This window comes from Lissotriton vulgaris, chromosome 2_1 (genome assembly GCF_964263255.1).
Source record: "Lissotriton vulgaris chromosome 2_1, aLisVul1.2, whole genome shotgun sequence".
Taxonomy (NCBI): domain Eukaryota; kingdom Metazoa; phylum Chordata; class Amphibia; order Caudata; family Salamandridae; genus Lissotriton; species Lissotriton vulgaris.
The window spans coordinates 673,434,063-673,506,151 of record NC_141687.1 but is presented as its reverse complement, the minus strand read 5'-3'; positions in this window follow the sequence as shown (position 1 = coordinate 673,506,151).

The following is a 72,089-nucleotide window of genomic DNA, read 5'->3' as shown; positions in this document are numbered from 1 at the left end:
GTATACATCACTGTAGTGGGGCTACGTCTCGCCCCAGACAATCGCACTGCTAAATGTGCCAATTGCGTAATTGTAAGTTATTTTATATCACTTTAATCCTTGTATTCCATAATCTTGTCAATTTCTCATATTTTTTTCCATCAACTTAAATGCGAGTGCGCACGCTCAGTGTATATGCCATTTACGATTTTTTACTGCTCCCACCATGTCCATCCAGACCTTCAATGTGAACAGGACTGACGCATAAATTCATTTCAGACAGCATTTATTAAAAAAACCAATGCATTTCGGGCTCAACGCCCTTCTTCGGGGGTTACTGTGAATAAATAACAAATAATCACAATCACTGATTATGTTCTTCATTTCAGTATGACATTTCATTTTAACTCAATTATAATTGTTTGGCACGATATCAATAAACAGTTTTTACCACTTTAAAACGTTGTGCTATAACTAGATGCATTAACAATGCCTGCATGACAATCAACCTGAACTACTACATTCCGCCTTAGTTTGTCTTCTTCTCCTCCTGATATACAAAAATGACTTAGAACATTAGAACCAGTTCCTCACCTAGCGCTGTACATGCGAGTTTCTCAAATTACTTTCCTACATGTTTACAGTCTTTAAACCATTGCTTGACTTCCCTTTCTATCCCTTCGGTTTACCCATATGATTCCAAACCTCCTTCCCTGAGCGGCTTGCAGCGCAAACACCGCCGCGACCCTTAACCTCAGTTTGTATTCCCTCCTTCGTGCACGAAAAGATCATTATCACACAATCCCTCCACCCTCTATGCACACCCCTCCTCCTTCTGGTCGTTCAAACGATAAACCGGGCCCTTTCATTATTTTCTGCTTTACACGTACCTGCCGTCTGATGTTAAAAACAGTCCTTCCTTCCTCTATCATTACTTCCCATCAAGCTTCCTCCCGCCCTCGCTCTGCTATTTAACCCCTGGTCCTAACCAATTAGGCTTCATGTGTCAAACCTGCCGCCCTCGTTCCTTTGCATTTTAGGTATGAGTTACTACATCTCCCATCATCCAGTTCAAAGTCAGTAAAAAACCCGACACATTTTCCAATACTTTGAACAAGTGTCAATCAGTGATGAATCGCGCAGTGTGAGCAAATCATGGGTATGAATCCATTCAATGTCATTTTCTTTGAAACGTGAACTCTTTTTAGGGCCTCCAACATTGTCCTTAATGAACCACTTTTGTTGTTTCCGGCGTGCTGGCTCGTGCTTTGTGCCACAGTTAATTAATTTTAATCTTCTTCATCTTCGGGTGCTATCCAGGTGTAGGGCATATATGTCGAACTTCACTGTAAAGGGGGACCGGATGCACACCTCGTAATCCTCATTCCTCGAACTTGTCTCCAATATGTCTAAAGAGTGCGTGCAGATTGAATTGAGTGCCATGCCCTGTCGGCACTGGGAATGTATACATCACTGTAGTGGGGCTACGTCTCGCCCCAGACAATCGCACTGCTAAATGTGCCAATTGCGTAATTGTAAGTTATTTTATATCACTTTAATCCTTGTATTCCATAATCTTGTCAATTTCTCATATTTTTTTCCATCAACTTAAATGCGAGTGCGCACGCTCAGTGTATATGCCATTTACGATTTTTTACTGCTCCCACCATGTCCATCCAGACCTTCAATGTGAACAGGACTGACGCATAAATTCATTTCAGACAGCATTTATTAAAAAACCCAATGCATTTCGGGCTCAACGCCCTTCTTCGGGGGTTACTGTGAATAAATAACAAATAATCACAATCACTGATTATGTTCTTCATTTCAGTATGACATTTCATTTTAACTCAATTATAATTGTTTGGCACGATATCAATAAACAGTTTTTACCACTTTAAAACGTTGTGCTATAACTAGATGCATTAACAATGCCTGCATGACAATCAACCTGAACTACTACATTCCGCCTTAGTTTGTCTTCTTCTCCTCCTGATATACAAAAATGACTTAGAACATTAGAACCAGTTCCTCATCTAGCGCTGTACATGCGAGTTTCTCAAATTACTTTCCTACATGTTTACAGTCTTTAAACCATTGCTTGACTTCCCTTTCTATCCCTTCGGTTTACCCATATGATTCCAAACCTCCTTCCCTGAGCGGCTTGCAGCGCAAACACCGCCGCGACCCTTAACCTCAGTTTGTATTCCCTCCTTCGTGCACGAAAAGATCATTATCACACAATCCCTCCACCCTCTATGCACACCCCTCCTCCTTCTGGTCGTTCAAACGATAAACCGGGCCCTTTCATTATTTTCTGCTTTACACGTACCTGCCGTCTGATGTTAAAAACAGTCCTTCCTTCCTCTATCATTACTTCCCATCAAGCTTCCTCCCGCCCTCGCTCTGCTATTTAACCCCTGGTCCTAACCAATTAGGCTTCATGTGTCAAACCTGCCGCCCTCGTTCCTTTGCATTTTAGGTATGAGTTACTACATCTCCCATCATCCAGTTCAAAGTCAGTAAAAAACCCGACATATTTTCCAATACTTTGAACAAGTGTCAATCAGTGATGAATCGCGCAGTGTGAGCAAATCATGGGTATGAATCCATTCAATGTCATTTTCTTTGAAACGTGAACTCTTTTTAGGGCCTCCAACATTGTCCTTAATGAACCACTTTTGTTGTTTCCGGCGTGCTGGCTCGTGCTTTGTGCCACAGTTAATTAATTTTAATCTTCTTCATCTTCGGGTGCTATCCAGGTGTAGGGCATATATGTCGAACTTCACTGTAAAGGGGGACCGGATGCACACCTCGTAATCCTCATTCCTCGAACTTGTCTCCAATATGTCTAAAGAGTGCGTGCAGATTGAATTGAGTGCCATGCCCTGTCGGCACTGGGAATGTATACATCACTGTAGTGGGGCTACGTCTCGCCCCAGACAATCGCACTGCTAAATGTGCCAATTGCGTAATTGTAAGTTATTTTATATCACTTTAATCCTTGTATTCCATAATCTTGTCAATTTCTCATATTTTTTTCCATCAACTTAAATGCGAGTGCGCACGCTCAGTGTATATGCCATTTACGATTTTTTACTGCTCCCACCATGTCCATCCAGACCTTCAATGTGAACAGGACTGACGCATAAATTCATTTCAGACAGCATTTATTAAAAAACCCAATGCATTTCGGGCTCAACGCCCTTCTTCGGGGGTTACTGTGAATAAATAACAAATAATCACAATCACTGATTATGTTCTTCATTTCAGTATGACATTTCATTTTAACTCAATTATAATTGTTTGGCACGATATCAATAAACAGTTTTTACCACTTTAAAACGTTGTGCTATAACTAGATGCATTAACAATGCCTGCATGACAATCAACCTGAACTACTACATTCCGCCTTAGTTTGTCTTCTTCTCCTCCTGATATACAAAAATGACTTAGAACATTAGAACCAGTTCCTCACCTAGCGCTGTACATGCGAGTTTCTCAAATTACTTTCCTACATGTTTACAGTCTTTAAACCATTGCTTGACTTCCCTTTCTATCCCTTCGGTTTACCCATATGATTCCAAACCTCCTTCCCTGAGCGGCTTGCAGCGCAAACACCGCCGCGACCCTTAACCTCAGTTTGTATTCCCTCCTTCGTGCACGAAAAGATCATTATCACACAATCCCTCCACCCTCTATGCACACCCCTCCTCCTTCTGGTCGTTCAAACGATAAACCGGGCCCTTTCATTATTTTCTGCTTTACACGTACCTGCCGTCTGATGTTAAGATGGTGGGAGCAGTAAAAAATCGTAAATGGCATATACACTGAGCGTGCGCACTCGCATTTAAGTTGATGGAAAAAAATATGAGAAATTGACAAGATTATGGAATACAAGGATTAAAGTGATATAAAATAACTTACAATTACGCAATTGGCACATTTAGCAGTGCGATTGTCTGGGGCGAGACGTAGCCCCACTACAGTGATGTATACATTCCCAGTGCCGACAGGGCATGGCACTCAATTCAATCTGCACGCACTCTTTAGACATATTGGAGACAAGTTCGAGGAATGAGGATTACGAGGTGTGCATCCGGTCCCCCTTTACAGTGAAGTTCGACATATATGCCCTACACCTGGATAGCACCCGAAGATGAAGAAGATTAAAATTAATTAACTGTGGCACAAAGCACGAGCCAGCACGCCGGAAACAACAAAAGTGGTTCATTAAGGACAATGTTGGAGGCCCTAAAAAGAGTTCACGTTTCAAAGAAAATGACATTGAATGGATTCATACCCATGATTTGCTCACACTGCGCGATTCATCACTGATTGACACTTGTTCAAAGTATTGGAAAATGTGTCGGGTTTTTTACTGACTTTGAACTGGATGATGGGAGATGTAGTAACTCATACCTAAAATGCAAAGGAACGAGGGCGGCAGGTTTGACACATGAAGCCTAATTGGTTAGGACCAGGGGTTAAATAGCAGAGCGAGGGCGGGAGGAAGCTTGATGGGAAGTAATGATAGAGGAAGGAAGGACTGTTTTTAACATCAGACGGCAGGTACGTGTAAAGCAGAAAATAATGAAAGGGCCCGGTTTATCGTTTGAACGACCAGAAGGAGGAGGGGTGTGCATAGAGGGTGGAGGGATTGTGTGATAATGATCTTTTCGTGCACGAAGGAGGGAATACAAACTGAGGTTAAGGGTCGCGGCGGTGTTTGCGCTGCAAGCCGCTCAGGGAAGGAGGTTTGGAATCATATGGGTAAACCGAAGGGATAGAAAGGGAAGTCAAGCAATGGTTTAAAGACTGTAAACATGTAGGAAAGTAATTTGAGAAACTCGCATGTACAGCGCTAGGTGAGGAACTGGTTCTAATGTTCTAAGTCATTTTTGTATATCAGGAGGAGAAGAAGACAAACTAAGGCGGAATGTAGTAGTTCAGGTTGATTGTCATGCAGGCATTGTTAATGCATCTAGTTATAGCACAACGTTTTAAAGTGGTAAAAACCGTTTATTGATATCGTGCCAAACAATTATAATTGAGTTAAAATGAAATGTCATACTGAAATGAAGAACATAATCAGTGATTGTGATTATTTGTTATTTATTCACAGTAACCCCCGAAGAAGGGCGTTGAGCCCGAAATGCATTGGGTTTTTTAATAAATGCTGTCTGAAATGAATTTATGCGTCAGTCCTGTTCACATTGAAGGTCTGGATGGACATGGTGGGAGCAGTAAAAAATCGTAAATGGCATATACACTGAGCGTGCGCACTCGCATTTAAGTTGATGGAAAAAAATATGAGAAATTGACAAGATTATGGAATACAAGGATTAAAGTGATATAAAATAACTTACAATTACGCAATTGGCACATTTAGCAGTGCGATTGTCTGGGGCCACTCTGAATCCCGCCATGTTACTACCCCTCCCTTCTGAGAATGATGCAGTTGACAAACATATTTGTCTCTTCCGGTCGAAAGAAGAGACGAAAGGACGGGTAGACCTGACTGATGCTCCCTATCTGACCCTCATGGGGAACTATATGTCGATGGCTCTTGTTTCAAATTACCAGATGGCACCACCACTGCAGCTTATGCTATCACTAGATTGTGTATGGTGGAAGAGACATCAAGGGTCCCTTATGAGTCGGCTCAAGCTGCTGAGCTTGCTGCCCTTATTCGAGCTTGTGAGTTGAGTGAAGGGTTGGTTATCAATATTTATATTGATATTTATACTGACAGCCAGTAGGGTTTCTTACCTCCCATGGTACCAAGATTCAGCATGGGCCCCTTATATTGCTGCTTTTGTCTGCTTTAACACGTACCATAAATTGGCAATAATTAAGTGCAGCGCCCATAAAAGATTACTGATGATGTGGGTAGAGGAAATGCCTTTGCAGATCAGACAGATAAGGAAACAGCCTGAAGTAAGATGAGACGCATATTTGTTGTAGATCCAGCAAGGTGGATTCCTGATGTTGCCATGTTTGAGAATACCCTTGATAGTGTAAAGGATATACAAAGTGAAGCCACAATAGAGGAATTGGCAAAATGGCAGGAGAGCACAGCACATCTGAATGAGGAAGAGGGATGGATTGATAAATCTGGAGTGCAGAAATGGATGTTGCCGCATGCATATGTCCTTCCAGTGGTTACTATGGCACATGGTCCAGTTCAGTGCGAAAGGCATTTGTAAATTGTTAGCCCCTGTATGGCATAATGACCACATGTCTAAGACGGCTGCGCATTTGGTGAAATATTGCATGGTCTGTATGATGCATAATCCAGGGAATGGTACCGCTACACCACCTGGTAATTGTGCACCACCTACTTATCCTTTTGAAGTCCTCCAAATGGACTACATCGAATTAGAGAGATGCAATAATCTTAAGTACGTTTTGGTGGTTGTATGTGCATTCAGTAAATGGGTTGAGGCTTACCCCACTAAAGATAATACAGCCATTACGACTGCGAAGGTACTCCTTAAAGAGTTCTTTCCTTGTTTCGGGTTGCCCCGAATTATCTGGAGTGACAACGGAAGTCATTCTGATGGGAAAGTCATTACATTGATTTTGAAGATTTACATGTAAAACTGAAATTTCATGCTGCCAATCATCCACAGTCAGCGGACTTGGTTGAGAAGTACAATGGTACTTTCAAATTGGAATTAGCAAAAATTCAGTAAACAAAAGGGTTAAAATGGCTAGATGCTGTAACTTTAGCTCATTTGTCAACAAGAACCACAGCTTATTCTAGAACAGGACTGTCACCTGTCATGTTTGGATGCCCGGCGAATGTCTGGGGTGTCCCAAGTCCTCGTAGGTATTCAGAGATTGAATATCCCGTGTTGCTTTATTACCTTGGCCAGTTAACAGAAAATGTACGTTATATTTACCAACAGCGATTCAGAAAAGGGGGTGGTGATGAACAGAGTGTCTGAATTAAGCAGACCACTCTTACGCTGTCCAAAGATCAGGGCTTGATCCCTCACCGTTATTTAGCTCACTGCACCATCCCAGCTCAGAACCTGGCTATATGCAAATTAGTCTGTCCCTGGCCCAGTGCATCATGGGAACAGGGCAGACCAAACTACCAAGCCAATTCTTCACCGGAAAGGAGACAAGCTTCCGGGGACCGGTTTCTGGCATTTCAGCCGTCGTCGGCCCGGCTTGCTTGAATCCTGATGGTGCAGTGAGCAAGGGACTCATGTCTGAGTATACCCTGCCACACCTATAGTGGCCAAAAACGATTCATTAAAGGGGGTGGTGATGAACAGAGTGTCTGAATTAAGCAGACCACTCTTACCCAGTCCAAAGATCAGGGCTTGATCCATCACCGTTATTTAGCTCACTGCACCATCCCAGCTCAGAACCTGGCTATATGCAAATTAGTCTGTCCCTGGCCCAGTGCATCATGGGAACAGGGCAGACTAAACTACCAAGCCAATTCTTCACCGGAAAGGAGACAAGCTTCCGGGGACAGGTTTCTGGCATTTCAGCCGTCGTCTGCCCGGCTTGCTTGAATCCTGATGGTGCAGTGAGCAAGGGACTCATTCTGCTTAATTCAGAGACTCTGTCCATCACCACCCCTTGTTGTTAAATATTTTGTCCACCCTAAGCGTGGAAGGGTATACTCAGATGTGAGTCCCTTGCTCATTGCACCATCAGGATTCAAGCAAGCCGGGCCGACGACGGCTGAAATGCCAGAAACCGGTCCCCGGAAGCTTGTTTCCTTCCCAGTGTAAGAATTGGCTTGGTAGTTTGGTTTGCCCTGTTCCCATCATGCACTGGGACAGGAACAGACTAATTTGCATATAGCCAGGTTCTGAGCTGGGATGGTGCAGTGAGCTAAAAAACGGTGGTGGATCTAGCCCTGATCTCTTGACTGGGTGAGAGTATTCTGCTTAATTCAGAGACTCTGTCCATCACCACCCCTTGTTGTTAAATACTATTCACCAACAGCTGCGGGAGTCCCTACCTTCTACACCTGAGGGACCCGGCCACGATATTCATACTCGGGATTTCGTGCTTAACAGCAATTTCCTGCGGAAGAGAAGTTTGGAGCTGCGCTGGAAGGGCTCTGAGCAGGTTTTGTTGTTGACATGGATGGCTGTAAAGGTTGATGGTCAAAAGAACAGGGTGCATTCCACCCACTGCTGGTGGATTCCTTTGTTGTTGCCTTTCGATCAGTTAGTTAAGGAGGGCGTGGGCGATACAGAGTGTGAGCAGGTGCCCAGGTTTGTTCCCTTCAATGACGCCCAGTTGATCTGGACGCAGACGGATAAGAAGAATGAGGATGTTTTGAATGAGGCTGTTCCCCCAGAAATAGGAGCTTTACAAGAGCCTTTGTTTGTTGGTCACACAGTGACTGGGGCTACCAGGAACAATTTGGGCCCTCGGCTGAAGGATATTGACTGCAAGGAGAAGTAAGTTTAGGGATGGACTGCGCAAGATAGTTAGTACTGATTTACAGTACCAACAGAATTAACAGAAATTAGTGGTGAATTTTGTGCTTACTTTATTTTTGTTGTTTGAACAATTAGATAGGGAGAACAGAAGTATACCTTGATGGTATACCGTCTGAATCGACGTGGGATACATTAAAAGAGCTTAGGACAGAGCAAGCTACACCCCCAGTGCTCAAGAGAGCTAACTTATTGATGGACAATAGGAGCCTGTACCAGTGAGGCTCTGACGGACACTGGGAACTTGTATATTTCCTTTGCATTTTCGCCGTTTTGCAATTCATTATGTATCCCTTTGGTAGAGAGGTTGCTGACAAAGAGCAGCCAATGGCTCTTGTTGCACAGCATAATGTGATGAGGTCACGGAAAAACAAAGTCAAAGTCATATGTACTGTTCTATTGATTCTGCTGATAATAGTATTGTGTGGAGTGTCATGGGTTTTGGAAAATGATCAAAGTGCACCTTCACGCAGCAAGGATAAGCTTATCTCCCCGAAAAGAAGCAAAAGAACAGCCCCAAGCAATGTATTTTTGGAGACACACAAGAGTTTCTTTGAAGAGGGCACAACTTGTTATCCCACTGAATCTGTCACTAGTTTGTGGACTGCATGTCCATTGTCACTTGTAAACTATACTTACACTCGGCCACCCCAGTTCATAGAAGTGAAAGGAGTATTTGGTTTTGGTTATCCGGAGCCATGTATATGTGATAGAAAGCCACTGGGGATGGGTCATTCAAGTTGTGTTAACATTACATATTGTGATCATTTTTATATGGAAAAACAAAATGCCACTTTGGTGGATTGGCATTACAAGGCATTGATAGTTACCCGAGAGGCTGGTCATTGCCCTGCTTGTTGCCCCATTGTCAATAATAATGGCACTTCGCTGTATATAAATTGCTCAGGAATAGTGATATACTAAAATATGATTCCCTTGGTAAATGCTGAGACACAAGTACTTTCAGAATGAATTCCAGGTATGCAGCAGTGGAATATGAGGGACCGATTTATGCACACCCAGGGTTTTTCTTTTTGTCTAATGGGACGTATTCTAAGGGTCACAATGGTACAGATGATGTAGCTCCTGGAATGGTACTACCCTTGGGTGTACCTTGTAGATACACTAAGCCTAACATAAGATGGGTTAAAAGGACTCTGAGGGAGTGACCTTTATAGAGGTCAATAATTATAGTAATGGGGTCACCTTTTGTTACATCCTTTCCTCTATTTTCACGTTGGGCAGTGGTAAGAAAGCTAGGGAATACTTTGGGTGTAAGCTGCAAATTTGAGCTAATACTACAGTAGCAGCTTTGCATGACATCACCACTCAATTGGAGAGTATGTGAATATATTCGGAACAGACCGGATATGCAGTTGATTTTATTCTAGCTAAGAGTGGTGGTGTATGCGCGGTAGTGGATGACGAGTGTGTGGGCGGGATCAAGAATATGGAAAAGAATATTACCAAACACATTCTAGATAGCCTTGAAAATGTCAAAGGAATGGAAAGTGGGAATTGGGGTTGGTCTCTATTTGGTAGCTGGGGCTGTATTCTCGAAAAAAAAAGTGATTTATCTTGTGATATTGATGCTTTGCTGTGTTCTCGTTCAGTGTCTTCCCTTTTGTTGTTCTTATTGTACCACTATCCTCACACCCAAAAAGAAGATATCAATTCATGATACAAATGCCGCTATAATGATTCAAAAGGATATTGAGGGTCTGATGAATATTGATGAAGGAGATTTCCAGAATTCCTCTCTCCTTACTGTTTCACTTCCTGATGTTGAGAATATGGAGTGCTCATAACAGTTTATTAATGAGATTTCTTATTACTGTTTAAAATTTTCTTTTCTCTTGCTGCTGCTAGAAAATGTTTCAGCTCACGCTAAAAGGGGGGTCTGTTTGAATAACAATGTTTATGCCTATGCACTGCCCTATTAGCATTCACTGCGCCATTTTCTTTGCAGGTGCCATTTTAGGCTACTCAAAACTGATCTCATCTAATTCCAAGAAATGCTCCCCTAAGATTTTGTTTTTTCCATTTCTGTCCTGTTTCAGTAATGGAATACAGTGTTCTTGTTAGCGCATACCTTTCTCACTAGAGGCTCTCTCCCCCTTGTCTGGTGGCGGGCTCCGGACAGAACGACCTTGAACTATGTTTCTTTGCAAGATATGAGTGCTGATACCATTTTTTGTGTATTTCACTGTTTAGCTGCAGCTTCCTGGGAAATTTAACTGTGGGCATGTTCTTGCCTAGTTATGAAACGTACACAATGTATCTTTGTGCTTGTTAACTTTAGTCCTCTTTGTAGCCCTCCTAGTGACTGTACAGACGGGTCTCCACTCGTATTGCATATAAATAAACAGTTATTGGTTTGCATTCTCTACTGTTTGACCGACTCTTCATTTGATACTGAAGACTGAGAGGTGCTCATTAGTGACCCGGGTGACCCTAAACGGGTTACTTCCTTCACACTGTGCTGTTTAAACAATTGCAACGATCTCTCATAAAAAGACTGCACAGTCTATTTAGGCTCCTGTGTTGTTTTGTCAATCTTAACCTAATCAATGTCCTTCACAAGATCTTCTCTTTTATAAAAGTATTGCCCTGTTGATACTTTTTCAACACCAAAGACAACAGGCCATGAGATATTGGATTTCTCTGTGGCTCCTTCTCTGGTACTGTATACCCATTTGCCATTCTGCTCACAAATCACTCTGGATGACAGTGTCGAAAAGGGTATTCAAACCTATCTACAAAACCTGTGAAATCTTTACAAATCAATCAACCTGAGTGTACTACTCCACTGGCTTCTCCCAATTTGGGAAAGTTATTCATACAAGATGCAAGATGACTCCTACACCATGGTACTCCATGAACATAATATTCATCACTCACTTTGGGTCCCTGCTAATTGCCTGTTGGCCTCACCATCCATCCTGGGCCCGCCTCCGCTCCTGTTTCCACCCCCGCTTTACTAGACTGGCCCCACTGCTTGGTTGGGACTGCTCATTTGGCCTCCTCCTATGTGCTCACACTTCTTGGCCATGACTATCAGTACACCTACTCACCTGGCATTCCTGTTTGTGCCCCCACTTCCATTCCGTGGTCTGTACTGCGATTCGATGACCTACCTAGAAGACACCTAGGCTCATATTCTGATACAGATGAGATCACCGACCATGAGCCAGATGGTGTGTCCGTCTGCGGCGCTTCTGCCATTATGACGGAACTAAAGGCGGGATTCCGTGCCATGGACATGCATTTTAATACCCTTACAGGTCACATCGACAGGCTGGGGGAGCGTCTGGATCATCAGGGGGTGAGAATTGATTGTGCGGAGTGGATGATATTTGGTACTGAGGACAACAATACCACTATACAGAAACTCTTGGACAAGATGGAACGTATCCTGAATCAGGTTGCAATCAAGAACGAAGATCTTGAAGCCAGGTCCCATAGAAATTACATTTGTATTTCTGGTTGTTAGACCTGATTTTCCAGCGGGTTTCTCCCCAGACCTTTTGCTTTTTGGCCTCCTGTTTTGGACCCTGTTTTTGTTGGTTTTATGACTCTGGGCACTTTACTACTGCTGATCAGTGCTAAAGTGAATATGCACTCCCTGTAAACTCTGTTTATGGATTGGTGATTCCATGATAGGCATATTTGATTTACTGGTAAGCCCCTAGTACAGTGCACTGTGGGTGCCCAGGGCCTGTAAATCAAATGCTGCTAGTGGGCCTGCAGCACTGATTGGGCCAACCACATGAGCAGCCTGTAAATGTAACTCAGACCTGCCATTGCAGTGTCTGTTCGCAGTTTGGTACTGCCGCGTCGACCTGGAAAGTGCACCCACTTGCCAGGCACTCTCCTTCCCTTTTCTTACATGTCAGTCACCCCGAAGGTAGAACCAATGTACCCCTGTAGACAGGGTGAGGTGTATGTGAAAGGTATGACATGCCCTGATGTGTGTTTCATGTCCTAATAGTGAAATGCTGCCAATTTAGTTTTTCACTATTGAAAGGCTATTTATCCCATAGGATAGAATGGGAGTTTATTTATAACATCTTATAACTATAACTTTAACTTCCCTTTGGGGCGAGATAGAAAGATGCAGTTTAGTATGCCTGAACTTAGAATATAAAAATGCATCTTTCAGTAAAGATGATTTTTATATTGTATGTTTGAAAATACCTCTTTTAGAAAGATGGTATTTACTTGCTTTGCCGTGCTGTGTGCCTCTGCTGGTTTGTTGATTGACTGGCTGGCTTTTGAATGACAGGGGCTGGGGATGTGCATTCTTTCAGATGTCCACCGGGTGGGGGGGTTGATGTGGGGCTGGCCTTTCCTGCATGAGTCAGGGCTAGGCTGAATAGACTTGGGTTGTATTTAGTGTAGGGAGAAGTGATTTATTTCACACCTGATTGGGCCTCGTCTGCCTTGGACAATCCTGTCTCCAACTCCTGCCAGGCAGCTGCACCAGAGAGGACAGAACTGGTTTTGGCGGGGCTAGGAGCTTCTCTGCCACCAGAGAACAAAGGAATTTATGCTATATAAAGTGGGGCCCAGACCCCTGAATTTTAGATTACTGCTCAACTAAGGAACCTGCCAGGAAGAAGCAACCATGAAAGCTGGAGGAGGAGTGCTGCGCCTGTGCTGTGTACTGCTGGGGTTGGCCTGCAGCAGTTGCTTCTGTCTTGGGCTGGGAAAGGACTGGACTGTGCTTTCATCATCCTGCTGCTAGAGTTTTCGCCAAGGGCTTGAAGTAGAGCTTGCCTCCTGTTGGAAGTCTCAGGGATAGAAAAGACTTCCACAATTACTTCTGGGATTCAAGAGGAACCTTTGCCAAGGAGAAGAGCTGGAGAAACTGAGAAGTACTGTCCCTTTGCTGTGTGCTGTCTGGGGTTGGCCTCCAGTGGCTGTTTCTGCCTAGGAAAGGACAAGGACGTTGCTGTGTGCTATGTCCCCTGCTCGAGGAAGATCTCCAAGGGCTTGAAGTAGAGCTTGCCGCCTGTTTTAAGGTCTCAAGGATACAATGACTTCAACCCCAGCTCCCCTGAACTCCCTTGGTGAGAGTTCTGACCTGCCGAGAGGTACCTATTGCTGTTCTTGGCCTCTGGAGGTTGTTCCTGTTTTTGGGAGCTGGAAAAGCGACACAACTACGAAAAGCGCAACGCATCCACACCTGTTTCTGATGCATCGCCATATAAACCGACGCAGTGCCTATCCCCGTTGAGAATTCGTCGCACGCCACATCGAGTGCACCGATCTACGGAGTCCGAGATCACCGCTTCTGACGCAGGCCCAACTGTGTGGCTGCAAGAACCAACCCATCGTGGGACCACGGCTGGAGAAACCGATGCACCCCTGATCCTCACACTTCATATCTGGCCGCCATGCCTGCAAGAACACCAGGGCCGCAATAAGATGCATCACCTCCCCGCACAGTAAAACACTGACACATCACCTCCCCGCACAGTAAGGAACCAACGCATCACTGCCCCTGCGTGGCAGTAAGGCCCTGATGCATCACCTCTCCTGCAACAGTTTTTGTTTGTGGGTGTGACGCATGCAAGGTACTTTGAGTGAAAAGTGTTGCATCAGCAATCTGCTTTGAGCAGAACTGTTTCTGCCTTTTGAAGACATATTTTTATTACTGTGTTGTGGATTTTTGTCGCTTTGGTCTTGTTTGGTTTAGATAAGGACTACCTATTTTTCTAAACTGGTGTGGTGTTCATTTGTAGTGTTTTCACTGTATTACCGTATGTGTGCACAAATGCTTTATCCACTGCTTCTGAGATAAGCCTGTCTACTCGTGCCATGCAACCAAGGGGGTGAGTAGGCTTTATTTTAGAAGTGTATCCCCCTTACCCTGACTAGAAAGAAGGGTCCCTACTTGAAAGGTGCAAACCATTGCCAACTAGAGATGCCCATTTCTAACACTGGTATTGCAGAAACTACCAATATGGGAAGACCAGACTCCTTTGTGGAGCAGCTCCTCACAGATCTTTATGATCATACCAACTTTTCATCCACTTTCGCTATGGAAGATGCTCACTGCTCTCTCGGACCTCACCCTTCAGAGGCCGCACCACCTCACTTCCTTATAACACATCTCCTTAATTACAAAGACAGAGACACTGCCCTACAGAACAGAAGGCCAGTAGAAAATATAGCGATGTAAAGAATTCCCTCAGCAACGTAGGCACCCAGTATGCAATTCTCTATCCTGTCCACCTACATATTGAGCATAATTGGAAAACCAGACTCTTTGATATACCTACAGAACTATCTTCTAAATCCCCTCCTCTTCTACAAGGATCGCCAGAACGTACTGCAACCCCCAACACTCGAGGGTCGTCCTCGCCTGATCAGACCGGCTCCAAGTGACTGCCCATTCCAAATCTCTCAGCCGAACCCATATTATGCTCCTAATGTTGAATATCGCTAATTGTTTATCATATCTCTTTGTATACTATTATTGTACATTTATGGTTGATTCCCATGTACTTTTCATGCTCACTTTTCCTAACAGGCTGCGGCCTGCCGAGTTGTCGACGCGCCCCCATGGTGTATACCAATTTTCTACAATTAGGATCGTTTTATTGTTTGTTTTGAATTTTGGGGATTGGCTGGATGCCATATTATCTGGTGTGGGTGGGGGTCTTGGGTTGCACTGCTTGGATTTTGTTAACGTTCAATTACTATTTTCTGTTTGCTAGCTGCCACTCATCACCAGTTTTATACACCACCACTGACACAGCATCCTTTCATGCCCTCCTTCCATCACCTCTATGCCACATCCCTATACAAATAGAGTATTAGATATTCCTTTTATTACATGGAACATATATATATATATATTATATATATGCCCTGGCACACCAAGCTAGTTTATTCAATTCCATTACAATTTCTGTAACACTTGTATTCTTAAGATTTCCTCTACCTATTCTCATTTATCACTTGATTCATCCTTTATTCTCCTTGTCATGCTTTATCTCCACCACTCTCCTCTTGATGTTGCTACCTATTACTTCAGTTTCCTCCTCACACTGATTGGATTGTAAAATTTGTGTAGCGCTTACTACCTATGAGGGGCTTTGAAGCGCTTGCCTACATGGGTAGCAGCCTGCATTTTGTAAGGTGTGTTCTTCTTTTGCTTTGTTCCTACGTGGGCAGTGTTTTTGTGTCATGCTGGAGATCCGCCGTGGTGCTACTATCTTCTTATGGCACACAACACTTAGCAAAGGGATGAATGAAGAAATGGGAGAGATAGGCAGTTCAGTTGGATCCATACAATTGCACAATGACAACCCCCTGAAAGCATTAGTTGTGAAAATCCATCAGTAGGCAAGCACAGCATCCTTAGATACAATGAGTGATCCTACAGTTATATTTCTACAGTACAACATCATACTGCGAATTTGACATAATTTGTGTAATTTTTCTCATCATCAAAGCAGACAATATATTTACTGCATTAAAACATTAAAATGTGAGGAACAAGGTTTCTTAAAAAAAAATACTTAAGAGGCTAAACTGCAATTATTTGAAATAAACTTTTGTGGGGAAAACGTGCACAATTTAAATGCATATTACATTTCAAACCCAGTACTAAAGGTGTTTTCCGGGCAACTGCTATAGCATAATTGAAAAAATAGAGGTCCCTCAGTTATACCTGTTTTACAGTTTTCTGGCTGAGGATTTACTCAAAGAAAGCTTTTTAGTTTGAAACGTGAATGGTTGGGAACATGCTGGAGGAGAAAAAAAAGGACAAAAAAACCCCATTAGAAAATTTTTCAAAAATGAAAGCTCTGCTCAGCTCACTACCTGTGAGTAGCAAAGTTGACTTTACTGTAAAGCAATAAACTTTTCAAGGCACGCACATGCAAGTATGGTCAGGGTCTACCGACCATCCCCTCCCTGACTTGTGCACCACCATCAATAACCATTAAATCACTTAGACATGCGAGGAGTTTCTCTATGGAAGGCAGGGGGGTCTCACGACCCTCCAGCCGTATTTATTAAAGCATGAAAACAAATAAAAAATTGTTGAAATAAACAATATTTACACAAGCATTATCATGCAAAAATTTGACATTAGATTACAAGCAATGTAGACAGGTATCAAAAGGGTTAACCTTAACAAATGTCTAATACAGCGTGTTTCCTAACCGAATCTAACATCCTACGTATGAATTTTTGTATATCCTAGCTTTTGGGCCTACGGCAAGGTCGCTAACCGGTGTCAGATCCTTATTAACCAGCTACGCCCTCACGTCTGGGAGCACATGCGCAGAGGGCCCGTTTACCGGGAGAGTACTTCCCCCCCCTCCCGGTTACCCCTGTACGCTCCATGAACTCCATTAATCAAATAGGGGGCCCTTTCACTCTGCGCCGTTTTGTGACGTCATAGTGTACATGCGGGGTGGCTAACCAGCCCAAAGAAAGCGTGACTCCCCCTTCCCCCGCACCCATCCAACCAAGCGGATATCCAGCCCCTGGAGTTCTGGGAGAGACCATTGGCCCCTCCCCCTGGGCGACCCCATTCAAGAATGGTGACGCCCCCTAAGGACCTTAAATTGACTGATCACCGATCATGACCTTACCGCCTGACCTAAGACTACAATAAATACGACAATTATGGTACCTGTATACGGGAAAAAGGCCTAAGGAAAAAACAAGTACAATTAACTACAATGTGTACCAAATGCTCACCCTCAATATTTACATCCTGTAAACGGGAAAAAAGGCCTAAGGAAAAAATTCACACCAACAATATTTACAGTGAAAATTTAACCCAAAATTGGCAATACCAATCAACACGCAAAACCAAGTCTGCTTCAGGGGCTGGTGGGTGGGAAAGATTAATCTGCCCCATGGGCGCACTATGCAGGCCTGGAGAGCGCAGGGACAAGAGGGCGCCTCCCGCGCTCTCCCGGCCTTTTAACATAATTGGGGGTGGACCAGTTCCCACTGGTCCGCCCCCCTAGCTCCCCCCCTTTGATCCGTAAGTAATCCGATTGCTTCCGGGTCAACACAGGAGCCGGCACCAATTGGAGGTGGGGCGCGCCCGCCGCATCATCAAGACGCGCCGAAGGGGCACGCCCCGTCCCCGAGGGTGCAGGTGAAGAGGAGGTCTGGTGCCCCGCGATACATGCGGGGGGCGACCGGCCCCCCCTTTCCTTATGGTCAGGGACTACCGACCACCCCCTGCCCTGTCTTGTGCATCACCATCAATAACCATTACATCACTCAGACATGCAAAGAGTTTCTCTTTGGAAGCCAGGGGTATTTCACGACCCCCCAGCCGTATTTATTATAACATGAAAACAAATTAAAAAGTGTTGAAATAAACAATATTTACACAAGCATTATTATGCAAAAATGTGACATTAGATTACAAGCAATGTAGACAGGTATCAAAAGGGCTAACCTTAACAAATGTCTAATACAGCGTGTTTCCTAACAGAATCTAACATCCTACGTATGAATTTTTGCATATCCTAGCTTTTGGGCCTACGGCAAGGTCGCTAACCGGTGTCAGATCCTTATTAACCAGCTACGCCCTCACTTCTGAGTGTGCATGCGCAGAGGGCCCGTTTACCGGGAGAGTACTTCCCCACCTCCCGGTTACCCCTGTGCGCTCCATGAACTCCATTAATTAAAAAGGGGGCCCTTTCACTCAGCGCCGTTTAGTGACGTCATAGTGTACGTGCAGGGTGGCTGACCAGCCCAAAGAAAGTGTGACTCCCCCTTCTCCCGCACCCATCCAACCAAGTGGATATCCTGCCCTGGAGTTCTAGGAGAGACCATTGGCCCCTCCCCCTGGGCGATCCCATTCAAGAATGGTGATGCCCCCTATGGACCTTAAATTGACTGCTCACCGATCATGACCTTACCGCCACAGTCCAGCGTAGTTGACTGACTATCTGGCCCCCCCCCAAACCTCCTACACTGAAAGGTCATGCTGACCTAGAAAAACCTCCCAGCCAAGCCACAATATTGTCTGCCAGTAATTCGTTGCCCGCCCTAGTCAGGTGAACCCCATCTTGTAAGAAGAAATGTTCCCCCCAGATGCACCCATGTGGGATATTCTGCAATTGAGGTGACTGAAATAATTTTTCTATCTTGTTGTTGATCCTCTTTACCAAGTGATTCAACGCCCTGACAGAGTCCCCCCTCCCCCTCCATTGCAGCCTAGGAATCATCTGAGACCACAGTATGGTGCAACCTGGGCGCAGTTTTGCTAACCAGGTCACTGCTGAGATTACCTCCTCCATCAGGACCCTCCTGCTCAGTTTAACCAAAAAATTGTTGCCACCCACGTGTAAGATAACCACCGAGGGCGGTGGGGTGTGTTTTTCAAGTAATTCTGTAAAGAAACTCATAAGCTGACTGAGGCAACCTTGAAACCTGCCTGTTCCGCCCTCTGTCTATAGTCGCCTGAAAAGAAAACAGGTTTAATGCGCTTTACGTATGAGTGACCAACCACCCATACCACTTGTGTCTCCATCCTCTGTTCTTGATTCCGCCGAGCTGAGGTTACTTGCTGTTGATGACCCGGTAATAGTTTCCGCCCTGCGTGACAGGCCCGAGAAACTGAAATACAAACAAACAACACGACAGGCGTCAACGTAACTCACTTGTTACCTCACAACATGTGCAGCTGCACATAACGTTTATAACAGTTGGAAGACCATCTCCCAATCCTTTTTACACTGTTTGCATGCAACCCTCTAGCCGTTGCTTCAGTGGGCGCACCTGTTCTGAATGAATGCGTCCCAAAATCCGTAGGATTTAAACCAGCCTTGCTAATTGTCATTGCCAGCACTCTTTGGAACTGAAACCTGGTCAATGGGGTACCGTCAGCATGCATTAACAATGCCCCCCCTGCTGCGCCTGCTCTTTGCTTGATAAAGGACTCTACATGGAACAATGGGCAGCACGGATTAGTCTGAGCCCGATGGAGTACCACACTATCCCCCGAGCCTCCTGATCAGTTTTTGATTTAAGGATGATAATCAATAGTGTATCTTCTTGTATCTTTGTGTGCTCCAGCCTGAGACCCCCTATCATATCCAGCTTGCTGCTAGCCACCAGTTCACCTACCCGTAATGCCCCATAAAAGGCCAATGAAAAGGCAGCTCTGAATAAGAGTACCTCCCCTGATGAACTACAGGTGTCAGGCAATGCATTCAATAATGATGCCAACCGTTCTAAACCTATCGGTTGTCTGTGATCAGTGGCAGTTGTTCGCAGGTGCCACTACCCCCTCAGCGCCCTTCGCACCATGAAACTGTCCGTGGGATCTTTGGCCCCTTTCAGCTGCGCAAAGAAAGAAACGGCAATTTGTGCCTGCTAGCTGTAGCTGCTGAGCCCCCTTGTTTATATAATGTATCCATGTACTGGGTAAAATTCCCTTCCTGTTCCCACTTCTCCGCCCAGTCCTGTCCCAAAAAGGAGCAATAAGACATGAACGCCCCTTCGTAAGCCGCCCTGGTCCTGGGCGCTAGGCTAGCTGCCACGAGGTTCTGTAGCTGGGGGCACCAATTTGCCAGATTGTTGTTGGGAAGTGTGCCGATGTTGCCTCTGTGGATGGTAGCTGCTCCCTGAATACCTGCATCTTAAAGCGAGAGAGTGCGTCAGCAGCGTTATTCAACACCCCCGGGACATGTTTGGCCCTAAACTGTACATTCAGTTTCATGCAAATCAGAACAATTAGTATAAACTTACACCGCGCCGCCTGTTGGTTGATGCATTCAACCACGGTCATGTTATCAGACCAGAAGACCACAGATTGGTTACGCAACAGTTCAGGCCAACCTGTCAATGCAACCCATATTGGGAATAGCTCATAGAAACCGATGTTAGCTGTCAATCCGCTTTCCTCCCACCAAACCGGCCACTGTTGGGCTACCCACTTGTTCCAAGTATGGCACCAAACCCCACAGTGCCCGCAGCGTCAGTCCATAGACCTAACTCTGCGCACGTAGTGGGTGAAACGCACCACACTACTCTGCCGTAGAAATCCTCCAGGAATGCCATCCATATACGCATGTCCAGGTGAACCTCGGCCGTCAATCTAGCAAGATGGTGTTTTTCTCACAGGCAAGTCATGGCCTGCGAGATTGAGCGGTAGAAGGGGCGTGCCATGGGTATTATTCTTTGTGCAAAATTCAGCTGACCCACAGTCTGCTGTAGCTGCTGGAGTGTCACTTTTTCTTTAACCAAACATTGCTGAAGAGCTGCTCTGAATTTCCGGATTTTTTCTTTGGGTAACCTGAAACAGCCCTCCACTGAGTCCAACTCTATACCTAAAATTCCAAGGATGTTGCTGGCCCAACCGTTTTTCCAGACCCCAAAAGCCCGCATGAGCACGCAAAATTCCTGCAATGCCCACGCACACTCCTGTGAGCCTGCTGCGCCCAGAAAAAGTAAATCGTCCAGGTAATGCATGACATGACGATGTCCAGTTGTTTGCTTCAAAACACATTCCAGGAAGGAGCTGAATTTCTCAAAGTAGGCGCATGAGACAGAGCAACCCATGGGCATACACATATCCATATAGAGCTTCCCCTGAAATGAAAAACCTAGCAGATGCTGATCCAGGGGATGTACTGGCAGTAGCCGGAAAGCAGATTCAATGTCTGACTTGGCCATCAGGGCCCCAGGTCCGAGATTCCTCAACATACCTGAAGCCTGGTCAAAAGACGCATACTTAACACTACAAATGTCCTCATCAATAGCGTTGTTTAATGATGCACCCCTAGGTGCTGAGAGGTTATGGATGAGCCTGTACTCGCCCTTCTCTTTCTTTGGGACCACACCGAGGGGCGGGCAAACAGAATTAGCTACAGGGATGTCACTAAAAGGACCCGCTATCCTCCCCAGGCGCAGCTCTTTAGCGATTTTTGTAGCCATTACAACTGGGTTGTACCTCACTGACAGCTGATTCCTACATTCTGGTGTCCAGGTATATCTCACCACTGGGATCCTAAAGACCTGTGATAAACCTTCTTGTAACATCCTCGCAGAGGCATGGTCTGGGTACCTGTTCAGCCAAGGAGTCATAGCCAGAACGTCAATGAGTGAATGAGCTACCCGCCGGCCTTCCCCCCCTAGTCCTACTTCTTTCTCCCCCTGTTACCGGAGGCGCTACCTTTTGAGCGGCATGTTGTTTCTGGGTGGGAAAGGTGTCCACATAGGAAACATGCATGCTTGAACTTACAAGTGCCTGGTGCATGTACGTTTGTTGAAATCCCAGCACACCCTTTTCAATCCTCACTGCCCCTCGCCCTACCTGCCGGGTCCCCCCCTGCGCTTGCCGAAAGGGGTGCTGGGGTTTTGAAGGGTAACCCTTGTTCCAGCTTGTGCCTGCACTCCCTGGTTGCCCGGCCGTAAATTGGCCATACCAAGAAATGGAATCGACCGTATCCCAGGATAGAGTTTGGTCAAACTCTTTTGTTTTCCTGAAGGTCATGTCATACTTCTTCCATGCGTCCCCTCCATATTTGTCACTGAAAGTTGTAATTCTACTCTGGTAACATGCCATCTCTGCCTGCAAATTAGGGGAACGCTCGGCTGTGATCGCCATAAACACAGAAAAAGCTCTAATCCAATTGATCAGTGGCTCTTCTACCCTGAATCTTGACATTTGGCTCCACCATTCGCTAGGCAACATCCAGTCCTTCTGTGTCTTAGCATACTCCAATTCCCTGTTATCAACAAGCAAGGAAAAAATATAGACATATTTGCCCGCCCAGATCAACTCATTCACTGCTTGTGGAACATGCTGGGCCAGATTTTCCCTCCTGGAGGGTATTGTACCTTCCCTTAGTACCGGCAATGCCACCTCCTTACCACTTTCAGCGACTCGCGTTGGTTCAACAATCTTGTCTCTTTCAGCGTTGCTGCCCGAACATGTTGCTTGAGGAGAAATAGGCGCGCTTGGCACCCCCCCCCCCACCGCTACCCCTAGCAATCATGATTTTTGCTACCATTTTTTGCGCCTCTGCAGAGGGATCTTTCCCTGCCTCTTTGGTGCCCACCGAGGAAGGTAACATCCCCCAACCTCCAGCCAGGAGAGTACTGCCGCTATCTGTCCCGCCAGCTCAGGGGGCACCTGACCGACCCCAGGGGGTGCACTAACTGTGGTGGGGGATCCCATGTCACGTACCGGGGTAGGAGCCTGGTTCAACACTGGTCCCATTGGAAATACCGCTGGGACCACCAAGGGTGCTATGTTTGGGGGTGTCGCCGGTGTGGCCGGGGCTAGTGTCACCGGTAAACTTGTCAGGATTAGTGGCGTAGGTATGGGTGCTACCGGCGGTGTCGGCCCACCCTCAGGGACCATTCCAGGTGACCCCCCTGCTCCTTGTGTCTTGGGGACCCGACCACTCCCCCTCTTGGCCCTGAACCGTTTAGGCAAAGCATTCAATTACCCCCTGGGCTGCGGGGGCACTATTACTCGCTTGGGTCTCCCAGATGGCCCCACCTCATCAAACCTCTGTGAGAGCTCCGTCACCTTCTTACCCAACTGGTCCACTCCCCCAGTCTCCTGTCCATAGCTGTCATCTTGCGCATCATGCCCTGCAGCATAATCTCCATGCAGGAGCGCTTAGCACCACGCCCACTAGACATTCCCCTTCTCTTTTGTGACTGATGAACAGCCTACACTTAATGCCACACCTATGAGCACGATGTGCCCTTGTACCTGTATCAAAGTTGGAGGCACACAGGCTGGCCGTAAGCACCACGCAACTGTGACCACGACACACCAGCTAGCCTGGGTGTTTGGGCGAGCGCACTCTAGCCCGGCGGCCCGACAGAAGCAGTGAAATGCAGGTCTGCCTGTGTCCTCAGATAGCGTTGTCCACCACGCCACTCTCCGTCAGCTCAAACCGCTGTGCCCCCCTGTATGATGACCTACGATGAGAGAAAAGTTAGCATACAGTCCTGTCACTTTAAAAGTAATAAAGTAGGAAAATAATAATTGCCACTTTGTAGCTGAATCCCAGCTCTCTTTTGGTACCTCAATGCAATACTCCCAGCTTAAAAGTCCAGTATCACCACCCCACCCGGTTCTTATTACCGGATCCTTTTTCCTTGATTAGACCCACTGGGCTTTGTACCTGCAACCATGAGGTCGAAAACAAGCCCTTCTACTGGATGCAGTATTTCACCCACTCAGAACACCTTATCTGAACAGTTTTGCCTTAATATTAAAACAAAGGACTGCCTTCAAATTGGGGTACACACAGGATTGTAGTAAATGGGCAGCCCCTAGTCCCTTGCGGTCCCCCGTCCACGTACTAACCGGGTCTTAATGGTACACGTGCTCTTGAAAATATAGCACTGGCAAATTATCAGTACACTTGTTCGCCAAATACCGCAGCGCTAGCAATATATCCAGTCCACGCTCTCTAAATTAGTACACTTTAGCTCTTACCACACAGCGCTAGTAATTTCAGGGCACAGAGCCTCTATCAACGATAAATGCGAAACTGGACTGCTCCATCAAATCGGCCCGTAAATGCCCACCACAGTTCCCCGAAGCCCGCCAAAACTTCACCGTAATGCGGGCGAAAAACAGAGAGGCAACAAGGGCACATTTACAGCGCTCGCCGATGCGTAGAGCGCTTTCCACCTCGCGCCGAGCTCGCAGCAACTATCCCTCGACGATGCAATCGAGAAAGTCTCCCAAGATGTGAAGGTCCGATGCGGCTCCGCACGGAGTTTCCGACCTGTAAGTACAGAAAAATAAAGATTAATCTGCCCCTTGGGGGCACGGTGCAGGCCTGGAGAGCGCGGGGACAAAAGGGCGCCTCCCGTGCTCTCCCGGCCTTTTAACCTAACTGGGGGCAGACCAGTTCCCACCCTGTGACCCGGAAGCAATCAGATTGCTTACGGGTCAACACAGGAGCTGGCACCAGTCGGAGGTGGGGTGCGCCCGCCGCGTCATCAAGACGCGGCGAAGAGGCACGCCCCACCCCCGAGGGTGGAGGGGAAGGGGAGGTCCGTCGCCCCGCCATACGTGCGGTGGGGCCGAGCGCCCCCCCTTTCCTGTTGACGTGGTGCTCTTGAAAAATGTAACATGCCAGCGCACTGAAGTAATTCTATAAACCCTGTTGTGCTGCTTTAATATAGAAAATATAGAAACAGGTCAGCTTCCCTGGTCCCTGGCTATCAATTAATTACCTGGCCACACTGAACCCAATCCGATCCGACGACGACTACAGAAGAGTGGTCTAGTGGCACACACAAGTGGAGAGAAACGCGTAGCAGGGAACAGGCAGAGCTTGCAAAATAAAACTCCTTTGCTCCGGACCGTTTGTGTCTGTAATGTACACAAACTTCGTTCTCTTTTAATCTAGAGTGCTCCATGAGTTGCTCGCAGGCCGTGGCCCTTCTTCCTCCAATCCTGGATTCCTGTTACCAACTCGTCACAGAATGGGGATGGGGAAGGCTGGCTGATCCACCCCACTCTGTGACGAGTTGGGAAAAGAGGCCAAAATATCTACTCTTTCAGGTTTGGAATCTTACATTCGATCCTTCTGACATTATGCATCTCCGGTCTTTGGACTGGGGTCCGTTGCCCGAGGTTTCAGATTACATTCGTGACAACCTGCGTAAAGGTTTTTCTCAGGAGGTGCGAAGCCAGCTTCAGTTGGAATGTCCTAGACCGGATATACCAGATAAGGTGGCAGAAACGCCGGAAATTGATGCAAGTCTGCTCACTTTCCTAGCGGCCAAAGAGCAATCTACTCCTGTGGATCCTGACATCCTCGCGGGCTGGACCCAAAGGGCAATTTGCCTTCTAGGCAACGCTAATTGCGCGATCTCTGCTGAGAGGCGCAAGTCCCTCCTGATTCGGATGGACAGCAACTTGACCGAATTGGCGGATGCTGAGCACGGACCTTTGGCCGACGGACATCTCTTCGGAGAGCGGTTCGTCAAAGATGTTTCAAAGTACATCGGGACATTTACGTCCCTGGACAAAGCTCAAACGGGAATAAAACGCGTTTTCCATCAGGGTGTTTTTAATCGGGCCGGACGAGGCAGGGGCCGCTCGTTAGGCCAGAATTTCAATCAAGGCCCCCAAAGATGTGACTTTGGGCGCGGCAGAGGGTAGTGGGATTCCACATATGGAGGCACCTTCTACCCCTCACGCCGGAGATTCAACCGAGGACGCTTCCAGAACAATGGAAACAGGGCCGGCTTGAGAGCCCAGCAGTCCTTAGGTGAGTGTTGTAGACATTTCTCTTCTACCTTTGGGGGGTCACACTTGTAATTTTCTTCACAATTGGCTGGAACTGACGCAGGATGCGTGGGTGTTACAAACGATCATGGGGTTTCGCTTAGAGTTCTACTCTCCTCGTGTTCAGCAGGAGCCCCCCACTCAACTCAATTTTTCCCTACAAGAAAGCAGTTTTATAGACAGAGAAATCGCGGAATTGCTGCACAAACATGCAATAGCTCGATGCAACGAGGGCCCTCACGGTTTTTGCAGCAACATATTCCTAGTGCAGAAAAAAGGAGGTGGCAACAGGTTAGTGTTGAATCTGCGCAGTTTCAATCACTTTCTGACTTTCAACCATTTCAAGATGGAGGGTATCCATCTTCTTGTGGATTTGTACAAGACAAAGATTGGCTAGTCAGGTTAGATCTCAAGGACACAGAAAATAAATGTGGGGAGGGTCAATAGGGCATATTTAACGACCAAGACCACTTGGGCCCTTATTATAACTGTCAACACACAAGGAAGTGGCCTGGTCCAAAAACTGTTAGTGTGCCATAACTGAACTAGAACCCTAAAACCATTAGTAACACTAGAAGTGATAACCCTGGGCTGGTAAAGAAATTCCCATCAGCCCACCCATTTGGTGGAGTGTCGTCATGTGGGAGATGTCATCAATCCAAATCTCGAACAATACACCTAGTAATGGTGCGGAGATTGATTATCATGATGTAAAACCAAGCCACCGGGCTTCACTGGTGATGCTAATGGGGTGCAGTGCAGGTGAAAAAATTGAGTGAAAAAGGTGAAAATAAAATTGACTCCAGGAATCAAAATTAAGTTTAATCAGTATGGTGCTAGGGTCAACATTAAAAATGCCAAAATAGTTTGAAATAATAACTATATGTAGGCAAAGTGAGTGGAGGTCGACATGTTTCAGCTAAACTGACTATTGGTCTAAGCTTTCTTCAGGACCATTGGGAAACTGCGACTGCAAATCAAAACAAAAACTTTGTGACTGTGCACGCTATATACGCTGGATAATTCCTACCAGTTCCTCTGAGCCCAGATGTACACTGGAGGGAATCCAGAACTTGCAGTATCTCCTAAAAAAGGGGGATAGACGTGCATCAGAAGATATAGTGTGTAATGGAATTATGGAAACAAGAACAAGTTAATGGGCACACAAACTACACGGTGGAGAATATCTCTCCCCGCTGACAGAACAAACGCTCAAATCCTGTCTGTATAAACACATGTATACAATCACGCACATAGGTAAAAAGCGTAATGACTTACCCAGCATTGTGTGGGAGTACGCCTCACCTCACCCGGCACCCACTCGGGAAGAAGGAGGCCCCGCTCTATTTAGGATGGAAATGTAAAAAAGAACCTCAGAAAAATAGCAGAGGGACTTATAACCAAATTGTTTACATTGCCAGTAGTCTCCTAAAAAACCTAGTTGTGTAGAGAGAAAAGACTCAGCCTCATTTTTAGCAGATGGCCAGAAATACGCAGGACAAAAGGTAAAGAAGGTCAAAGCTCAAAGAGTTCATCCTGGCGTTAAGATGGCAAAAATAACTACAGAATAAAGGAAGGGGCATTAAGATGTACTGCCCTACCTGTCCGTCGGTACCTCTACACCAGCGTCCGAGAGGGAGTGGAGGTAACTAGTTCTTGGGCGCGCATATCTATTTATATCCGCGTTAATGGGATAATTAGCCGCAGCTGTGTCAGGTATTCGGAAATCGCCGCGCTAATGAGACACTATCGCCGATCTGCGCATGCGCTATGTATCGTGAATAGACTGCGCATGCGTCGATCCAAAGTATGCTGTTACTGAGCTGCGCATGCGCTGTGTAGTCTGATCCAATGAGCTGCGCACGCGTCGATACCAGGAAGCTGAAGGTAGTGCAAACCCTCGCGCGCATGTGTAATAGAGAGCTGACTAACTTCGCGTGTAACACTGGACCGATGTTAGAGCCGCTATATCTGGAGTATGTTCGCTTCTGGTAACTGTTTAAGTTGACTGCGCATGGGTAAACCCAAAATTAAACTCCATGCTCGTGTCAAAGCATGTACTTATTTAGCGCACCTCCGAGGACTGAAATGCGGAATAGTATGCCAGGCTCGATAAAGAAATAAACCAAAATACGGTATCTGGGATTTGTAAGATTCAGGATCCCAATTAAATTTATGTAATGAGACGGTCACAAAATACCCAGACTAGTTGATTACAACAATGTCCATGGTATGTCATCATTCAAGCCTTGAATGTGACTCTTCAGGAGAAAGACCCATTTCTGTTCTTTCTTGAACAAGAATTTAGACACGTCACTGATGTGTGCTGGAATAAATGGCTGTTCAAGAATGACCCATTTCATTTCATCAGCAGTATGTCTGTGGTCTAAAAAATAATTTGTTAATTTAGTGGCCTGTTTTCGACACCTAATAGTGCTTTTATGTTCCCCTATTCTTATTTTGATCTTACGGGTGGTGTAGCCGACATATCTTAAGGAACAGGGACAGGTTATCATGTAAATGACGTTGTCAGTATTACAATTTGTGTGTTTCTTCAGTAACCATGTCCTCCCTGTCCCTATATCGACTGTAGTAGTTTTTTCAGTCTGGGGGCAAACACTACATTACCCACAAGGGTGGTGGCCAGAAACCGGTGGAAGGTTCCATAGGGTTGTTGAGCAGTCAGTCCTGGTTGTCCTTGGTCTTGTATGGACAAGAGTGTCACGCAGACTAGGTGCCCTTTTGAATGCAAATAATGGTGACGGAAGATTTGCATCAGTACTGTTCAAAATCGCCCAATGTTTACGGACCAATTTTTGAACAAGATTGGACATCGCATTGAATGTGCTGACAAATGTCAATCGTTCAGTAGGTGGTTTCGGTGGACGTCTTTCAATTAGTGCCTCGCGGTTATTATTCGAGGCACGCTTCCATGCTTTGTTCACAAGATGCTTGGGGTAGTGACGTTCCTCTAGATGGGTGGGCTGATGGGAATTTCTTTACCAGCCCAGGGTTATCACTTCTAGTGTTACTAATGGTTTTAGGGTTCTAGTTCAGTTATGGCACACTTCCAAGTCAGTTCTTTCACCGACTCAGACAATAGAATTCCTCGGTTTCACCATAAATTCCCAGGGAGCTCAGTTGTGCCTTCCCAAATCGAAGCTGAAGGATCTCAAGAAGGAGATACTCGTGTTATTAAGCAAGCAGACGGTCTCGTTGAGGGCCATTGCCAGAGTGGTGGGATTCCTGGCCTCCTCGATTCAGGCCATTTTCCCTGGCCCGCTTCATTACAGAGCCTTGCAACGTCTGAAAATATGGGGCATGCGTCTTCTCAGAAACCTGAAGCGCACGTCCCAGCAACATCGCCTCGTGAAGCGGCCACAACGGAACTCCCACACTGAGTCAACAGTGAACAAGAGGGCATTTACAGAGCATGAAAAGCAACATATAAACCACGGTTTAACAGAAATGCCACAATAAGGAGAGTAGAGTTAGAGAAAATAAATCATGACTTATCTAGGCTGCAGCAGCGAAGAAAGAGGAAGTATGGGCAAGAACAAAGAACTATCAACACCAGGACGACTCATGATTGGTTCAGTCGAAGGGACATTCTACATAGAGACTCTCTGATACTCTATTGTTGTCTGTTGATTCCCTATGGTTTATGGAAAAGTGTTGTTTTCTTTGACTTTAAAATGGCTGCTGTCAATAAATGTGAAGAAAGAATAGCAAAATCCTTGCCTCCGGTCCTGACACAGAATCCATGGCGGCTTGCTGTTGTTGAGTTGTCTGTTATATATAAAAATCAATAAAAACATTTAAAAAGAAAAAACAATGCATTTCTAACTTGTGAAGCCAATGTGACTCTACAATGAGGACCAACAATCACCAAGTATAGTTAAAGGGTTTTATTTTAGACTACCAATCAATCCAGGATATAAACAAACCAAAAATACACTCAGTAAACAAAGTAATAAGATAGGGAAGCTGAAATATCTCAGATTGAGGTGCGATAGAAAGAAATACCAAATTGTATCAGCAATAACAATAAAGAAAAGAAATTACAGCAAACAGGTGCTCCATAAAGAAATGTCCCTCCTTTCTTCCAAACATAGAGCAACTATAGGATCATCTACTAAGGGTCTCTAATTCGTGAGCATAGAAGAAGCCAGCATGATCAGACCTCAGTAGAAGTCTTGGCAAATAAAGTAAGTGTTTAGCGTAAACGCTTCACACTTGGAAGAATACAGTTGGTAGAGAGGTCTATACCTCTTGAAGTCTAAAAAGAATCTTTGGCCCTTTCAACTGTGAGAACACCAGTTTAAAGTAACAGGAGATTCAGTAAGGTCTTTATCATCTTTCAAACGACCAAGGACCAACCAAATTGTTCCTCGAGTTCATCTGCAACATCCCTTCAGTTTCACACTGCATTGATAATTGGACTGTAGTCCTCAACCTTGAACATCTCTCCATCCTGGTACATGATGAACAGAGGGCCTCGTTTGACCATTAATTCTCAATGTTCTCTACCAAGTTCTTCCCTTCAAGGCCTCGCTATCAGCAGTCTAATACAAACAATATGCCATCATGATAATTCGCCTGCAAAAAAAGATAGAAAATGGTGGCAAGGCAAAATGCATTTTAACTGAGGCCTGTAGTCAGGCTAATTTAAGTTAGCATTTATTGGGAACTTGAATACATGATTATACATGCACACGTGTAACTTGAGGAATACATGTAAAACATGAATAATAGAGAACATGATTACATATGCAAATATAACTTGAAGTGTAAGTGTAAAGACATGAACAACAAATACATTTTTACATGTGTAAATTGAACATTAGTGCACGCATATATAAATCTCTAATCCCTACAAAGATTATATCTCATTAATACATTTAAATGCCTTCCGCATGTTAATGAAGTTAAGGCACACAGTGGATATCATGTCAAATGCAATTATATAATTGCATTTTTGGGACGTTTAAGGGCTGAGTCTAAATTGTGCTGCTCCACTACTTTGTGCAGTGGTTTCCAGCTCGTCTTTCCTGATTTGGCTCCTCACTGGGTAACCGTATGAAGGGAGCCAAAATCATGTGACACACAGTGGAACCATGTGAGTTGACAGATCTGAGGAAGACCTTTTGGAAAATGCCCTCTGACGCACATGATAGTATGGGTAGGGATTCCACATTTCAAATAGAAAATTTCAGTTCAGCAGCACACGTTTTAACATTTTTCAAAGGCCCAGACCTAATTCTTATGTAGAACTTCATATGAAATTAACTGTATTCATTTTTAACATGCCCTTTCTGCATTGCTCACTTGAATTATATCAACCAGCGATCATTAGGGCAGCTTTAGGGCACCTTTTAAAACATTTTGTTATAACATTTACTGTATATACTGATAAGTGGAAAAATACCAGCTTTCGTTGAATTTTCTAATTGTTGTACCAGCAGAGACATTAAAATATCAACCATGCCGGTATAAAACTGGTTAGGTGGCAGCACTAAGTATGCATATGTGCCAACATTTCGAAACAGGTAAGTTGGAGATTGTGAAAATAAATTGGGGAATGTATTTTCTCCATTGACTTCTATTGAAGCACAGGCAATTTCAAGCAGGAGACAGCTAAAATAAAGAGATTTCTGGCTTTAAAAAATTGGGAGTTTCCCATCTGAATTGGGTCTGTTTGCATGTATGAGTACAGGTAATTCAGAGGTGTACAAATAACCACTGTTCCTAAACTCAGTATCCTATGCCCATTTCAGAAGCAGAGGTTTCCTTCATACCTTTTGTCATTCATTATTTTTATCAAATAAATTGCTGTACATAACATAACAAAAAATCACATACCATAACATAACAAAACATAACTGTTAGAAACGGGACCCTGGCTGGCCAAGGCTCACGCCGAAGTCAGTCAGGGATCGCCATTTCTAAAGTCAGGGCAAGGGAGTCACACACCAAGGTAACCCCCGCTCACCCTCTAGGTAACGTGGCGCGAGCAGTCAAGGCTAAACTTGGAGGCGGTATGAGTTAAGTATCGCCCGCACCCCAGCAACAACACCCAAGGCCCACCACAAAGGAAACTCCACACAAGGTTATATAAAAAAATAGCCTTTGTATTATAATAAAAACACATTAGATAACACACGCAAACTTTACAATGTGCCAGAGGCACGGGCAGAATTTACAAGGGGAATTATGTACAGGACAGGGCCACATGGACCACTGTCAGGGGTAGGCACTTGTTGGAAAACAATACTGGTAGATACACACTTAGGACATAAACTGTGAATGATTAGCACCAAAATTGTAAATGCAACACATATCCAGTAATCACTGGAACAGAGTGAAGACCTCCTACGCAACCCTAAAACACTGTAGGAAATTACGCAGGTAACTAGGACCTTATCATCAGGACCTAAGGAAGGAATACCAACACCGAAGCAATTCACTCTTAGCCAAGGGAAGGAAACCTAAACATAAAATGGGACATCAACAATCCTCTATGCAGGGCACACCTAACAAAAGGGATAAACATAAAGTGGGACGTCAACAATTGCACATGAGATAATAAACACAGAGGTGCAGATTAGAACTTTTGCGCAAGAATCACATGTAAGAAATCACAATGCGCGGGGTGCACATAGCACAACACTCAAAAGGTCCCTCAGGCCAACTGGCCTCGAAAGGGGCGGAATGCCCTGAGTCTCAGTGTCAGGGGGGGTCTGCGCAGGCAGCACAGAACACAAAGCCTAAACGTGGCAACTGTCCACTAAGTGCTGGACAGTTGTTGAACAGGACTGGGCAACGTTGGAGCCAGGAGGGCTCAAGAACAAGGTGGGGAGACACAGCGTGGGAGCCTCGGGGCTACAACCAACTAGCTGCCTGTGTCCCCCTAGAGCCTCTCAGGGCTCGCTGAACAAATGTGGCAAACTAGAGCTCAGCGCTCTAAATCAAGGTAATGCCCCCTCGAGCCTCGGGGCTCGTAAATGCAGGTAGGGCGGGAGCCTCTCGGGGCTCGAAGAGAACCAATGCGGGCGGGTGGAGCCTCTCGGGCTCAAAGAATAAAATGGCCCCTCAGAGCCTCGTGGCTCTCAAAATAAAGAAATGCTGCCCACGTTGGAGCGGCCCTCTGCCAACCGGGGCCGCTCAGAAGCAAAGGTATGCCGCTTTGAAGCCCTCGTGGCTTCACTCTATCACTGGGCGCGAGATCGCGCTACCGGGGGGAGAGGGGCGGACACCGACAATGTGTTCCGGCGCCCCTCTCCTCTTGCAGGCACTCACCGGGTCCGGCGGCTGGAGGCGTCTCCTCGGCTGGTCGGCGCGGGGCTCTCCTTCACTTGGGGAGCCTCGAGGACGGAGCCGGCTGCTTCCTTCGCCTCCCACCTGGCCTCGTCTCTCTGTGCTCCGCCTGACTTCCGCCGGGGCCGCCAATGGCAGCGCGGCCCTGGGGGTAAGGAGGCGGGACTTCCGGGTCACGGTAGGCAGCGGCCCGGCAACGGCTTCCAGTGCTCCTGGGCTGCGGCGGTGATCACGGGGCAATGCCGGGTGGGCTCCGGCTTTAAATTATAAAATATGAAGCGAGGCAATGCCGGGTGGGCACCGGCGTCCAAAATTAACTATAAAGCGAGGTGGGCACTCGCTCGCCACAAAACGGCAAAACAGAACGGGCAGATGCCGGGTGGGCACCAGCGAAGGCACCCAAAGCGCTAGCAGCGCTGACAGCAAGGAAAGGCGCTCCCAAGCGCCACAGGACGAAAATACAGCGCTCACAGCGCTGTGGGCCAAATAAAGCGCTCTCAAGCGCTAGGCAATGAATCTCAGCGCTCCCCAGTGCTGAAGGGCAGAGAGCAGCGCTCTCAGGGCTGTAGGCACAGCAAAAGCTCCAGCAGGGTCTGGAGGCAGACAGAGGGGCAAGGCAGGGCCAGAGCCAGCACACCGGGTCTCCAGGAAGGGAGACAACCCAAGTGGCGGTCCTCTTGGCCCCAGCAGCAGCAACAGCCCCCTCTGGCAAGGATCCTGGAAGAAAACCAAAGAACAAATTGTATGGGGACACAGCCCCTTCTTATACAGTAAATTCCCTTTGTCTCATGGGTGCAGGGGGGGGGAAACCAGTTGCAGCTGGTTTTAAAGTACTCTGTTTACCTCAACCACCCTCTCTATTCACTGGCAGGGCTAGGGACATCAGTCGCACTACAGGGGGTGGAGCCAGCATTGTGTGGGGAAAGTCCAGGCCCATCAGGGACCAGGGGCACTCCTCCCAAGCCATCAACATGCTAATCTCACACTCACCACCGGGCAGACCCATCCAGCCTTCCTGGAGCCAGGCTCACCAGCCAGCTCCAGCCAATCACACTGCAGACATATTTTACAGTAATATGCCAAGTACTAGAAATGGCATTTCTGCACGTGACACACACATACCACATACACCATTGCGAAGCATTCATTCCCACGAACTCGCACATACCAAATTCGAGCATGCACTCCCCACACATCAGGAACTACTAGGGACACAGACATTCCCCATGCATCCCTAGGAGAGCAGGCCAGCCTAACTACATGCACGCACTTTACTCTGGGCCACAGAGAAAAAGTGCGCTCAAACCAGAAAATCATCCACACAGATCACAGATCTAAAGCAAAAAGATTACGGGTGAACCTGCCTTAAGGGCCAAGTCCAACAATAACAAACATAACATAACAAAAAATCATTATAAGCTATAGATCAGTTGTTGGTTTTGGGTATCGTGTTTTTAGAGAACCTGCAAACCGTATATATATCCGCAACCTGTAAGCTAGAAAGATAGTGGTTCCGAAACCACGTTTATGCCATTTTTAGAGACAAATGTATGCTTTCTTTTAGAACACTCTTCCCACATTTCTCCACACAAAAAAATAAAATGTAGCTATATTTTGGCTGAACCTTGGCACCTTTAAAATTTCCAGGATGTTGAGTGAAAAAAGTTGCACATTGGTATTCAATACCTTTCTTGAAAATTAATATAAAGGTTTAATTGTGAGCTTCTTCAGATTTCCAAATATGGGTGGGGATGGAGGAGGTATTTATTTATTATTTATTTTTACTGTTTTATATAGCGTGGACAAGGCCCTAAGGCATCAGAGCACTTTACAACACACAGGATACAGGGTTACAGCAGGCTACAGTTATCACAAGAGACAGTTGAACAGTCCGGCAGAGGACATACACAGTTACACAATGTCAGATCAGTGCACAGTGGAGAAAGTACTCACAGCCTGATTCATCATTGTGAAGTTTTGCGAGTCTGAAATAGTGATTAATAAGGAATCGCTATTCCAGACTCGCAAAACGGGATTCATGTAGGAATCGCAATATTTTTTGCGATTCCTACAGGTTCCTTATTTGCGATTAGCTAATTGCTAATCGCAAATAAGGAATGACTCCCCATTCATTCCGGCCCATAGGAATGAATGGGGAGTCATTCCTTATTTGTGATTAGCAATTAGATAATCGCAAATGAGATTGCGATTTCAAGGGTGCAGGGGTGTCCAAAGGACACCCTGTAACACCCCTGAAATGTAAATTCACACAGATGTTACACACACACATGTCCAAAGGATATGTGTGTGTGTAGCATGCAATTTAGAAAAATGCATTTAAATGCATTTTTCTAAGTTTTCGCTATTTACCACGAGGTTTGACCTCGCGGTAAATAGCGGCCCAAAATTGCGAATTCGCAATTTTTAAATGTTTCATGAATATCATTTAAGGAATCTCTAATAGAGATTCCTTAAATGCTAATCCTCGCAAATTTGCGAATTCTTTATTAGCGAATTTTGCATTTGATGAATCCCAAATGCACAAATTGCACTCTCAGAATCTGGCCCTTTGCGAACGCAATTTTGCTTGATGAATCAGGCTGTTAGTCTGGTCCAGGGTGAATTAACCAAGATGTCTGTCGAACAGGAAGAGCTCAAGGTCCTTTTTGAAGGTTGTTAGACAGCTGGTAGACAGGGTGAGGGAGGCAGAGAGTTCTAGATTCTAGTGGCGCTACCAGAGAAAGATTGGTTCATTTATCGTTCTGAACTAAAGGTGGGCAGTTTCAGGAGCAGAGATTGGTCATTTCAGCTTCTCGTTTCATTAAGAAGGTAAGGAGGAGTGTAGCGCTCTGTGGATAATGGAAGCTATTTTGAATTGGGCCCAAGCTTCAGAGGGGAGCCATTGTGGGTTTAGCAGGGCAGAGGACATGTGGTCAAATTTATTGATACCTTAGACGAAAAGTGCTGCAGGATGTAGTGTTGCTCTCAATGGGCCTAGGTGAACTTTGGGAATGCCTAAGAGAAGGGCAATTCCATAGTCTAGTCTAGAGGGAACGAGAGACTGTACCACTGTTTTGAGGATCTGATCTGGAATAAATTGTCCGATGCCCCAAAGCTGCCTAAGTTGGTAGTGTGCACTGTTGGCCACAGCTGCTATGTGGCTATGAAGACTGAGACGATTATTAACCACATGGCTGCTAGGCGTTTTCCCGTCCTGCGCTGAAGTACCAAAATAACCATTAATCAATCGAGCTGGCCTTGTCATCCGCGCACAGCAGGTAAGCGCCATGACGAGCCCAGCTCGTCATTAGCTTCGAAGGGGTTAAGGGTGAAGCCCAGTGATCTGGATCTGGCACTTGTGACAATGGTGGGGCAGCTATTGAAGGCGGGAAAGTTGGACAACCATTCTTGTACTACAGTTTTTGCTTTCAGGGTGAGATCAAAAGAAATTCTGTTTTAGTTGGGTTGAGTTTTAAATGGTGGTTGGACATCCAGTTTTGAATCTTTAGGATGTGTATTTGATAGCAGGCCAACGCGCTCCGGGGATGAGATTTTCAAGTATATTTGGATATCCTTGGTGTAGAGGTGGAACAGAACCCCAGAGTTTCTAAGAATCACACATAGTGGTTCTAGGTAAAGGTTGAAGAGAGTTGGGGAGAGGATCGTACCTTGAGGGATCACATGGTGAATGCTGACTGGTCTTGAGAACCAGTTTCCCATTTTCACAATATGAGAACCAGTTGTAGTGCTATAGGCACTTCTATGTATTAGAACCCTGTGATGACCTTTGTCTACCATTTTGATGTATTTTGGATGTACAACATCATTATTTGTGCACTTACATGAACCTATGATTTCATTTCTCCTTGTAGCTTCAGAGTGGGAGTGTTGCACAGAGTAGGACTGCCTTAGCCTTGCCATGAACAGAACATATGGGATGTGTGTTTGAAAGCATGAGAGAGAGAAATGTGTAGAATGTACTTGTCTGTCTCGCAGTGTAGTGTTATAGGCAGTGATGCCTAAATGTGCATCATGTTGTACATTGGGAAATGAAGTGTGTGGCACTATAGGCAGTGGTGCACAAATGTGCATTATGCTGTACATTGGGAAGTTTTATGAAGTGTTTACTATTGCTTTAACATGCACTTATGCCATCTTGAATTCTGATTCCTGAGTTTTGCACTAACAAGCACTCCCCAGGTTATTCACAGTTATTTAGGTTATTTGCATTTAAGATTGTTTTCCTCTTTGAAAGGTATTTTTTCTAATTATTGGTTTTGTGATGTGTGAGTGTGTCTGTGTGCACATTCAGACATTCAGTGGTTCTTGTTTAGTGGCATTCATTTATATGTGTGTTATAATCATCTGATGTTTAACAGTACCTTTTTTTGCAGTGGACTTCCAGTATTATTATTATTATTATTATTATTATTATTATTATTATTATTATTATTATTATTATTATTACTTGCTTGTGTTCTATTCCTCTTGCATTTGATTTATGACTGTTCCATTATTATAATCTGCTTATTTTTTCTCCATTATTATTATTTGAGTTGTAAGTGCTCATTATTTGCATGTGTTTTATTATTAGTATGTGCTTTTGTTTTATCCTATGCATTTAACAGTTGAATTTGATTACTTGTACGTGTGTTATTATTCTTTGTACAGATATATATTTGTATGTTGTTTTCATTTGAAATCTGGACAAGCCTTCCTGTTAGACAGTGTTGCACTAATAAAATCCCAAGCTTTATTCTGAAAACTGTCTCTTGATGTGCCTCATTTGGTGAGTGCTGCAACCGACCCCTTTCCAGGTGTTTTCTTGCATTAAATGAGAGTGCCTCTGTTTGGAAGTGCTGAATTTCTTTCATTTGGGAGCATAAAGCAAGACACCAGTTGAGTACAGTACTTTCACATCCCATGCGTAGTTCAAGAATACAAAGGAGGTCAAGATGGTTGACCATGTTGAAAGCGGTAGATAAACTCAAGAGGACCCGGAGGCAGGAATTGCCAGAATCGAGGATTCTCAGGCAGTCATCGACTGTTTGGAGGATTGTAGTTTCTGTACTGTGACCCTGGTGAAAACCTGTTTGGAGAGTGTCTAGGAGGTTGTTTATTCTAATGTGTGAAGCTAGTTGGGATACTACGCAACTTTCAATGACCGTGCCTAAAAATGGAAGTGTGAAGACGGGGCATTAGTTGTTCAGGATCACTAGATCGCAAATTTGAAGAGCGGAGTGATTTGACTGATTTTTAGTCATTCTGGGAAGAGGCCCTGTTTGAGAGAGGAATTGACTAAGGTGAGCCAAATGGGGAATTTGTGTATGGATAGAGATTTGCTGATAGAGCCTGGAAAGGTGACCTGATGATGGATTGATGGTTTTACTTTGAAGATAGTTCATTGTAAGTCCTGCTTGGTGATTGGAGAGAACGATGACCATGATTTAATTGCCTTTCATGGTAGAGACTCAACCGTTTAAAGGGACTCACCATTTTGTGTTGCCTTTACACAGGCTGCTCGATGAACGAAGTGTCTCTGCCCTTTGGACTGCGAAAACCCCCTCCGTCCTTGTTTTGAAACCAATCTCAGACACCAGCCGGCCTAACTTATCCTTGTCTGGACTACCTAATCCCTGTATCAACTATCTGTTAGCCTTTAGTATTCTTCTCTTGCCGTATCTTATCTTTTGGCCTTCGCTATTCTCTCCCTGTGTTTTCCCATTTCACAACCAGTCTTTTGAAGCATACAGACATGTCCTGTCATTGCAACACTGAACCATGGGTACCAGTATTGATTAACTTTGGGGGCTGGATAACACACAACATGCAAGCAGAGAACATTCTGGTTGCACAACACCTTGTTTTCAAACTCTTCTGATTGGCTAAAACGTTGTGCATTGGGTTTATGGTTGTACAGATGTATTTTGGCTATAAAAGCTTGTGAGCCTCAGAGTAAAGTGGCAGTCTCCTGAGAATCTACTTGGTGTACTTCTTGGACAACTGTGCTTAGCTGCAGCTAATAAACTTGGTTTTCTACGACAACAGAGTATTCCGTGTCTCTGTGCAACAAGGCAGGTGAACTCAAAGATTTCAGGCATGCCCTGCGCCGCCAGGCCCAAAGGCCCGGCTCTTCAATTGGCGCCCAACTTGGGGCGGCTTCAGAGGTAGCGGTTGAGCCCAAGGATCGTGAGGAGCCCCTCTGGAAAATTCCAGAGGAGGCACCCCCACACCAGCGACCCCTGTATGTCGAAAGGCGGACCGATGGTCTTTTGAAGTGTGGCTTCTCCTTTCCAACGGTTGTTGGTGACTGCTGGCCTGACTGCCGTCCTGCCTTGGTCCCTTTTTGGTGATGACTGGTATTGTGATACGTTAGACGGACCTCTGTTGGCGTGAGAAGACATTTGGTTAAGTACTGGTGGGTAGCTCCCACTTCTTTGTTTTTGGGTTCTTAGATTCGACAATTGCAATTTTCGAAGCCAAGGGGTGAGTACGTTTCTGCTGTTTTGATTAGCCCCTTGATGTTTGTAGGAAGCCTTTGAAGTAACGATGCCTGGTATCAGTAAGTTTAAAAATGGTGTTGTTTTTGTTGCGATATGGACTCCCGACTGGAGGACTCTTGTCCAATTCCTCCGGCTGGAACTCATACTTATGAGCTCTATTCTAAACATGGTGTGGGCCCCATCACCTTTAATGAAGTATGGGTCCGCTATACGAAGAAAGATGGTATTTTACAGTGGCCACATAATGGTAGTTTTGAGCATGATATTTTAGAGAATTTAGAAGCTACTTTGTTTAAAAGAAAAGCCCGGCCGGCTATGTTTGACTCTTTTCACCTTTGGCGCAAGGAAGCTAAGCAGAAAGAAATTAAACAGGCAAAAAGAGATAGGAAAGAAAGAGGCATGACTGTTATACAGGCTGCCCAACAGTTTAAAGATAATGAAATAGATCATGCAATAGAGATCTCAAATAGGCAAAATCGCATGGCGATTGATAAATGTTACCCGGTGCTGCCGACTTCTTCCCCGAATCCCGATGCTGATCTTGAGAAAGATCCTTTAATGTCTCACTTGTTAAGATCGCCCCGCCCTATGTACAAGGTGCTAATGCACCCCCGCTTTTGTTACCCGTCCAGCAACCTGTTATTCTCCCACCAGCTCCAGCTCGTGCACCTCCACCACAGCCCTTTGTAGCACCCTCACTCCCGCCATTTCCTTTGCCTTTAGCTCCCTTGCTTCCAGTTCATCTCCCTCCGACTCCTTTGCCTTAGCCTTCTTTGCCCTCGACTTCTCTTCTATCTGTTGCTTCCTCTCCTGCTCCATCTCATGCCTCATCCCCTGTTCGTTTGTCGCCTTCTCCCTCTGTTCGTAAACGGATGATTGATACCATTTCTGGCATTTTATCTCCTTTCTTTGGGTCAGTAAGTTTGACTCCTGTTCTTCCCCGTAGGCAGACACGAAGCTCACTCCCAGATTCCCAAGAACGAGATGCGTTAATGGGTCTTGCTCGCAAGTGGATCCTGAGTGATCTCGAATATACTGTTCGAGATATCATGGATACTTTTGAGCAGTGGGATGCCCCTGTACAAAGATTTGTTTTCAATGCCATTTGTGACATTCTAGGTCAGGAATGGGAGGCTACAGGATTGGTTATAGCTCCCAAGGGTTTGCTGGATATTAGGACTGATTTTGATAAGGGAATTATTGTGGGTCCTGAGGTTGAGAATGCTGTACGGACACATCACTTTTAGATCAATGTTCTTTTCCCGGTCCTTGTCTGAACCTGATCCTTCTGTTAGACTGAAGAATGATCCTATGAGAGAGGTCCTCCAGTATGGAGAGAAGCGGTTGGAGCCCAGGATGGTAATCAGCCTATACCAGCTCACTTCCAGTGTATATGGGTACACGTACCTTGGAAGAGATCTGAGGTTCTGGCCCTTAAACAGTCCTAACCTGACCCCTGTAAAAACCCTGCGGGTTATTACAAGGAATTGTCTCAGACGGTTGATGCTTGTATTATGAATTTGGCTGATATAAATATGTTAATGGGAAATGTTGTCCCACAACCACTGTGGGCTAGGATTCGGAAAGAGGACCACGTCCAAGAATTAGGAGGTGATTGGAATGCTATACTGGCTGCTGATAGACTCCAGGTGGGTGGTGCTAAACCCGATAATTTAGTTGCAGAATTTCCTGGTAGAATGATCACCTTAATGAAAAACTATGATGCCCGCTCTGCGAGTTAATTGGGATAAGTTAGCTGCCTGTAAGCAGAAGAAGAATGAGAGTGTCTCCGACTTCTTTACTCGTTTTGAGGAAACATTCCTAGATCACAGTGGTCAGGATATGAGTACAGAGGGGGGACAGCGATTGTTCGTAGATAAATTTGTATTCAATTTGCTTCCCGAACTCTCTAATAAATTAAAGGATTCCGAAAGTTCATGGGCTGATTCTTCTTCAGCCCAGATATTGGCTACTGCCCAGTATTACGAAAATAGGGATAAGGAGGAGAAGGACAAATTGGATAAAAAGACTAAAGAGTCAAAGACGAAGGTTCTTATGCAACAGGCTTATCCTCCTCGTCCTGCTCAGCGCCAGTTTCACCCGACTCCCCAGTTTCAGAAACCTGAGCCCTTTGTTCCACCGCCTTCACTGGGTCCTAATCAATGTGCCTATTGCAAGGAAGAAGGTCACTTCAAGAATAATTGCCCGATTTTATTGCAGCATGCTGGTGGTACGCCTGGGCCGCGAGGCCGAGGTGGCTTCCAGTCAACACCTAGGGGGAGGGGGCTAAGTACAATATCCCAGGATCAACGTTCCTTTCTGCCTCAAAATTCCATGAATTATTTTGATCAGCAAAATACTTAGTCTGCCCATTATTATAATGACGATTATTATATGGAAGATGAGAATCAGGGTTTCTCTAGCTAGGACAGCTGTAGACAAAGCGAGGGAGTTATTTCAGTTCCAGTGGACCAAAATGGGCCTGATGTTGATGTTGTTGCGCTCGGTGTGTCAGAGCCATTTCTCTTGGATACTGGTGTAACAAAGAGTTCTATTATCCACTCTAAACTCCCTGGGGCACCTTTGTCCAGCTTAACAAATGTTTCTGCAGGATTTTCTGGCACCCCAGTTCGTAACCCAGTTTCTTGCCCTTTGCCTATCTCCATTGGTCCTTATGATTTGGAGGCTCCGCTTATTGTAACGACTGGTTGTGGTGAGAATTTGTTGGGGTTGGACTTGTTAAAGAGATTGTATGCGACTCTGCATTGTTCTCCTTCTGGTGTACATCTTACTTTAGGTAAGAGATTAACCTCCCCGACATATTTGTCTAGAAACCAACTCCCTTCTGAATTACGTTCCCTGCCTGCTACTCTTTGGGCTACAGGCCCCAATGATGTTGGTCTCTTGCAGATTCCACCCTATGTTGTAACCCTCAAGTCCAATGTTAGGTTACCTCACATTCCTCAGTACAGAATTTCAAGTGATGGTGAGAGAGCGCTGATGGCTATCATTTATGATTTGGTTGAGAAAGGCGTGGTTGAAGAGACTAGAGGAAATGTGTGCAATAGTCCTGTTCTGCCTGTCCTTAAACGTACTGACTCTTCCCAGCCACCTGTTTATCATTTTGTGATTGATCTCCGAGAGGTCAATAAGATTGTTGTACCCCAGTTTCCTGTCGTCCCAGATATCACTGCTTTATTGACAATGATACCTGCTTCGGCTGCCTGGTTTTCGGTCATTGACCTTAAGAATGCTTTCTTTAGCATTCCCATTGCTGAGGAAAGTAGGAATATTTTTGGTTTGTCTTTGGGAGGCCGAAGTTTCCGGTTCAAGCGTGCACCTCAAGACTATTGTGAAAGTCCCTCCATTTATAGTCAGGCTTTGAAAACCCAGCTCGATGCTTTCACTTTGCCTCCAGGTGCCACCCTTATTCAGTACGTAGATGATCTGTTGGTTGCTGCTGATTCTGAGGATGTTTGTAAACAAGTTACTGTTTCACTGTTGCATCACTTGTCTGACCTTCATCATAAGGTTTCGCCCTCCAAATTACAATATTGTTGCCAGGAGGTTACGTACTTAGGTCATCTCTTGTCGAAGGAGGGACGGCGATTGACCCCAGAAAGAATCCAAGTGATTGCACAAATGTCTGTACCATCCACACAGAGAGAGGTGCGTGCCTTTTTGGGCATTACCTCTTACTGTAGACAATGGATTCCGAATTTTTCTTTGTTAGCGAAACCTTTGTTAGCACTTACCCTTAAAGATACACCCCAACCTCTCCCTTGGACAGAGGAATGCCAGAAAAGTTTTACTGATTTACATACTTCCTTGTGTTCTGCTCCTGTGTTGGGTACTCCGGATTACAGCAAGCCTTTCACACTTCATGTGCACGAGAGAGAAGGTTGTGCGTTGTCACTTTTGACACAAAAAGTTGGTGATAAGCAACGCCTGTGTGCTTATTTTGCGGCTACATTAGACCCTGTAGCTAAAGCATTACCTAGTTGTCTGAAAGCTACAGCAGCAGCAGGAGTTTCTATTCGCCAATCTGCTGGATTGGTGCTAGACAATACGCTTATTGTCATGGTGCCACATGCAGAGGATACACTTCTAAACAGTTTAGAAAAGGGGGTGGTGATGAACAGAGTGTCTGAGTTAAGCAGACCACTCTTACCCAGTCCAAAGATCAGGGCTTGATCCATCACTGTTATTTATCTCACTGCCCCATCCCAGCTCAGAACCTGGCTATATGCAAATCAGTCTGTCCCTGGCCCAGTGCATCATGGGAACAGGGCAGACTAAACTACCAAGCCAATTCTTCACCAGAAAGGAGACAAGCTACCGGGGACCGGTTTCTGGCATTTCAGCCTTCTTCGGCCCGGCTTGCTTGAATCCTGATGGAGCAGTGAGAAAGGGACTCATGTCTGAGTATACCCTGCCACACCTATAGTGGCCAAAAACGATTTAGAAAAGGGGTGGTGATGAACAGAGTGTCTGAGTTAAGCAGACCACTCTTACCCAGTCCAAAGATCAGGGCTTGATCCATCACCGTTATTTATCTCACTGCCCCATCCCAGCTCAGAACCTGGCTATATGCAAATCAGTCTGTCCCTGGCCCAGTGCATCATGGGAACAGGGCAGACTAAACTACCAAGCCAATTCTTCACCAGAAAGGAGACAAGCTACCGGGGACCGGTTTCTGGCATTTCAGCCTTCTTCGGCCCGGCTTGCTTGAATCCTGATGGAGCAGTGAGAAAGGGACTCATGTCTGAGTATACCCTGCCACACCTATAGTGGCCAAAACGATTTAGAAAAGGGGGTGGTTATGAACAGAGTGTCTGAGTTAAGCAGACCACTCTTACCCAGTCCAAAGATCAGGGCTTGATCCATCACCGTTATTTATCTCACTGCCCCATCCCAGCTCAGAACCTGGCTATATGCAAATCAGTCTGTCCCTGGCCCAGTGCATCATGGGAACAGGGCAGACTAAACTACCAAGCCAATTCTTCACCAGAAAGGAGACAAGCTACCGGGGACCGGTTTCTGGCATTTCAGCCTTCTTCGGCCCGGCTTGCTTGAATCCTGATGGAGCAGTGAGAAAGGGACTCATGTCTGAGTATACCCTGCCACACCTATAGTGGCCAAAAACGATTTAGAAAAGGGGGTGGTGATGAAAGAGTGTCTGAGTTAAGCAGACCACTCTTACCCAGTCCAAAGATCAGGGCTTGATCCATCACCGTTATTTATCTCACTGCCCCATCCCAGCTCAGAACCTGGCTATATGCAAATCAGTCTGTCCCTGGCCCAGTGCATCATGGGAACAGGGCAGACTAAACTACCAAGCCAATTCTTCACCAGAAAGGAGACAAGCTACCGGGGACCGGTTTCTGGCATTTCAGCCTTCTTCGGCCCGGCTTGCTTGAATCCTGATGGAGCAGTGAGAAAGGGACTCATGTCTGAGTATACCCTGCCACACCTATAGTGGCCAAAAACGATTTAGAAAAGGGGGTGGTGATGAACAGAGTGTCTGAGTTAAGCAGACCACTCTTACCCAGTCCAAAGATCAGGGCTTGATCCATCACCGTTATTTATCTCACTGCCCCATCCCAGCTCAGAACCTGGCTATATGCAAATCAGTCTGTCCCTGGCCCAGTGCATCATGGGACCAGGGCAGACTAAACTACCAAGCCAATTCTTCACCAGAAAGGAGACAAGCTACCGGGGACCGGTTTCTGGCATTTCAGCCTGGATTCAAGCAAACCGGGCCGAAGACGGCTGTAATGCCAGAAACCGGTCCCCGGGAGCTTGTTTCCTTCCCAGTGTAAGAATTGGCTTTTGTAGTTTGGTTTGCCCTGTTCCCATCATGCACTGGGACAGGAACAGACTAATTTGCATACAGCCAGGTTCTGAAACTGGGATGGTGCAGTGAGCTAAAAAACGGTGTTGGATCTAGCCCTGATCTCTTGACTGGGTGAGAGCTTTCTGCTTAATTCAGAGACTCTGTCCCTCACCACCCCTTGTTGTAAATATTTTTGTCCACCCTAAGCGTGGAAGGGTATTCTCAGATGTGAGACCCTTGCTCATTTCACCATCAGGATTCAAGCAAACCGGGCCGAAGACGGCTGTAATGCCAGAAACCGGTCCCCGGGAGCTTGTTTCCTTCCCAGTGTAAGAATTGGCTTTTGTAGTTTGGTTTGCCCTGTTCCCATCATGCACTGGGACAGGAACAGACTAATTTGCATACAGCCAGGTTCTGAAACTGGGATGGTGCAGTGAGCTAAAAAACGGTGTTGGATCTAGCCCTGATCTCTTGACTGGGTGAGAGCTTTCTGCTTAATTCAGAGACTCTGTCCCTCACCACCCCTTGTTGTAAATATTTTTGTCCACCCTAAGCGTGGAAGGGTATTCTCAGATGTGAGACCCTTGCTCATTGCACCATCAGGATTCAAGCAAACCGGGCCGAAGACGGCTGTAATGCCAGAAACCGGTCCCCGGGAGCTTGTTTCCTTCCCAGTGTAAGAATTGGCTTTTGTAGTTTGGTTTGCCCTGTTCCCATCATGCACTGGGACAGGAACAGACTAATTTGCATACAGCCAGGTTCTGAAACTGGGATGGTGCAGTGAGCTAAAAAACGGTGTTGGATCTAGCCCTGATCTCTTGACTGGGTGAGAGCTTTCTGCTTAATTCAGAGACTCTGTCCCTCACCACCCCTTGTTGTAAATATACACTTCTAAACAGGACAAAAACTCAGCATCTTACGAGCGCCCGTTTATCGGGTATGAGCTGATGCTCTTGGCAAGTCACGTGCACATCAAGCGATGTAATACCCTAAATCCAGCTACACTGTTGCCATTCCCAGTAGAGAAAGACATTCAAGAGCAACATGATTGTTTTCTCCGTACAGAGGAGGAGACAAAAGGTAGGATTGATTTAAAAGATAAGCCACTCCTGGACCCGGATGGGATCCTATGGGTGGATTGTTCTTGTTTTAAGCTCCCCAATGGTGAAACGACTGCAGCCTATGCTGTTACCACTTTGCATACAATTGTGGAGACAGCACGCATTAGGCAGAATTCAGCCCAAGCAGCTGAATTGATAGCTCTGACTAGAGCTTGTGTATTGGCTAAAGGGAAGAGAGTGAATGTGTTCACCGACAGCCAGTATGCTTTTGGGGTGGCCCACAGTTTTTGCCGCCTTTGGAGGGAAAGAGGATTCTTTACCTCACATGGTATTAAAATACAGCATGGTCAGTTAGTGATTGACCTTTTGGAATCACTTGCTTTACCCACTCAGATAGCAATTGTGAAGTGTAGTGCGCATAAGAGGATCACTGATGATGTGGGTGAAGGAAACGCTTTTGCGGATCAGATAGCGAAAGAGAAAGCAAGAGATGTGACGAGTCATATGTATGTTGCTGGACCTGCTAGATGGGTCAGTCAAGAAGAAATGTGTGAGGACACAATAGAAAGTGTGAAAATGATTCAGGAAGAGGCTACAGAGAAAGAATTGAGTAAGTGGAGAGATGGTACAGGAATGTTGGATGCGACGGGATGTTGGATAGAATTGTCGGAACACCAACGTTGGCTGTTACCAGACGCCTATGTACTTCCAGTAGTAACTATGGCGCATAGTCCAGCCCACATCAGTGCGATAGGAATATGCAAGCTTTTGGCTCCGGTATGGCAGAATGCAGGGATTCCTAAATGTGCAGATAATCTTGTTAAACATAGCATTGTTTGTTTGATGCACAACCCAGGAAGAGGGACACCAACGCCAGCAGGCCATTTTGCTCCCCCAACGTATCCTTTTGAGGTATTGCAGATAGTCTACATTCATATGGAGAGATGCAATAACCTAAAGTATGTCCTTGTGGTGGTGTGTGCCTTTTCTAGATGGATAGAGGCCTACCCCCTAAAGGATAATACTGCCTTGTCTACAGCCAAGGTCCTTCTTAAAGAATACTTCCAGAGGTTTTGTTTACCTCGAATTGTCTGGAGTGACAACAGAAGTGACTTCGTGGGTCAAATCATGCAGAAAGTATGTGCAGGTCTTGGTATTAAGCAGAAATTCCATGCGGCAAACCACCCTCAGTCAGCAGGTTTGGTAGAATGCTATAATGGCACTCTCAAGCTTAAACGTGCGAAGATACAAGCCAGCACAGGACTTTCCTGGCCCGATGCTTTACCTTTAGCCCTCCTGTCAACTCGAACAGCTGTTCATTCTCGTGTGGGACTTGGCCCATATGAGATTGTGTTTGGATGCCCAGAAAATGTCTGGGGTGTCCCTAGAGCCAAGAAGTACTCTGACATAGAATACCCAATGTTGATTGATTATTTGCATGATCTCACCACTAAATTGCGTGTTCTCCATCAGCAGGTATAAGACACTTTGCCACAGGCTTCCTCGGATCCTGGGCACACCCTCAAACCTGGCGACTGGGTGTGCCTTAAAAAATTTTAAAGGAAGAAAAATTTGGAGCCTCGCTGGCGAGAGCCGAGACAGGTCCTGCTGACGACACGCACAGCTGTGAAAGTTGTTGGGAAAAAGAATTGGATCCATGGTGTGCATTGCAAAAAGGTACCCTTGCCTTTGCCTTATGATCAGAGGGTTCGCGAAGGTATAGGTGATTGTGAAGAAGAGGGAGTCCCCCGGTTTGCACCTTTTAGCGATGCACACCTAGAATGGACTCGGACTGAGAAAGAAGACGATGATGTTTTGCAAGAAGCTGTACCATCGCATCTTAGAATAGATACAACTGATCCAGAGACACTTTTCAAAACCAGACTGTGCCGGACAAGGACAGACACAATTTGAGGCCTAGAGTGGCCAAAGACATTTGAAACTTTTTCTTTCATTCCTAAATTACATTTTTTATTTTTAAATTGCATTTTTGAATTTTGAATTGTATATATTTTCTTCCCTATGTGATACTGGATTCATCTCATTTTAAGTTGCAGGGTTGTGGTAGGAGACTTGGTTTGTGACCTGAGTAGTGGCAATAGGTCTGCAGGACTTGCAGTGTCATAGGACGGCTAATAACCACAGCTAAGTGAGATAGGAAGATTGCCACGAGCAACACTTTAGAAGATGAATTCCGGTGAATCAGAGAATGATAATAGAATGAAAATGAGGAAGAAATATTGTAAATTATTACTTAGTAGATGTGGCGTAGTATTATGTGTTTTTAATTTGCTATGTGTTTTATTAGCTTGCGTGGGTTGGGTTACTCACACTTTACAGCCAACCTCTGTACTTATATTTACCTCCCAGCCCATACTTTTTCGCACTACTGCTTCCCCATACCAATTCCACACGCTACCAGAGCATGAGCAAATTAGGAGAATGGAGTATTTCAACAATTCCTTCATTCAATTGTTACACCAGCATCAATTGGTGATCAATACCACTGATTGCTGGGTATATGGACTTTTACCCCATAATACAGATAAAGGAATGCCATATTTAGTTATAACCTTCTCCCCAAAAGGATCTGCTTGGGCTTACACCTCTATGTTCGCCAATGCCTATGAGAACCAACATCGACATCCTGTTGGTCCATATAGGGATGGAATTGACTTTAGTCATGATGCACTAATAAAAGGAATAGTGGCTATGTCAAAACATTATAAGAAATGTAATGAATTCCCCACTGACGAACGACAAGCATACATTGACTGGAATGTGACACATTATGTCACTAGTCTTACAGACAGAGCCAAAAGGAAAAGATCCCCACCTATATATACTGTACCCCACCAAGGTCACCTATGTCTCCAAGAAAATGGTCAAAGTCCTAAGGCTCAATTGGGAAAGAGCACTTGTAACATTACATATATCTATCCATCCCGAACGTCTCCACCACTGGTAGCGTCTCAAGGGACATATTTTGTTTGTCATGACAGCGCCAAACATGGCTACCAGCTGATTTCTCAGGAACTTGTTATATGGCTTTTCTCCTCCCTCCAACATATACAGCTCCTTTCGGGACATCACAAGACAAGGTACGGTAGAGGGGTTTTTGCTTTGGAAGACACAGTAGGGCAAGAAGGAGGCGACTTCCTTAAAGGATTCCTCCCATTTTGGGACCCTATGGCCAATAGTAGAAATATCAGGCTTCTCATTCATGTTGTTGAAGCAACAATAAATGAAACTGTCGGAGCACTGGGTAATATCACTGCTGAGCTTCAGGCGGACCGCCTTATGACATTACAAAACATTCTTGCAGAACGTGGTGGAGTCTGTAAATTGATTGGATCCAGTTGTTGCATTTATATACCTGATAACGCCCCTACAGTATACCAGGCCATCTCTAAATTACACTACATTGCTGTCCATCCACCAGGACAAAGGAAATTGGTCTCTGATGGGATGGTTTTGAAAACTACTGTCCACATGGGGATGGAAGGTATTGACTTTTGTTGGAGTAGTTTTGGCCATCATCTTTTCGTGTTGCATCTGTTTGCAATGTGGCCCCGCAATCTGTGGTCTTTGTGCCACTATGTGTGTCCCAAGACCCATGTCACAGAAAACAGAGAATATGAAGATGATGTTGCAGCAACAGCTTGACGACCTCATGACCATCGACATTGATTCAGATTAGCATGAGTCTTTGTGCATTGCCTGCGTAATGGCAAAAGGTTCTTTAATTTCGACTCCATCTTACATTTGCCGCCATTTTGTGTTGCCTTTACACAGGCTGCTCGATGAACGAAGTGTCTCTGCACTTTGGACTGCGAAAACCCCCTCCGTCCTTGTTTTAAAACCAATCTCAGACACCAGCCGGCCTAACTAATCCTTGTCTGGACTACCTAATCCCCATATCAACTATCTGTTAGCCTTTAGTATTCTTCTCTTGCCGTATCTTATCTTTTGGCCTTCGCTATTCTCTCCCTGTGTTTTCCCATTTCACAACCTTTCTTTTGAAGCATACAGACATGTCCTGTCATTGCAACACTGAACCATGGGTACCAGTATTGATTAACTTTGGGGGCTGGATAACACACAACATGCAAGCAGAGAGCATTCTGGTTGCACAACACCTTGTTTTCAAACTCTTCTGATTGGCTAAAACGTTGTGCATTGGGTGTATGTTTGTACAGATGTATTTTGGCTATAAAAGCTTGTGAGCCAACGAGTAAAATGGCAATCTCCTGAGAACCTACTTGGTGTACTTCTTGGACAACTGTGCTTAGCTGCAGCTAATAAACTTGGTTTTCTACACCAACAGAGTATTCCGTGTCTCTGTGCAACAAGGCAGGTGAACTGGAAGATTTCAGGCGTGCCCTGCGCCGCCAGGCCCAAAGGCCCGGCTCTTCATTAGGAGCGGAAATGATAGAGGGGGTAGTCGACTGTGCAATGACCTCGAACAGGCACTTGAGTCTATTCTTTGGAGAATTCATGAGGGCCCTGATATGGGATAATTTGGCTCTGAGGATTTGGTCTTTGTATTGTTTTCTCGCTTTGCGTAGCTTAGTCATACTCATGTGAGATGGTGTTTGTCACCATTCCTCCTCACATTTTCTGATAAGCTTTCGTTCTTCATGAAGCTCTTTTGAGAACCAGGGCCTAGAGTGTTTTGCTCCATTTGTCAATAAGTGATTTCATGCAGGAGCTGCACTTGTCGGTGGCCTCATCAATTTCAAGATGAGGTGTAATTGCAATTATGGTATGAAAGGCAATGATGGCCATGGATTCTGTGTCAAGGTTGGATGTGTCTCTTTACCATATTGTCTCTTTCTTGGGTTGCTTGTATGTTTTGGTGTAAGAGCCGGTTAGAGAGAACGGGATCTGTGTGTGATCAGACCAGTTGAATGAGATGGGGTCATATGTCTTTAGGTAGGGGGAATTGTAGATTATCAGATCCAGAATTAAGATAGCGCTAGTGGAGCTTGGGCCCACATACCCAGTAACATTTATTCAACTGTCTTTTTGTGTGAGTTGCGGAGAAAAAAATTCAATCTAATATTAAAATACAGTGCAGCCAATGTGGTTACACATTATCTCAGTTCAAAACCTAGTCTCAAGTTAGTACGTTTTATTCAAGATTCAAATTAAAAAACAGATTAATATAAACCAGTCTAAGCATAATAGTATAGAAGAATAATACAAATAGGATGAAGCCAAATCTTCGGAAGTGATTCATCCTATATGATAAAAAGAAAACCACAATTTCAATGATTGTGACATAAGTAATAGGGAAGCAGAACTTCACATCAGATGTTTTCAATTTGTCATTAAAGATAAGCAGGGACTCCTGTCTGTCCCCACTCTACTCTGTTCTAACATGGCAACCCTAAGCTAAGAGTAATTAAGGTAAAGAGGAGATAGGAGAAAAGGTATCTGCCGTCAAAATCTTCTGTGAAAGAAGCTCCAACATGGGTCAAGTAGCATAAAAACAAAGATGTCAAAAGAGGTCTATACCTCTAGGCGCCCTAAGCTAGAATGCCAATTATCCCTCACTATTGTGCATCATAACACCAGTTACATCTAAGGTACATCCAACAAATCTGTTGGTACTTTTCCATTCCTCCAGCACACATCGACTTCTTCACACCATCTTGCTATTCCCATCGCCTCCCATTGTGTTATCACTCTCCTTATCCCAGCTGCAACTTCACATGCCTCAATATCTGCTTGCAGGTTAGGTTCTGCCTGTGTGTGCCTGCCTCTGTGCCCGCTGCTGCCGCTCCGTGAGTTTGCCGCTCCCCCCTCCCCTGCTTGTAATTCTCTGCTTGCTCTATTCTTCTTTGTGCTGACTTAGTGACTGTATTGTGCCGTTTTATTTCACTTTTTAGACTGTATTGTGCCATTTTATTTTACTTTGTTGCCCCTTCTTAACTGTATTGTGGTGCCCCTTCCTCCGTTCCCTCTTGCCTTCTGTATCCCCATCTGTTCCCACCGCTGCCTCCCTGTGGCCCGCCCCCTCGCTCTCCCATTCGCCGCCCCACTCCCGCCTCCCAGCTGCTCCTCCCTCTCACATCCCCTTATATGGCGGCTGCTGCGCGGTAGAGGGAGCGACCCTTGACCCTGCTTGCAGGTTAGGCCGCTCCCCTCGCCGCACAGCTTCGCCTGTGTGTGCCTACCTCTGTGCCCGCTGCTGCCGCTCCGTGAGTTCGCTGCTCCCCCCTCCCCTGCTTGTAATTCTCTGCTTGCGCTATTCTCCTTTGTGCTGACTTGGTGACTGTATTGTGTCGTTTTATTTCACTTTTTAGACTGTATTGTGCCGTTTTAATTTACTTTGTTACCCCTTGTTAACTGTATTGTGGTGCCCCTTCCCCCGTTCCCTCTTGCCTTCTGTATCCCCATCTGTTCCCGCCGCTGTCTCCCTGCGGCCCGCCCCCTTGTTCTCCCATTCGCCGCCCCGCCTCCCAGCTGCGCCTCCCTCCCACATCCTCTTATATGGCGGCCGCTGTGCGGCCGAAGGAGCGTCTAAGGCAAGCCTGTCTGCGCCAGTCCATGCCTGGATCGTGCCCAGCGCCACAACCCCTGGTCGCCGCGAACGCCACAATGCCCTTCTCCGCTACGACTACAGCACCTTCCACGCACTCAATGCCGGACGATCACGCACCTGCTACCTTCTCCTGATGGAACTGCAGCCTCACCAGCATTCGGCCCACCAACCCACCTTCCAAAGAACCCAACTACCTCTGATGCATCCTCCTCAATACCTGCTCTGCACGCAAACACGCCGGTGAAATCTGGGACCCACTTGACTCCAACACTCCAGACGGAGACCTGGCTGAACCCCTTCTCGGCACCCAACATCGCCATAACCATAACGGAAGGCTATAAGATCACCCGCAAGGACCGCACCAATGGAGTAGGAGGAGGAATTGCCATCGTCCACAGGAACACTCTCAAAGTCTCGACAAACACCGACGACACCCTCAGCTCCGCCGAACACCTGCACTTCCAGATTCACACCAACACCACCCTCAGAGGAACCCTCGTCTACAGACCCCCTGGACCCCGACTACTGTTCAGCGACTCCATCGCCGACTTCACCAGCACACACGCCCTCGCCTCAACGGACTACTCGGGGACCAGAACTTCCACCTCGAGAACAACAACGACACCAACGACACCACCCTGATCGCCAACCTCGGACTCAGACAACTCATCACAACACCCACCCACTCCGCAGGCCACTCTCTTGACCCCTTCATCTCCACAAGCCCCCACGTCTCCCTCAACCACACCTCCGAGCTCCATCCGGAAATCCACCACACACCACCGTACCCAACAGATACCGCGCTGCTGCTGGAGCAAAGTCACCAAAGACCAGCTATCCACCACCCTCGCCCGGAGCACACCCGCTGACCCGACCGACCCGGCGCCGCTGCTCGCAACCTCAGTCGATGGATCAATGACTGCGCAAACAGCCTCGCCCCACTCAAGAAGCCCTCCAACAGTCACACCAACAAGAAAGTCAGCTGGTTCATTGAAGACCTCCAGGCCTCCAAGCAAACCTGCTGAAAGCTGGAAAAGAACTGGATCCGTGAACTAACACCGGAAAGCTACACAGCCCACAAGAATGCCACCTGCAGACACCAAAAGGGCCTCCTTCAAAGACCGTCTAGACTACAACGCACACAACAGCAAAGAGCTCTTCAACATTGTGAAGGAACTCTCCAACCCCAGCTCCAACACCAACGACAACCCACCTTCGCAAGACCTATGCAACTCGCTGGCCACCTTCTTCCACTGCAAGATCGCAGACATCCACGACAACTTCAACGCCGCGACAACCCCTGCAACCACTAAGACCCCCACCCCCATGACCAACATCCACATCAACCGCCTGCTCTCCTGGACCAACATCAATGATGACGACACCATCAAGATCATGAACACCGTCCACTCTGGATCCCCGTCAGACCCCTGCCCACACCACATCTTCAACAAAGCCAGCACCACCATCGCATCCAATTTCCGGAAAGCCCTCAACATCTCCCTCGAGATAGCGGCCTTCTCGGGGAGCTGGAAGCACGCAGAGATCAACGCCTTACTCAAGAAACCCAAGGCGTACCCCAAGGACCTCAAGAACCTCTGACTCATCTCCCTGCTCCCGTTCCCGGCGAAGGTCATCGAGAAGGCCGTCGACAAACAACTGACCAGCTTCCTCGAGTAGACCAGCATCCTAGAACCTTCTCAGTCTGGGTTCCGCAGCAACCACAGCAACGAAACTGCCCTCATCGCCACCACCGATGACATCAGGACCCTGCTAGACAACGGAGAAACCGCGGCACTCATCCTCCTGGACCTGTCAGCCGCCTTCGACACAGTCTGCCACCGCACACTACGAACACGCTGTCAGGTTTCCACTCTGCAGGATCCGTCAGCAGTAACAAAGCTCCACCTCCGGACCTCCGGAACACCCTGAATTATAAACACAGGGAGTTCAAGCGATACGGTGAGGGAAAAAACCCCAAAGGGGAAAAAACCGGGAAGGAAAGGAAAGGGGCTGCAGGGAAAAGGAAGCTGCAAGACAAAATGCACAGTAGGTTAATAAAATTCTTAAATCCTACTCTCATAATATTCTCGCTAAGGGATAAGAGGTCACCTGGGCTGTCTTAGCATTATCTTCATCCATGCAGTGGTATCTCACAGAGCGCCTTCTATCCCTAAATAATACAAGGACATCCATCAATACAAAGACATCCACTAACTCCCAAAGCATTCAGCTGTAACATTGCCTATACGTAGGCAGAGTGAATACGAAATACATACCCCCAAAAAGATCAATGAAATCCGTTATCAAATATCCCCTGGTGCCAATTAAATCTTGGCAGCAGTCAGTCTTCCAGTATCAAGAAATAAAACAAGCAGAACACTTGTTCTACACAAAAGGTTCCTTTAACTAACTGGTAACAGATTTCCTCATCTGCACCTGTTAGTATCATGAGTAGCAATCCTGATCAGCACAATAGCGTAACCCAAACACGGTAGGACGTGGTTCCTATACCACTGCCGTCCGCTTTGGTACTTATATTCCACCAAGCATGTGTTAATATGTCATTTCTTCATGACGTTAATACAGAGATTATTCCCCCTACACTCCGCCACTGGCGCCAGATTAGAATGTTCCCAAAACAAAGAACAGAAGCAACTGAGACACTCACAACCCGGGTGAGCACTTTAAAGTTAGGAGGCAAATAAAAACAAGGAAAAATCAAGAAAGACCTGCGACTGTTTTAAGAGCGACCCGCTCTATACAACACAGACGCGGTTACAGTACCAGAGCAAACGCCTCCACTCCTGGCGCCGGTCCTCCTCCCGAAACGAATCACAGGAATAGGCCAAAAAAGGTCGAGAGCAGCCACTCCCGCTCACATCATCAGAATCAAGTACACCTTCCTCACGGGCATGCCGCGCTATATCCGGTCGGGCAGCAAAGGATCATGGGAGTTGTAGTTAAACCCCCAAAGCCCATGGGAAATTTAGTTTTTATCTAATATTTAGGTAGGCGCATCGGTAAAACCCTGACAGTACGCCCACCTCCCTAGCGCCTCCTAGGACCAGGCTTGGAAGGGAACCTCACATGGAAGGAACGGATAGCCCTTGGAGTATGCACATGATTCCAGGCTCCCAGGAATCATCCTCCGCTGAATACCCCTTCCATGAGACAAGATACCAAAGCACACCCCTACGCAATTTTGAGTCACGTATGGTTTTCACCTCATATTCAATTCCCCATCTCATTCCACGGGCGGGGGTACTCTCCTACGAGAAGTGAGAGCCCGCTTCAACAGGTAGGCGTGGAAAACCGGGTGGATCCTCAAAGAACCAGGCAACTTAAGTTTGTACGCCACAGGGTAAGTTTGCCTCACAATCGGATAGGGACCAATGAAACGTGGATGAAACACACTTCTCAGCTTAAGCCACACCTTGTCCCCCACCTTCAGCTGAGGACCGGGATTTCTGTGTTTATCTTCCCAACGTTTGTACACCTCTTTAGCTTTTAACAAGTGTTTTTGCACCCCCTTATGCACTTTCCTCAATGCCCGGATGTGTTCCATCACGTTTGGATGATTACTTAGATCTGTAGGGATATTGACGGGTAACGTGTTGGCGTCATAACCATCATTGGCCTTGAAAGGTGATATACCCGTAGAGCTGTGCCAAGCATTGTTGTATGCCAATTTGGCCATCCATAGCAACTCAACCCAGGATTCATGCGCCTCCTTAGAATAACATCGCAGATACTTTTTTAAAGTCTGATTTAGCCTTTCAGTCTGCCCATCAGTCTGCGGATGGAAGCTTGTAGAGAGAGCTGATTCGATACCCAGAGCCTGACACCACTTTCTCCAAAAACGAGCAACAAATTGTGGTCCCCTATCAGACACAATCACCTGAGGAATGCCATGTATTCGTATGACCTGAGAAGCCAGTAAATGTGCAGTTTGGCTGGCCGTGGGGAGGTTTTTACATGGGATAAAATGTCCCATCTTGGTTAGGTTGTCTACCACCACCAAAATAGCTGTACACCCCTGATCAACGGGTAAACCCGTTATGAAATCCAGGCTTATGTTCTGCCACGGGCGAGCAGGAGTGGGTATGGGCATTAGTTGGCCTTTCTTCTTCGTGTTCTCCCCCTTAGCTCTTGCACACTCCTCACAGCTCATCACCCACTGAGTAGCATCCTTAACCAAAGAGTCCCACCAGAAATACCTCCTAAGCAGACTCACTATTGGTAATGCCTGGGTGCCCAGCCATGGGCGCTGTATGACACCATAAAAAAGACTTTTTTCGTAGCTCCGTTGTTGGTAAGTACAGACCTTCTCCCTGGAAAGGCAGCCCTTGTCTCACAACCCTTCCGGATTTGCTAGCAGCCCATCGCTTCCACGCCACCAAGGACCTGGAGCCTTTAACCTCTTCTAGGAAACTCTCCGCACGTACCACACACAACACCTTTGTTGCAGGGATGATAGCTTGAGGAACTTCCTCCGCTTGCTCAACTGGCATCACTTGCCTGGACAAAGCGTCGGCCTTCCTGTTGTCAATGCCAGGTCTAAAAGTCACCACAAAGTTATACTCTGCAAAGAAGAGCATCCAGCGCATCTGTCTTTGCGTGAAATGTCTAGCCGAAGTCATATACTGGAGGTATCTGTGATCGGTGTAAACTGTCACAGCGTGACACACACCCCCATAGGTATTGACTCCACTCCTGAAAAGCTTGCTTTATGGCCAAGAGTTCTTTCTCTGCTATGGTGTAATTTGTCTCAGCAGGACTCAGTTTTTTAGAGAGGTATGCCACTGGATGGAGCTGTCCAGAAAGCGAATCCCTCTGAGATAACACAGCCCCTATCGCTTCGTCCGAAGCATCTGCTTCTACCACAAAGGGATGTTCGACTACAGGGTGTGCCAACACAGGAGCTGTGATAAACGCTCTTTTCAGGGTCCTAAATGCCTCATCACCCTCTCTGGTCCACACAAACGGTGCCCCTTTTCTCAACAACCTGGTTATGGGAACCGCCGTTTGTGAGAACTGCACGATGAAACGGCGATAATAATTGGCGAACCTCAAAAAGCTCTGTACCCCCCTCACGTTTTTTGGGGCTGACCATTCCTGAACCGCCTCAACCTTCCTTTCTGACATCTGCAATCCCTTAGGGCTGAGGTTCACCCTCAAGAACTCCACCTCATGTACACCAAATTCACACTTGCTCAGCTTTACATATAGACTGTGTTCCCTCAGTTTCTCCAGGACTTTACACACTTGTTCAGTATGACATGATACCTCCTGGGAGTATATCAGGATATCATCTATATATACTACCACGAAGTGGTCCACATAGTCCTTCAACACGCCGTTGATAAAAAAAATTGGAAAGCCGCAGGGGCATTACAAAGCCCAAAGGGCATCACCAAATACTCATAAAGGCCATATCGCGTCTTGAAGGCCATTTTCCACTCATCCCCCTCGTGCACTCTGACCAGGTGATAGGCCCCCCGTAAGTCCAAACGGGTATAGATCTTAGCCTCCCTCACCTGGTCAAGCAAAACGGAAATGAGGGGGAGAGGGTAACGGTTGCGGATGGTGTTCTTGTTCAAGACGCGATAGTCCACACAAGCCCTTAGGTCCCCGTTGGCTTTCGCAATGAAGAATAGAGGGGATGCTGCGGGGGAGCGGGAAGGTCTGATAAACCCCAAACAAAGGTAGTGATCTATATATTCCTTCAAATGAGTAGTTTCCGGCACGGACTAAGCGTACACCCTGCAAGTAGAAATCGTAGCCCCTTCCACCAAATCTATACGACAATCGTACTCCCTGTGAGGAGGTAAAGTTTCAGCTTTGATCTCACTGAATAGATCTCTGTAGAGACTGTACTCATCAGGAAGTGTAACATTTGTTTTAACCGCCGTAGCCGCCAAATAGGGGGTGGTCAAAACAGCAACATGAGCAGAAGTACATGGCACCATATGGTCCTGGCAAAAGTCGGGCAAAAACTGGAACGTTTTATTTTTCCAGTCTACCACAGGATTATGATGACATAACCATGGCATGCCTAAGATCACCTCATACTGAGGACCTGCAATGATGTTTAGGGACAAGAGCTCAGAGTGTACGTTCCCTTGCATTTCCACGGATAAACCTACCTCTCTGGTTCTCACGGTTATCTGGCCTGACTTTAAAGGCTGCCCGTCTACCGCTAAGACTTCCTCGGGTTTCTCTCTTGGGATACGAGGTAGAGCCAGGCGAGACACTAGGCCATCATCAATAAAGTTGCCTGTTGCCCCTGAGTCTATCATAACCATAACATGATGGTACTCTTGCTCACATTCGAGAGTCATTCCTATCACTAGATGGGATTCCTTTTCTCCTATCCCAACAGTGGATAGAGAAGTGAGCTTCCAGTCCTGTTTTCCTTCTATACCTGAACTAAGATTCACTGGTTTTTCCGTCTCCGGCACAGTGGACGAGACAGCCACTCTCTTAATTCTATTGCCAGTACTAGATGTCTTGGGTTTGGAGGGGCATTCTCTGACGTAATGCCCCTTCTTCCCGCAGTACATACACAAACCTTGTGTCCTCCTGACCTCTCTCTCCTCTCTAGATAACGGTGCTCTGAGTGCTCCGATTTCCATGGGCTCAGGGTTATTGTCCGATCCCCCTGATACCTTACGAGGGGAACGATCGAAACCAACCGATCCTCTTTCCCATCTTCTCCTGTTTCCCCCTCTCTCTGACATCCGGCTATCTAACCTTAATGCCAAATTAATCATGTCCACACACGTTGTTGGCTGAGGGTCAATTTGGGCCACCACGTCTTTTAGGTCCTCCTTTAACCCCTGATAGAAAAGGGACATCCTTTTCTCCTCCGGCCATTCAGCCTCAGCCACCAATCGGTTAAACGCGGTCGAATACGTAATCAACTCACTTTTCCCTTGTCTCAACTCTAGGAGTTCCTTGTCCGCACTGAATGTAGTTGGCCTATGATCGAATACCTTCTCGAATTCTGTCCTAAAAGAAGACTAGTCTGACAGGATGGAATCGTTATTCTTGACTAAAGGCACCGCCCAATTGGCAGCGTCCCCTACCATATAAGATATGGCGAAAGCCACCCTTGAGTGATTTGTAGGAAATGAGGCTGGTTTGAACGAAAATTGCATCAATATCTGAGTCAGAAAAACCTGAACTTTACGGGGGTCACCTGAGAACCTCTCGGGATTGGCCAAGGGAATGGGTGGAGGCACCGTGACTTGTATGGGAGGTGCAGCGGAAGAGGCGTTGAAAGGATTTCTAGTTAGTTGGTCCACCTTATCTTTCAAAGCTGCAGTCTCTGCCTTAGATGAGGCTAACTCCTGCTGGACCAGTACTAATGCATGCAACACATCCTCCATGGACGCCATTATCACTACAAATGGACCGGGCAGAGTAAAATACTTGGGTACTTGATTCTGTCAGGTTTCCACTTTGCAGGATCCGTCAGCAGTAACAAAGCTCCACCTCCGGACCTCCCGAACACCCTGAATTATAAACACAGGGTGTTCAAGCGATACTGTGAGGGAAAAAACCTCAAAGGGGAAAAAGCGGGAAAGGAAAGGAAGGGGGCTGCAGGGAAAAGGAAGCTGCAAGACAAAATGCACAGTAGGTTAATACAATTCTTAAATCCTACTCTCATAATATTCTCGCTAAGGGATAAGAGGTCACCTGGGCTGTCTTAGCATTATCTTCATCCATGCAGTGGTATCTCACAGAGCGCCTTCTATCCCTAAATAATACAAGGACATCCATTAATACAAAGACATCCACTACCACCCAAAGCATTCAGCTGTAACATTGCCTATACGTAGGCAGAGTGAATACGAAATACATACCCCCAAAAAGCTCAATGAAATCCGTTATCAAATATCCCCTGGTGCCAATTAAATCTTGGCAGCAGTCAGTCTTCCAGTATCAAGAAATAAAACAAGCAAAACACTTGTTCTACACAAAAGGTTCCTTTAACTAACTGGTAACAGATTTCCTCATTTGCACCTGTTAGTATCATGAGTAGCAATCCTGATCAGCACAATAACGTAACCCAAACACGGTAGGGCGTGGTTCCTATACCACTGCCGTCCGCCTTGGTACTTATATTCCACCAAGCATGTGTTAATATGTCATTTCTTCATGACGGTAATGCAGAGATTATTCCCCCTACACTCCACCACGGGCGCCAGATTAGAATGTTCCCAAAACAAAGAACAGAAGCAACTGAGACACTCACAACCCGGGTGAGCACTTTAAAGTTAGGAGCCAAATCAAAACAAGGAAAAATCAAGAAAGACCCGCGACTGTTTTAATGGCTACCCGCTCTATACAACACAGATGCGGTTACAGTACCAGAGCAAATGCCTCCACTCCTGGCGTCGGTCCTCCTCCCGAAACGAATCACAGGAATAGTCCAAAAATGGTCGAGAGCAGCCGCTCCCGCTCACATCATCAGAATCAAGTACACCTTCCTCACGGGCATGCCTCGCTATATCTGGTCGGGAAGCAAAGGATCATGGGAGTTGTAGTTAAACCCCCAAAGCCCATGGGAAATATACTTTTTATCTAATATTTAGGTAGGCGCATCGGTAAAACCCTGACACACGCCTCTACGACGCCGGAATCCAAGAGAAGGCCCTGGACTGGACCACCTCCTTTCTCTCTGGCAGAACACAGAGCATCCGCCTACCCCCCTTCTGCTCCGAAGCCACCGAGATCATCTGCGGTGTACCCCAGGGCTCATCCCTCAGCCCAACGCTGTTCAACATCTACATGGCGCCTCTTGCCCACGTCGCCCGACTGCACGACCTCAACATCATGTCCTACGCCGACGACACCCAGCTGATCCTCTTCCTCACCAAGGATCCCCACACCACAAAAACCAACCTCCACGAAGGAATGAAGGCCTTCACCGGCTGGATGAGGAACACCCTACTGAAGCTGAACTCGGATAAGATGGAGGTCCTCATCCTCAGATCCACCCCCTCAGCTTGGGACGACTCCTGGTGGCCGACTGCACTAGGAACAGCCCCAACACCCACCGACCACGCACGCAACATAGGGGTCACCTTTGACTCCAGCCTCTCCATGACGAAGCAGGTCAACTCTGTCTCTTCCTCCTGCTTCAACACCCCCTGCAGTATCTACAAGGGGATCCCCACCGAAACAAGAAGGCCGGTCACCCAGGACCTCGTCAGCAGCAGACTAGACTATGGAAACGCCCTCTACGCAGGAACATCGGCCAAACTGCTGAAACGGCTCCAACACATCCAGAACGCCTCTGCGCGCCTGATCCTCGGCATCCCCCACCGCAGCCACATCACACCCCACCTGAGAGGCCTGCACTGGCTCCCTGTCAACAAGAGGATAACCTTCAAGCTCCTTACCCACACATACAAGGCACTCCACAACACGGACCATCGTACCTCAACAGCTGACTCAGCTTCTACACCCCTACCCCCCCAGCTCCAATCCGCAGACCGAGCCCTCGCCACTGTCCCCCGCACCCAAAGAGTGACCGCCGGCGGCAGATCATTCTCCCACCTCGCCGCCAAGACATGGAACACCCCCCCTATCTGCCTACGGCAGACCGAATACCTTCTGACCTTCAGAAGACTTCTCAAGACCTGGCTCTTTGAACAGTAGCAGCATTCCCCCCTCCCCCCACCCACCACCCCTCAGCGCCTTGAGACCATCCCGGGTATGTAGTGCACTTTACAAATGCTATGATTGATTGATTGATTGATTGATTGGTTGCTGAGAACAAAGACCCTATTATCTCTGCTAACAAAGCCTTGTTCACTTGCAGTGGCGACACAAAATACATGCAACATTCTACTGCAAAGGGAAAAAATTTAAATTCAAACGTTAAATGGAAACCTGAGCCTCAGTCTAAATGATTCTCAGGCCCACAAGTTAGGCTAAGCTAACAAGTGCACGTGTTACATTTAAGAGCACTCTTTACACACAGATAAATCAAAATTCTCAACACGTACCCTTACAGTTAATACATTAATAACATGATTATTCAATTAGAGTTTCTAAGCACATGAATTTTCATTTAGCAACACAGCACTATTTCTCTTATCTGTGGACACGTTCGCAAATATTTTCATGGAAAATCGCAATCCTATCAGTTACGTTTCTAAACATACATATAAATTGCATTACATTGCAGGGATATCTTTATATATATTGTACCCCCACTTCTCTTCTTAACATTAGTCACACAGAATGTGTGCTAGTGCAGACTACATGTGGCTATAATGCACTCTTAACATATTCTTTTCAGTGGGGGCAATTTTAGACTTCTCCAATCCCCCTCCGCTGGCAAATCAAGCTATAGCACAAATCTTTTGAACTTATCAGATAAGCTTATCAGATGAACCAACCTAAACTGTGGTTGTTGCAATTGTTTTTCACTTGAAGTCCATCAAATGCTTCATATCATGGTAAGATGCATCCTGAGCCTTCTATCTCCCCACTCTTTCTGTTGTCACTTTTCTTTGCCTTGTGCCTCATTTACCCTTTTACAGTTCCCAATACAACAGGGGCACAAAGACCAATCTTTAACACAGGCTTCAACATGGAACAAAATATTTAACTTCCCAAATTTGCAAACCATCTACCTATAGCACTAAATCCATTTTCAACTGAATCCCTAACTCCTTCAGCTGCCAACCACCCAAATCCTTCTGAACATCAGTAATATTTGTTATGTACTTCTGCAAGTCCTTACTCTTGCCTGAAATGTACGCTGTGGATCCTTTAAAACTCGACAGACTGCTCCTTCTTTTGCAAGCAAACTGTCTAAAGCAAGACTATTTTGCAAAACCATAGCTCTAATAGCAACCATTTCAGTGTTCACTAACAATAAAGCTCCAGAAGTATTAGTGGAAAACCTATTGACTACAGTGGACAACTTCACAATCTTAATTTCCTTCAGTATTATCCCTACAATTGATATGATAGCTCCAAAAATATCTCACACAATCTCTCAAGCACTCAGTCGACCTTTATGTCTCACCTACTCCTCCCAGACGGGATAACCTAAATCTTCCACATGATAAATCTTTGGAAACACTGCATCTAAATAACATGTACCAAACCATTTATTAGGTAGCTTAAAGGAGGTTTTTTTCCAAAAACAAAATAAACTCCAGGAATCACTGGATCTATTCCATCCACAAACAACTTCCACGACCTTTGAACATCAAACGTGGGATCACTTACACTCTGTCCTACAAATATAGAACTGTAGTCACTCCTGTCATGGTGTACACACAATCTCCCCCAATGGTGCCAATCTAGTGACAATGCTCCAGGGTTTCCTGCCATCTGACCATCTGATGTTCCTTCTCCTCTGGTGACAAATTCTGAACACGGACTCCCTTTGCTGCATCTGCTAATACTACCCTATATCTATTGTCTACTTGATCTAGGAATTTCTTTTCGCTCTCAGAAAGGGCGCATGTTAAATGATGCCTATGTGCATGAGCTGTGTCTATCGTTTGAGTCAAAACAAAATATCTACCAGCAATTTCAGCAGTCTTTGCATGTGAATGCCTATTAGAGTGTTTAAGCATTTGCACTTCCCAAAAAAACTAGATCATTATTCAAAAAATAATACTCAAAATGACCTGTTACATAAAGTATACTTAGAAGCACCCAACAATTAATGCCATATGTCAAGGGAAGATGGTGGTAAGTAATGCCTTCAGCTACTGAAGCAGGTAATTGCATAGAAACATAGCAGTCTCTCGCTTCCATAGTATTACATGCTCATAAATCAACCTAGCATAAGTGTTAAGTGTAAAATCTCCTCAATCTGGTCTGTGTGTAAATGATGTTTCCTAATGAAACTAAATCTTCATTTGCTTTAGGCAAGACCTCTTTCTCAGGTGTATGCTTTTCCTTTACACTATCAGTGGGGCTCAAACATAATCCTACAATCAACACTATTATCCCTACGGTTATGAGTGTTAGCAAAGCACCCATTATATACCTACGCTTAAGGTTAGAATTGCCAGTTTCCATACCAATTTAGACTCAGACCAAGTTGGGCAGAGAAATAGCAGCTGCAGAGTCTTCTCTGTTGATCTCCACCTGTGCAAATAACAAACACTGCTATATTATGTTTAAATATTTATGGACCACATGGCTGCCCCAGCAACAGGCGTCCCAGCGTTGATGTCAGCATAGCAGGGCAGGCAGGAAACAGCTAATGGTCAGAGAGTAACCAGGTCTTCACGGCCCTTTTAAAGGCCCTGTGATCCTGGATGCACTGGGTGGGGAGAGGCAGAGAATTCCAGAGTGTGGGGGCTATCGCCGGAAAGGGTCACCCATACAAGGTGGAGGTCAGCCGAGCGCAAGGCATGGGTAGACTGTCATGAAATCACACCACAGCCTCTCCAATCCCCAGAAAACCTGCAGCATGCACGTTAAACAAAAAGAAGAAAACTATATTTCATTTAGGAAACCCACCCCTGTCCCGTGCATCCTGCACTCCGTGTTAAGGTGTTAATGTGTATGATCTTTCAGGAATATTGTTTGTGCATGTAATATACAATGATAACACTGATCTCCTTTTTTGTGACTCTTGGCGGGGTAAGCTTTGGGTTAATCTGTGACTTGGAAAGTGGTAACAGGCGGTATACTTTCCTAATACTTTGGTTAAAACAACATTGGTTTCTATCTCGTTTCTGCAGACAAGCGGCAACACGCGTTTGGTTAACTTTCTGAAATACGCGTGTGTTCCGCTTCTGAAAAGACGCGTTTGTTTACATTTCTCTCTGTGCGCACGGAGAGAAACAGAGCATCGGAAGGCACGCATGCGTCTTGACGTTCGGGTGTGGTTCCTCTATAAAAACCACACCCGAGCTTCTGGAAGACGCTTAGCCTTCCAGCCCTTCGTGAGGAAACATCGCGCTTCTCAGGAAGACCTTCAGGATTCCTTCTTGGCTCGCAGATTGCAGCGCTCCTTTCAAGGACGGATTCTGGACAAAGCAACATCATGATTAAGAAAGCTAAGTGCAAACTCTTTTCTTTTTAAGGCGCCCACCGCTAGCAACCTACTTGGAAAGAACAATTTTTGGAAACATTCGCTCTGACTACAAGAGGAGAATTTACAACAACAAAAGACTTTTGTTTAAAGTGTTCAAGGGAACATACTGTGTGATTTGTTTAAAGTAGTTACAGATTGTGACTTCTGTTTAGGTTACGTGTACATTCTTGTTTGCTGTATGTGCATGTACATGTCTTTTAGTTCTATAAGCAGGAAAACAAAGTCAACTGAAAAAACGTGGAAGTGGTGAAAGTTAAAACAGTTAGCAAGAAAGTAAGTGTAATGGGAAGTTGAGCTAATTTGGAACCTATCTTTTAGAGTTGATATAATTGTGCATTTGTATCTTTGTAGTGAAACTACATCTTCCAACGGAATCTCCTTCAACTTCACATCTCTGCTAACCAGTACCGACACACCACACCACTTCCAGGACGCGAAGCCAATCTTAGTAGATCGCAGGTAGGACTTCTAAATCTGAAAATAGATTGAGAGAATTGCAGTGTAGTAAAAGTGAGAGAGAGTGTCAATCCCTTTTGAGAATAAGAAACTAAGGTGAGCTTGTTGTTTTGCAGGTCGACTACAAGAACTCACATTAGCGTCAGATCCGGCCACTCTCCCTTTTAGCTATTCAGTATCTTGGCGTGTAAATCTACTAAACCACCAGAGGTAGGATAGGTTTCAGGGAGTTTGGCTCATAGCGTCTCTGCAAAACCCTACAAGCACCTTACAGGTAAGATCGCACAGCCTTGCAGGTAAGAGTGACTTGAATCACCTGACAGAAGGCTAAGCCCACGGAAATAGTTTTGCCCAGACGCTATGGACCAAACAGGTGAGGTGTCTCTTCAAGACATAGCAGTTATGTTAGCGCAGATTAGGCACGAGAATGCAGAGTTACGTAGGGATGTTTCTGAATTACAGAATAATTTGCAAACTACTAAAACATCTTGGACTTCTCCTATCCGACCAGCTACCTTCCAACCTCCACTGCAAACTCTGTATAGGGGAGACGCATCTAGTTCCCCTTCTGCATCCACTCAAATCCAGGTAGTTACCCCTATTTCTGTACCCTTGGCACCGCCAGAGAGATTCTATGGGGATTGCAACAAGTTTGCTATATTTTTAAATCAATGCCATTTGCATTTTGTAGCTAAACCCACAGCATTTCCAGATGACTCGGCGAAGGTGGCTTTTATCCTCTCTTATTTGGGTGGTGAGGCAGCTCTTTGGTCTGTACCCTATGTAGAGAGGGATGATGCTATTTTGTATGATCTAAGACGATTTAAAAATACCATGAAAAAACTATTTGCCAAACATGTCTTTGTGCAGTCGGCCGATCACGAACTATTAAGTTTGAAGCAAGGGTCTTCAGATCTTCTACATTACATCTCTTCTTTCAACAGGTTAGTAATAGAAGCTGAATGGCCAGAAGACAAACGAGTGTCTTTGTTCTATAGGGGTTTGAAGGACGATTTAAAAGACATGGTTACACAGATCCTTGATCCTCCCACTGGCTGTGAAGAATTTATAGATCTAGTAGTTAAGTTGAATCACCGCATAATGGAGAGAAAGGGAGAAAAAGGGAAGACAGATTTCAAGTTCTTTTTATCTAGAGACAAAGCAAATTCTAAAAACGAAACCACGCCTAGGCAGGATCCAACAGAACCAATGCAAATTGGGACAGTTAGAGGTCCTCTGTCCAAAGACGAAAGAGAGAAGAGGAGAAAGTTAAATCAGTGTATGTATTGTGGGAAGTCAGGGCACTTTGTCAAAGAATGCCCGACTCGACCCACAAAACCAAAAACAAAGTCAGTCGATGTCAACGCGATATCGCAGGCGGAAAACTTGTGAGCTCGATAGACCAGGAGGTCAGTTTATCGGGTAAGCAGCTTAGTTTGGCCTCTAATGCTCCAACTATCTCCCATAGTCATCTTAGTATGAGAGTACTACTCCAATCTCAATTAGACAACACCCGCTCTTGGTCAGTGGATGCTTTAATAGATTCTGGAGCCACTGGCAATTTTATTGACACCCAATTGTTTGAGAAGTTAGGTTTGCAAAGAACCGAGAAAAAATCCCCAGAAATAGTTAGGGCCGTGGATGGAAAAGAACTAACTTCAGGGCCAATACAACATCACACTGAGATCTTAACTATGTTATGTGCAACTAAACACAGCGAAGATATAACCTTTGACATAATTGATGCCCCTCAGTTTGGTTTAATCTTGGGTATCCCTTGGTTAGTCCTCCACAACCCTTATATAGATTGGGTTAACAGAACCATTCTCTTCAAATCTGATTACTGTCATGCAAAGTGCTTTAGGCAATATCCTGGTACAGATCTCATAGTTCAGGGCTATAATTTTCCTAAACAAATTCAGAGTGTACTAACTATTTCAGGGGTTCCAGAAGATTATCAGGACCTACTGGATGTATTTGATAAGACAAAAGCCAACACCTTGCCACCACACAGGGATTATGACTGTCAAATTGACCTAGTTCCAGGAGCTACATTGCCATGCAGTAGAATTTATGCCCTTACTGAGAAGGAAAATGAACATCTCAGGTCATATTTGGATGAATATCTTGCAAATGGATTTATTAGACACTCTAAGTCCCCAGTCTCCTCTCCTTTATTTTTTATTCCAAAGAAGGGAGGGGAATTGCGCACCTGTATTGACTATCGCGCAATTAACAACGTGACTGTCAAGAATAGATACCCATTGCCCTTGATTCCGACTTTACTTGACCAAATTAAAGATGCAGCAATCTATACTAAACTAGATTTGCGAGGAGCCTATCACCTAGTAAGAGTCCGAGAGGGTGATGAGTGGAAGACTGCTTTCCGCACAAAGTTTGGACTATATGAGTATCAAGTCATGCCCTTCGGACTCTGCAATGCTCCAGCAGCATTTCAGTTCTTCATAAATGAGGTTCTAAGGGAATTTCTTGATGTATGTTGTATCGTCTATATTGATGATATTCTCATTTACTCCAAGAATGTGTCTGAGCATGTGAAGCAAGTACGAGCCATTTTGAAACAGCTTTTACAGAATTCTCTATTTGTGAAACTAGAGAAAAGTCTGTTCCATGTTACCACTGTAGATTTCTTGGGGTATATCCTCAGTCCTTCTGGCATAGAGATGGATCAAAAGAAAGTACAAGCCATCATTGACTGGCCCATCCCAAACAGTGTTAAACAAATCCAAAGCTTTTTAGGATTCGCAAATTTCTATAGGCGATTCATTAAGGATTTTTCACAAATAATCACCCCAATCACAAAACTGCTGAGAAAAAATGTGAAATTTGAATGGGATCTCGAAGCTAATAAAGCTTTTCAGAAATTGAAAACTCAATTTACTACCGCCCCGATTCTAAAACACCCAGATCCATCTCAACCATTTATCGTAGAGGCTGATGCTTCCCAATTCGCTATTGGAGGCATACTTTCCCAACGAAGTACTAACACTGGTCAGATGCATCCTGTTGCCTTTTTCTCTAGAAAACTCAATCCAACAGAGCAGAACTATGCCATAGCAGATAGAGAATTGCTTGCCATTAAAGCTGTCTTCAAAGAATGGCGACACTACTTGCTAGGGGCCAGACACCCAGTGACCATTTACACAGATCATAGAAACCTTCAGTCACTTAAATCTGTAAAGGCCTTGTCTGCTCGTCAGCTAAGGTGGACTTTGTTTTTCAACGATTTTGACTTTATCATCACCTATCGTCCCGGGAAAGAAAACAATAAAGCGGATGCTTTATCAAGAATTGGAGGTAGTGATGATATGAACATAAGACAAGAGCCTATACTTCCGATTATTCCTGCTGAACGTTTTCTTGTAGGCCTTGTAGATTCTGATGTTGCATTAGATCTTAAAGAAGCATTCCAATCTCAACCAAAGGAGGATTGGAATAAGGCCTATCCTTCGTTACAATGGAAAGAAAATGTTTTGTACATGAATAATCAAGTATTTGTACCTGTTGAATCTCTTCAAAAAAAGGTTTTGCAGTTGTATCATGATACTTCTCTGTCAATACATCCTGGTGTTACAAAGATGTATCAGTTGATCAAGAGAAAGTTTTGGTGGCCTTCATTGTATAAAGACATACAACATTACGTAGATACGTGCACAGTTTGCAGTCAGAACAAGCCTGAACATCATGCTCCTAGTGGTCTCCTTTTGCCTTTAGCTTTACCGCCTCAGCCATGGCATACTGTGTCACTTGACTTCATTGTAGAATTACCTTGTTCCAAGACAGGTCACACTACGATCCTCACTGTAGTTGATCATTTCACTCGCTATGCTCATTTCATACCTCTTTCTAAGCTTCCCACAGCTTCCGAATTAACTCAAATTTTCATGAAAGAAGTAGTGAAATTACATGGAATACCATCAGTCTTAATATCTGACAGGGGCCCACAGTTTATTTCTCATTTCTGGCGTAATTTGGGGAAGGCTTTGAAAATGGAAATTCGTACCTCTACGAGTTACCATCCCCAAACCGATGGGTTAACGGAGCGAACAAATCAAACTGTTGAACAACTATTACGTTGCCTGTTAGCCTCTCACGATCAGGATTGGTCAGACGTTCTTTGGGCCGCAGAATTTGCCTATAATAATGCTGACCACTCTTCCATTGGAATGTCCCCATTCTTCTGCTCCTTTGGTTATCATCCTAAGGAAATACTGGGATCAGATTTGGGTTCAACTTTAGTTCCAGCAGTTTCTGATTATGTAAAAGACCTAGTTGACATTCAGCAAGAAGCTCAACAACATCTAGCACAAGCCAAAGAAACCCAAAAGAGGTATGCCGACAAACATCGTTCTGAAACACCTCAGTACGCGGTAGGAGACAAGGTCTGGTTGGCAACTAAGAATCTTAAATTGAAGTGTCACAAAACTTTCCGCCCCAGATTCATAGGTCCTTTTCCTATAGAAAAGGTGGTTAACCCTGTTTGTGTGAAATTAACGTTACCAGCTAGGTTTCGCATTCATCCTGTATTTCACATGTCCTTGATTAAACCCTGTAATCCTGAAACCAGACACCTTAAAAACCCTCCAGCTATTGAAATTGATGGAATTCCAGAGTTTGAAGTTAAAGCTGTATTAGACTCCAAAAGGGTAAAAGGAAAATTACATTACTTAGTTGACTGGAAAGGCTACGGTCCTGAGGAGAGAACTTGGGAACCGTTGGTGAACCTGCAAAATGCTCCCAAAGTCCTGAAGATTTTTCATACTAAGTATCCTAATAAACCCAAACCAGTTCCTACTGTGTTAGGAGGGATTCTACGAGGGGGGTACTGTCATGAAATCACACCACAGCCTCTCCAATCCCCAGAAAACCTGCAGCATGCACGTTAAACAAAAAGAAGAAAACTATATTTCATTTAGGAAACCCACCCCTGTCCCGTGCATCCTGCACTCCGTGTTAAGGTGTTAATGTGTATGATCTTTCAGGAATATTGTTTGTGCATGTAATATACAATGATAACACTGATCTCCTTTTTTGTGACTCTTGGCGGGGTAAGCTTTGGGTTAATCTGTGACTTGGAAAGTGGTAACAGGCGGTATACTTTCCTAATACTTTGGTTAAAACAACATTGGTTTCTATCTCGTTTCTGCAGACAAGCGGCAACACGCGTTTGGTTAACTTTCTGAAATACGCGTGTGTTCCGCTTCTGAAAAGACGCGTTTGTTTACATTTCTCTCTGTGCGCACGGAGAGAAACAGAGCATCGGAAGGCACGCATGCGTCTTGACGTTCGGGTGTGGTTCCTCTATAAAAACCACACCCGAGCTTCTGGAAGACGCTTAGCCTTCCAGCCCTTCGTGAGGAAACATCGCGCTTCTCAGGAAGACCTTCAGGATTCCTTCTTGGCTCGCAGATTGCAGCGCTCCTTTCAAGGACGGATTCTGGACAAAGCAACATCATGATTAAGAAAGCTAAGTGCAAACTCTTTTCTTTTTAAGGCGCCCACCGCTAGCAACCTACTTGGAAAGAACAATTTT